This window comes from Marmota marmota, unplaced genomic scaffold, assembly GCF_001458135.2.
Source record: "Marmota marmota marmota unplaced genomic scaffold, marMar, whole genome shotgun sequence".
In the NCBI taxonomy this organism is placed as follows: domain Eukaryota; kingdom Metazoa; phylum Chordata; class Mammalia; order Rodentia; family Sciuridae; genus Marmota; species Marmota marmota.
The window spans coordinates 20,160,809-20,228,205 of NW_025999982.1; the positions used below are offsets into that span (position 1 = coordinate 20,160,809).

General features: G+C 38.5%; 1 protein-coding gene and 1 long non-coding RNA gene across 2 annotated transcripts in view; one reads left to right on the top strand and one right to left on the bottom strand.

Moving 5' to 3' along the window:
* Positions 1-16,594: 16,594 nt before the first annotated feature.
* On the top strand, positions 16,595-31,244 carry LOC125617527. The gene is made up of 3 exons (XR_007348570.1): positions 16,595-16,605; positions 22,077-22,089; positions 31,129-31,244. It is a non-coding gene; the product is annotated as an uncharacterized LOC125617527 (long non-coding RNA).
* A 27,907-nt stretch (positions 31,245-59,151) lies between these two features.
* The window catches only part of Gclc (glutamate-cysteine ligase catalytic subunit), a 46,493-nt gene continuing 38,247 nt past the window's right edge, over positions 59,152-67,397 (bottom strand). Inside the window, exons 9-16 of the mRNA XM_015487867.2 lie at positions 67,064-67,202; positions 66,521-66,633; positions 65,940-66,032; positions 65,525-65,629; positions 62,206-62,287; positions 62,022-62,125; positions 61,828-61,948; positions 59,152-60,780 (exon numbers count right to left, since the gene is read on the bottom strand). Of these exons, the coding sequence (XP_015343353.1) occupies positions 60,569-60,780; positions 61,828-61,948; positions 62,022-62,125; positions 62,206-62,287; positions 65,525-65,629; positions 65,940-66,032; positions 66,521-66,633; positions 67,064-67,202 (969 nt within the window). The 3' untranslated portion in view covers positions 59,152-60,568. The remainder of the gene's footprint in view (positions 60,781-61,827; positions 61,949-62,021; positions 62,126-62,205; positions 62,288-65,524; positions 65,630-65,939; positions 66,033-66,520; positions 66,634-67,063; positions 67,203-67,397) is intronic.

The window sequence follows — 67,397 nt, forward strand, 5'->3', positions numbered from 1 at the left end:
GAGGAGGAGGAGGAGGAGGAGGAGGAGGAGGAGGAGGAGGAGACGGCTCCTTTCAGATTCTTAAGAAGTCATACGTCTTTTGTAACTTATCTCCTTTCAAAATAAGATTCCTATTTTCCTTGAGGCTTTGCACTTCTTCAGTCCAAAGTAAGCAGCAGGGTATTAAGCAATAGTTGATGACACATACTTTTTAAAGCAATCTACCTACTTGCATTTGTTGCCACATCTGAGTAGAACAAAGGCATATTTAGTAGGTCACAGGATCAGTTAACTCAGAATTACAAAAAGACGCTTCACATCAACACAACCCACCATTGTGTTTGGATGTTTTTGGTGTAGTCACCCTAAGTAAGTCCTCTGCATACAGAACAAATACTGAATATAAATTTTAGAGGTGAAAATGACCTTAAAGATATCAAAGAGGAACCAGTCTCAGTGGCTTTGCAAGAGTGCCAGCAGCCTGGCCAAGACTGGAAGGGCATGGGCCTTCTACCCAATGCAGCATCCCTGCCTTTGATTCACTCACACTGAGCAGAGTGTGCAGGAGAGTTTAAAGAAGAATCTCATTACGACTTTTTCTTTGGTCCTCATGGCAACGTGTCCAAGCTGATTGATTTCTGTACCTTATATGATAGTGTCAGGGATAGTGTTATAGTTAAAGCTTTGTTCCAAGGTTTTATAAACTGACTTCCAGACCACTCACGTATAATTGAATCAAGCCTTTATTGAAGCACACCAGTGGCGGCTGACCAGAACATAAAGCTGTTCCCCTGATCAGCCCCGAACAATTGCAAGGGCACTCCTTATAAGCTTGAAAACCACAAAAGGGATGTTCAGGGGGTCTAGCCAATGCAAGCAAGCCAGGTTACAGAAGCGGGAGATTGCAGTCTAGCAGAAGGAAGCCTAACCAATCACAGATAGCCCAGTCACCCCAGTTACAGAAACTGAGCCCGGTTACCCTAGTTACAGAAACAATACCCTATTAGGTAGTTTTGTGTTCTTAAAGATTTCTATAGCAAAAGGAAAAGAATATCTTGCCCCAGTCATGACTCTTCTACTTGGCATGGTTGTTTTACAGGATGAAGTCATAAAACAAAACGGAGTCACATTTGCTCCTACTGTCACAATAGGAGCTTGGATGCCTTTGCTGAGATGCAGATATATATGAGTTGTTGCTTATGTATATATATTGCTGTATAAAAAAAATCAACTCAAAATTTAGCAGTTTAAGGTGACAACAGCAACATTTATCATCTCACAGTTTCTGAAGGTCGGAAATCTGGCATGGCTGAGAGTGCCTCTGGTTTAGGCTTTCTCATGAGGTTGCCATCAAGGGGTCAGCCAGGCTGCAGTCACCCCAGGTTCAGTTGGAAATGGATCCATTTCCAAGTTCAAGTTCACATACATGGTGGTTGACAGGAGGCTTCCCACAGTGCCTTGCCTTGTGGGCCTCTCCATTCGACAGCTCATAGCATGCACAGGTGTTCAACAGAGCAAGCAAGTGAGGAGAGGAGAAAGGAGAGTGGAAAGCCAGCAGAACAGAAGTCACGGAGGTTTATAGTATGGCAATTCCAGAAGCCATAGTCCCATCACTTTTTATGTATTCTGTTTTTTAGGAGTGACTCCATAGATCCAACCCACACTCAAGGGGAAGGACTGTTCAAGCTTATGGATTAGAAGGGAACACATTTTAGAAGGGAACACAACAGGAGACAAAGAAAAAGAATTACTTATTTTAATCTGAATTTTTACACTTCAAATTGCATGTCATATCTCTATGCAAAGTAGAGACTGGAAGCTCCTAATTCATGTTTTATCTATTTTTAACCTCTGAGAAAATCCTTGTGGAGGCCACTTGTTAGTTGTTCAGAAGGACTTTAAAATTATAGGTTAAATTAAGAAGTGCTAGGGAAAAGAGGATTATAGAAGGAAGGAAGCCTGAATAAACATCCTCTCGCTTATTTGTTTTTTTTTCTTTTTTTCTTGAATTGGGTTGAACTCAGAGCCTCATGTGTGTTAAGCAATTGCTCTATCATCAGCTCTTTTTCTTACTATGAAAATTTTTTGACATAAAAAAATAGAGAAAAGGTATACTCAACTGCCAAGTACCCCTTACCCAAAAGGAACAATTTTAGCATTTATTCAACACCTGGGCACATTATTGTACAAAATATTTTGGAAACACTGTTTTTACTGAATCCTCTCAACAACCTTTTAAAATTAGTGTCATCTTCCTAAAAGATAAGATAAATATTATAATTATGTCATGAGAACATTAAGACTCAAGGTGCGCCAAAAAAAAAATTGCCCAAAGTTATACAACTGACAGAGCCAGGATTTATTCTAATTTTATTTACTTATTTTCTCTTTTTCCTTCCTACTCCTTTTTTGCTATTATTGTTCTACAGTTATGTCTTTCTATATTATAAGAACATCAATAGTTTTATGATTTTTGCTTTATGAAGTTATATTTTAAATCAGAAGAAACAAAAATGCATTTTATATTGTCTTTTATATTCACCTATGTATTTACCTATACTGGTGCTCTTGGATTTTTTTGTGAGGATTTGAGTTACTGTCTTGTGCTCTTCATATCACTTGAAGGTTCCTCCTAGGATTTTTTTGTTAGGGTAGTCTGCTAGGTTCAAACCAAGGTCTTCGTATTTGTTAGCTTTCTGTTGCTATGACAAATGTCTAAAACAATCAACTTAAAAAGGAGTAAAGATTCATTTTGGCTCATAGTTGCAGAGTTTTTTCTCCATGGTTTCTTAGCTCCCTGGCTTTTGGACCAGTGGGGAGGCAGAATATCAGATTGCAAGTGATTACAGGTATGGTTTGGGAGAGGGAAATTGACCAGAAGGTACACCCATCATGAATTTCACACTCAGAAAGAACAAAAACTTAGATTTTGAATGTTCTCTTCAAATGAAGGCAAACATACTATAACTGAAGCACATTAACAGGATCAAACACTTAAGATAATTTTCTTTTTAAAATTATACCTGGAGTTTCAAGACATCCATGCTTCTTTCACAACCTAAGAATTCCTTCATACATTATTCAAAATTAAGAAATAATAATTTAACACATGGCCCAGAGGAGGGATCCAGAAGGCTTTCTTCCTCTGCTGAAGTCTTGAACCCCTTAGAGTAACCCATGAGGATTGGAATCAACTTCCAAACTCTTGTTTGTGTCAATATCTTGACTTCCTCCCATAAATTATAAATGTTCTTAATGGCTTCTAGAACAATGACTCCTTTCCCAGAGAGTTTCAATTTACTTTGCCCAGATCCATCAGAGGAATCGCTATCAATGGCAGCTAGAACCTTATAAAATACAAGGTTCTTCTTACCTTGCCTACACAACTCTGTTAAATCTATTGTTATTTTTACATCATCAAGATTCATACATCGGCTCTGTTCTGTATCCATAATTCTCACTGTTCTGCTTTTTCTTTAAACCACAGAATGGATCTAAAGACCAATCTCTGATTTTCAAATTCTTTAATTTCACTTAATTTTTGGCTTGTTGGATTTTGTTATTGGATGACTTTTTTAAAAAAGATCTCTCATAGGCTCTAAATTTTATGAATTGTTGCTCATTTTAAAGTCTGTTTCTTGTCTTTATGCTTAAGGTACAATTAGTTGGGTGGGAAAATTACCCTTTCCTTTTCTTAGAACTTTATAACAGAGCTCCATTGTCTCTGGTATTGGAACACTGCTGCAGGGGAATTGGAGACTAGTCTGACTCTGCGTCTCCCTCCCAGCCCCTACATTTGTGGGAGATTTTCTTCTGCATGGATGCCTTAGTTTATTAGTTTATTTTGGCTGGGTGAGATGGGGCATTCCTATAATCCCAGCTACTCGGTAGGTTGAGGCAGGAGGATCATAAGTTTGAGGCCAGCCTCAGCAACTCAATGAGACTCTGTCTCAAGATAAAAAGTAAAAATGACTGGAGGGGTAGCTCAGTGATAAAGCACCCCTGGATTTATGTCATAGTACTGGGGAGAGGTGAGGCTTTTAGTTTATTTTAGGGTTTGTCAAGGCATTAAATGTAGTCTATCAGGTTTCCTGGGAAATTTTTTCTAGTGTTTTAAGCTTTTCTCTCTTTGTTATTAAAAGGAAATTCATTGCCTTTTCTTTTACTATTTGTATCTTTTCTTTAAAAATAGCAAATTGTTAGTAATAGTGAACTGTTATCTTATATTAGACCTCCTTTGTATTTCCTGTTAGTCATTATCTCTCCAACAATTTTCATCATTTTTCCATTTTATATTGTAATGTTTCTTCAAATTTGTCTTATATATATTTAATTAATTTCCATAATACACACTTCACTTTTGATTCCTTCTATATGGTCTTTATCTATGATAAGATTTGATGATGCCCCCGAATTTGCCTCTTAGGTCCTTAAACATCAGCAGCAGGCACTTGGAGTTGACCTTGTTCATTTTGATTCTTCCTTAGATCAAAGACTCCCTATTCCATTTCTTGAATGGCTCAGCCCATCTCTTACCTCTTTAACAGTAGGAGGAAGTTTGGATAATTGTTTGTAACCTACTATTCATTTCTCAGAAACTTAAAGAAGACAATTGAGAAAAGTTGCAAGACAGCAGATGAGGTAGGGGAGACATTCCAAGAAAAAAAAAAATGTGAAAGATACTTGGAAAGAAAGAATTTGGAGCTTTTGAAGAAATGAGAGAAGAAGCATGTGGGTCAAGAAATATAAGCATGAGAAATGGTGGTGCTAGAAAAAGTTAGAGAGGTCAGATTGTGTAGGCTTTCTAGGCTCTAGAGTCTGAATATTATTCTTAGTGTATTAGGCGAGGCTTGGCGAATGGGAGTGGTAATTACTGAAGGGCTTTAAACAAGGAAGAGCCACAATAGGTTGTTAAATAATGATGCAAATTTATTGACATGCAGATATGTTAAGAGAAAAAGCAGATTATAGAACAGTATGCATTTAGATCTGACTTTCATAAGAACTCATTCTGTGAAAGACCAGTATTAATCCCCTCAATGACCTATTACCTCCTACTAAGTGCAGCTGCCTCTCATGTCACCACACTGGAGACCAAACTTCTAGCACATGAGCCCTTTGAGGACACACAAGCTGAATGAAAACCATAGCTGCACATTTAAGCTTTCATTATTTACACTGAAATTTTTGATCCAGTTGGAGTGCTTGTTGGTGTAGACTGGAAGGTGTTGATACACCTAGTTTTATTTTTAAATGGCTACCTGATCTCCCAAAGTCATTTACCAAATACATCTGTCTTCTTGCCTTTGGCTCTAAGATTCCATCTTTACCTTTCCTGAGTGAAAGAGAAGTATGAACGTTCTAGAATATATTGGGATGCTGACCAGAATCATCCAGCAGAGAGGAAGAGAGTTGAAAATTCAGGAGTGAAATCCCTGAGATCGTGAAATCCCTGAAATCCCTGAGAGAGCCCAGCTCTAGAAAATTTTATTTATAAGCAATAATAGCTAACATTTACAGAGGGCTTATTATTTGTCAGGCAGTGTTCTACATGTTTTATATGGATTAAGTAATTTAATCCTCTGAATAAAGGTACTTTCCAACCTAGTGCTTGGTTAGAAAATTCAGAAAATGAATGCTATGTTTTGCCACAACAGCTCCTAACCATCTGAAGGTGAAAACTGATCATTTTGAGTGCGTCAATGGGGTTTGACCCTCAGTGAATCTACCTGAAGTTTCTTTTCCATTCAGTGAGAAATGACACTGGAGAAATGAAAAACGAGATTTTTAGACCCATGCTTCCCTATTAGAGTGTAAACTTTTAACTAGCATAACCACCATAAACCCCACCAGCTTCTTTATTTATCTGTATAACATCCCTAGCCTCTTCACTCAATGAACTTTTTTACTGGTACTTGTTTCCTTGTCTTATAAGTAAGTAAACTCAGAATTTGCTTTATCCATCATTGCAATGAACATTGACTTTCTTTTATTAGTTTACAACAACCCAATGAGGTAAGTTCAAAATTTTAGTCACATTTTTTACTCTTGAAGCTGAGGCTCATGGATGCTAAAAGACTTGCTCAAGACCACATCACTAGGAAGCAGTAGAGCTGGACTTTGAACTTTGGTAATTCATGCTCTTAACTCCAACTCTATGTTGAAATGGTACAAAAGGAGATGATGCATATTATGGTCTGAATATTTCCCCCTAAAACTCATGTGTTAGAAACATAATTCCAAATGCAACAGTGCTGGGAGGCAAGGTCTTTGGGAGGTATTTAGGTCATGAGGGATGGTCCTCATAAATATATTATGCCACATGAAAGGTCCTAGAGAGAGGGTCTTCTTGCCCTTCCATCTTCTGCCATGTAAGGACACAACATTCCTCCTGGCAGGAGAACACAGTAGAGCATCACTTTGGAGGCAGAAAGCAGTCCGCCAGATACTGGCACCTTGATCTTGGACTTCCCAGGCTCCAGACTGTGGGAAATATCTGTCTATTGTTTGTATCCTACCCCAGACATGTCATTCTGTAATAACAGCACAAGTGGAGAAGACAATGGAAATGTGTGCAGGTGGGGATAGATTTCAAGGTGTAAAGAGAAATGATAAATTTTTCTGTTGGAGTGCAAGGTTATGATGAATAACAGGAAACTGTCTTCACCCATTTGGGCTGCAGTGACACAAATATCATAGACTGGGTAGCTTAAACAACTATTTCTTACAGTTTGGGAGACTGGAAATCCAAGATCAAGGTGCAAAGGTGTCTGGTAAAGCCTGCACTCTGGTTCATAGATTAAACATCTTCTTACTGTGTCCTCACAGTAAGGAGTTAAGGAATTCTCTGGAGTCTCCCTTATAAAGGCACTAATTCCATTCACAAGGGTTCTGTCCTCAGGATCTAATTACTTTTGAAGGCCTTTACCCCTTAATGCCATCCTCTTGGATATTCGGCTGTCAATATATGAATTGTGAGGGCTGAAGGGACACAAACATTCAGTCTATAGCAGAAAGCAGACTTCCCCGATGCGTGATTTTCTGTAGCAATGATCAGCTTCCTCTGTGTGGGTAAAGTGTCCACCCATGATGGGGAAAGCACATGGCTTGTCTAAAGAAACAGATAATTTGACAGAGCGAGAGCCACTAAAGGAGAAACAAAAATGAGATTAAGTGGATCCTGAAGATAAGAGCCCACTACACAATGTTCTCTGGAGCTGGCCTTACATTTAGAATAGATGTGAAACTGAAGCTCTTCAGGGTTTGGGGCACGGAGGGGAGTACTATTCTCTTTGCCTACACTTAGCTTTCAGCTGCCACAGGCTAGCAGGTCACTGTCCTTGTTTCCTCCAAGAAGTTAGTGTGCCGGTTGCCAGATGACAGTGGTGCTTGGCTGTTTCAAACCATGATCACCCTTTAACCTGCCCTGGCGTGGGGGGTTGCCTGCAGTTCATTTCCTCAACCCACACATCTTGGCTGGGATTTTGGTAGCTGCTCCTTGGTGAACTGCTATTGCTGCTGATGTCTCTGGGTTGTGGGAGCCACTGAGGGAGAAGAATCTCATGAAAGATATAAAAATGTGATGAACTGACAAGAGATAGAGATGAGATTAGCAGATAATATCACTTTTTCTTTGAAGCCAAAGTATCTATTATTTTGTATTTTTATTACTGGTGCAGTCATGGTCTAGAGGCTTATGCCAGCATTATGTGACTGTTCAAGGACACCATCTCATTATCTATCTGTATTTAAGATTGAACTGCCAAGCTTGAGGTTGAAAGAGTACTTGCTCAGTCGTAAAATAATTTATTATTCACATGGAAACTCTGTTTTGGACTAAGTTATCTTTAATATCTTTCTCTGGTCTGAGATTCAAAGTCAACTTATTTTCATAGAACTATAACCCTTCTTGAACATCTTCACCCATTGAAGTCTTACTCTATTCAAATATGACATCATTCATGATTTCTACAACTAGAAGTGATTATTTATTCCTCAGAGAGCTTGTGATTTTTTTTTAACAGAACTTACCACTTTCTTCCTGGAGTTTGAGTTATAGGTATAGGTAACATCTTCCCCAATGAATCAAAAAGCTTTTTAAGAGCAAGGGCAGTGCTTGGTCACATTTGCTCTAACCACAGCACAAAGCATGGTGCTTTGCCAAACATTTGTTAAGTGCTCACCAAGTACTTACTGAACACGTATAAGTCCCTGAAGTATTTCCATGTTGAAATGTACACTTGTTCACTGATAATTCATTCATGGAATAGGTGACACTTGGGGGATAGTAGAAGAGTACTAGTTGACAGTAGGGTAGAGACATTTCAGTAGGTAAGACCAAAACATCCTAACTTCTTTTCTTGCCTCCAGGCTTGGGGTCTATAATCCACTGTCTACAACAGCCTGAATAGTATATTTAGAACCTAAATCGGAAAATGCCACTCTCCTCTTGGTAAGATCCAAAGGATTCTCATCATTGTATTAAGGAGTCTTTGTCTTGTCTTACAAAGCCCTACAGGATCTGGCCTCTGCTGACTCTGTCCTCATAATCTACTGAGGACAGAAAGCTTCACTTTCCCACTAATTGTCTAGCCCTTTCCTCTGCCTGCAGTACTCTTCCTCATGAGTTTCTCTTGGCCAGTTTGATATTGAAACAGCAAGTATAAAGGTTTATAGATGACAGTTTGCTTAACCTGCTTAAGAAAAAAGCAGAGTGGCCAGTGTGGCTGGAGTAGAGTGAGCAATGGGGAGAAAGAAGAAAAAATTCCTTAGCAGTGGTCAAAGGCAAGTGCAGTAGGGTTGTCAGAAATGGCAAGGACTTCAGATTTTAATCTAGATGAGAAGAGAAACCTTTAAAGGATTTGAGTAGAAGAATGACACAATCACTTACATATATAATGACTACTCTGTTGCATGGAGAATGCAATACAGAGACATAGGATAGAGACCTAAAGAAGACCAGGTAAGTAGTCCAAATGAGAGATGAGGGTTTCTGGGACTATGGGGACAGCTTTCTAGTCTTAGTGGGGCTGGAGACTGTCCATAAAAATTCATTCTCCACCTTTTCCATAGTAATGGAATTATAGTCAGGCACATGGCTGCCTACTCCATTTTCTAGAATCCCTTGTAATTAAGTGTGGTTATGCATGGACATATGGGATCAGAGCAGAAGACATGCATGCCCCTTCTGTAGCTGTGCTTCCTCCAGATTCTTCCTCTTCCTCACAGGTCCGTTTTGTACATGCTGATGAGGGCAGTGCACTATGAGATGGTGAAGGAACTGGATTTCTGAATGACCACATGGAGCAGAATTTCCTGCTACCCTGCTGTGCTGATCCCAGACTGTGTGTGAGAAATAAGCCACTGAATTATTATTGGGTCTCTGTAACAGCAGCCTTGCTTTATACCTGTTAACACATTTGTCAAGCTATTTAACCTATTTGAGGTTCTTTTTCCTCATCGGTAAGGTGGAAATAGTATTAGTGTATCCCTTGGAAGGCTGTGGTTATAAATACATCAGATAAGGAAAATGCTTGTGCAAATGATCTTCTCAGGGCAATCTTTTAGTAAAAGTTTTCTAATAATATTAATAAAGATAATTTGATTTTTGGTTTGAACAGTAGATATCTGGCTTCTAAGCAGATGGGGTTGATAAACTAATAAAAATACTTGCCATGAAATGCTAGTAGTCATGGCTTTTTAGAGGTCTCTAAATAGGTCTGGTGATTAGCTTGGTTTGGGCAATACATATTTTATATTCACAATGTATGCTTTGTAGTGTTCTGTTAATTAAGTGACTTACTGCCTTCTTTGGGAGGAAAACCAATTTAAAATTCCTGTTATTCCTGTAAGTGCTAGGAAGGGAGGAATAATGGTCAACTTAGCCATATTCAATGACACGTATGTCCTATGAACATTAATGTTAAAAATAAAACCTGTATGAGAGGCTTCCATTTAGGGCAGAATAAAACAATTAGATTCTGCCTAAGACATCTTTTACTGCAATTCTTGACTCCTAAAGTAAGGGAAATCTCCAAAGCCTAATGCATGGTTTGAATCCAAACATGTGTCTCAAAAATTTCATGAGTTAATGTAGGAATGTTCAGAGGTGAAATGATTAGATTATGAGAGCTGTAACCCAAGCCTTAGGCAACAACTAGTTTACTTTCTCTCTATATATATTTTCCTATTCTGAACTTTCTTATGAATGGAACCAAACAGTATGTGGTCTTCTGTTATTGGCTTTTTTCATCAGAATAATATTTTCTGTATTAATCCAGGTCATAGCATATATTGTTATTTCATTCCTTTATATACCTGAATAATGTTGCATTATATGAATACACTGTGTTTTGTTTCTTCATTTGTCCGTTGACGAATATTTGAGTGGTTTCCATCTTTTGACTGTCATGGATAATGTTGTTATAAATATTCATGGGAAAGTTTCTGTGTGTACATATGTTTACCTTTTTCTTGAATGTATTCTGGGGTAGAATTGCTGGGTCATATGGTAACTCTATGTTTCATTATTTGAGAAAATGTGAAACCCTTTTCCAAAGTGACTGCACTATTGTACATTTCTACTAGTATAATTTCTCCACATCCTTGTTAACACTTACTATCTTTTAAAAAAAATTTTTATATCTTATAAAGGCATCTCATTGTGGTTTTGATTTATATATCCATCATTAAGTCAATCATTCCTTTGTGAGCTTATTTTCCATCTGAGTATCTTCTTTGAAGACATGTCTATTTTGATCCTTTGTCTATTTTTAATTGGGATATTTATCTTTTTTATTATTTAGTTGTGAGAGTTCCTTTATATTATAGACACAAGTCCCTTATCAGATATATGATTTTAAAATACTTTTCCCATTCTGTGGGTTTTCTTTATTTTCTTGATGGTAGCTTATGGAGCAAACTTTTTTTATTTTTATTTTTTGATATTTTTTAATTGTCAATGGATCTTTTATTTTATTTATTTATTTATATACAGTGCTGAGGACCTCATATGTGCCAGGCAAGTACTCTGTCACTAAGCCACAACTCCAGCCCCTGTTTTTAATTTTTATCCAGTCCAATTTATTTCTTTCCTTTGTTTGCTTGAGCATTTGGTGTCAAATCTAAGAATCTTTTGCCAAGACAAAAGTCATGAAGATTTACTCTTGAGTTTCTTTCTAAGAGTTTTATATTTTTGCTCTTAATTAGATTTTTGATTTGAGTTCATTTTTTGTATATGGTGTGAGTTAAGAGTCCATCTTCATTGCTTTGCATGTGAATCTCCAGTTTTCCCAGCTTCTATTAAAAGGATTTCCTTTCCTAATTAAATGATCTTAGCATCCTCATTGAAAATAAATCAATAATAGAAGTGAGTGTTTAGTTCTAGATTCTCAATTCTATTCATTGAATTATGTATCTGTCTTTTTACCAGTACCACACTGTCTTGATTGCTTTGTAGTAAGTTTTGAAATTAAGATATATGAGTCCTCCTATTTTGTTCTTCCTTTTCAGGAAAGAAAAGGTGGTTTTTATGCATCCACTGTAATTCCATATGAATTTTAGAGTCAGCTTGTCAATATTTACAAACAAGTTAACTGAGATTCTGATAGACCAGTTTGGGGATATTGCTATCTTAATATGAAGTTTTTTGATCCATAAGCATAGAAAGTCTTCCATTTATTTAGAACTTTAATTTCTTTCAACAATGTTTTATAGTTTTCAGTATATAAGACTTTTGCTTCTCTTGTTAAATTAATTTTATTTGGGCTGGGGATGTGGCTCAAGCAGTAGCGGGCTCGCCTGGCATGCGTGCGGCCCGGGTTCAATCCTCAGCACCACATACAAACAATGATGTTGTGTCCGCCAAAAACTGAAAAATAAATATTAAAATTCTCTCTTCTCACTAAAAAAAAATAATAAACAAATAAAATAAAAATGCCATTTAAAAAAAATAAATTAATTAATTTTATTTTTTTTAAATTGGTTCTTTTAAAATTATACATGACATGTAGGATTCATTTTGATACAATTGTACAAGCACAGGATATTTCAATTTCTGCACCCAGAGCCCATCCCATTTATTGATTATTGATTTTATTTGTAATTTTATTCTTTTTGATGGTTTGGAAATGTAATTGTTAACTTTATTTTTGGATTGTTCCTTTCAAATCAGAAAGCCTTTTATTTCTTTTTCTTGTCTAACTTTTCATGATTAGAACCCACAGACCAATGCTGAAAAGAAGTGCTGTACCTTCTCTTATTGCTGATCTTAAGGAGAAAGTATCCAATTCAGCCTCTCAACATTAAATGTGATGTTAGCTGTGGGTTTCTTGTAGATGCCTTTTATCAAGTTGAGAAAGTTCCTATTATACTACTAGTTTGTTAAATATTTTTATCATGAAAAGGTGATAGATTTTGTTAAATTTTTTTCTGCTTCTATTGATATGACCATATGACTTAAAATTTTTTTATTCTATTGATAGTATGTACTACATAAATTGAATTTGGAATATTAAACCAACCTTGCATCCCTGGGGTAAACCCCACTTAGTCATAGTGGATAATTTCTTCTATATGTTGATGTTTTAGGTTTGATAGTACTTTTTAAAAATCTTTGAAACTATATTCATAAGACATTTGTCTAAAGCTTTCTTTTCTTGCTATGTCATTGTTTGGTCTTGGTATCAATGCAACTCTACTTTTGGCTCTTAGCATGATTTTAAGAGAATTTAAATGGTTAATTAAATTTTTTTTTCACCAGTGTCACTGACAAGGTCATCTGGGGTCTTTACAGTGTTATGCCAGAGTGTATACAGCTTTTAATGCAGAAAAAAAGGTGCAATTACAAAAATTAGAAAGTAGCAAAAGACATAAAAAATGACAAGGAGAACTGCAAAGTAACCAGTTTAGAATGTTTAGAAAAATCTATTTAAATACAGAAAACTCAGTGTATGGACTAAATAGGAGGTTTAATACAGCTGAAGAAAGAACTTGTGAACTACAAGCAGAGAAAAAGTGCAAAATATGAACAAGAAGTTACATTTATGGAGGACAGACTGAAGTAGTCAGTATAAATCCAATTGATGATTCACTATTTGAAGGGATAATAGCTAAGAAAATTTTCCAGAAGTAGTGTAAGACCCTAAATGCAAGGCTATAAAAAGCTCATTCCTAGTCTCTAGGGTATGTTCAGATCTCTAAATTTGAAAGGAGAATGTTAAAAGTGGACAAAGAGGAAAGACATATGACCATTGAAGGAAAAATGATTATACTAACAGAGGAATTATCAGCATTAATAACACAAGCCAGGAGTAAATGAAATATTATCAATGTATTAAGAATTCATGAGAAATTATACCCCATCTGATTCAAATGTATGATATGTCAAGATCAGTGTACTATCATGTGTAACTAATTAAAACAAATAAAAAAGAAAAAATGTGCTAAGAATTCACAATTGTCCAATTAAATATTCTTCTAAGAAAAAGAACAAAATTAAAATTACCAGACAAATAGTTTGCCACCAACAGATATTATCTTAAGGAACTTCAAGGATCTACTTCAGCATGAAGAAAATAGTTTTAAGTACTTAAGACATAAGAATTGTGGAAGAATAAATGGACAAACAACCCAAACAATAAATGGGCTAAGGAGCTGAACAGACACTTCTCAGAAGAAGAAATACAACAAATATATGAACAAATGTTCAACATCTCTAGTAATTAAAGAAATGCAAATCAAAACTACTCTAGGATTTCATCTCACTCCATTCAGAATGGCAGTTATAAGAAAATACAAGCAACAATAAGTGTTAGTGAGAATGTGGGAAAAAAGGTACACTTATACATTGCTGGTGGGACTGCAAATTGGTACAACCAATCTGGGAAGCAGTATGGAGATTCCTTAGAAAACTTGGAATAGAACCACCATTTGACCCAGTTATCCTACTCCTTGACCTATACCCTAAAGACTTAAAAACAGTATACTATAGTAACACAGCCACTTCAATGTTTATAGCAGCACAATTCACAGTTGCTAAACTGTGAAACCAACCTAGATTTCCATCAACAGATAAATGGATAAAGAAACTGTGGTACATATACACAATGGACTATTACTCAGCGATAAAAGAAAATAAAATTATGAAAATTGTGGTATATATGTGTATTAAGAATTGTAATGCAAAAAAATCAAAGTACATGTATAATGGCATAAATTGGCATGAACATACTTTATATACAGAGATACAAAAAATTGTGCTCTATATGTGTAATAAGAATTGTAATGCATTCCACTGTTGTCGTGTATTTAAAAAAATAATAATAAAAAATAAAGTACCAAAATATTTCCTTTTTCAAATAAAATAAAATTATGGCATTTGCAGGTAAATGGATAGAGTTGGACAATATCATGCTAAGTGAAGTAAGCCAATCCCAAAAAACCAAAGGTCGAATGTTCTCTCTGATAAGTGGATGGTGACCCATAAAGGGGTGCAGGGGGTACGGGGGAAGAATGGAGGAACTTTGACTGGGCAAAAGGGAAGGAAGAAAGGGGAGGGGACAGGGGAGTAGAAAAGATGGTGGAATGAACAAACATCATTACCCTAGGTACATGTATGGCTGCACATGTGTTGTGACTCTACATTGTGTACAACCACAGAAATGAAAAGTTGTGCTCCATCTGTGTACAATGAATCAAAATGCATTCTGCTATCATGTATAACTAATTAGAACAAATTAAAAATTTAAAAAATAATTTAAAGGGTTTGTTAGTAGGAAATATTTAGAGCAAGACCAGGCAACCTTGACTGGCTTTGTGGAAACAGACCTGATTTTGGTAGTTTTCACAGCAAAGCTGGAACACTTATATCGTTCCCACAGAGTTGCTGTGAGAATTATGGGGAATACCCTTTCAATTATTGAGGGTAAACTAATATTATTATGACCTAGTTGTTTGTGGGTATCCATGGGCTTCTCCAGTTTGCACTCCTGGTTTTTATTTTTCTCTTACAGTCACTGTTTAGTTTGTTCTCTTATTAAATAATATATTACCTGCAAAAAAGAAATAAATACTTTTAAAAGAAAAAGCCTTATCACATTGTTTTTATATAATTATAATAATTCTATCTTGAGGGGTCAAAGGACATCTCTAGGCTTTCACTTATATTAAGATGTACAACCTGAGTAGAGAAGAGAGAAGAGTCAAGTGCTCTTAGATTCTGGTGACTGGTATCCTGGTTTTCCTAGGATATATTCAGGCCTGTTCTCAGCACAGTTGTTGATACTATCCCCTCACTCTCAAGACCATCTTGATGTGAATAATAAATTATTTGGCAAACCTTCATAATAGGACTTAGTGATGTGGAGTGCCTGGGGACTAACAGTAGGGCAGAAGCAAAGATAAACGCTAAGGTCTCACTTCAGGTTGCCTTGGAATGTGGTGGGGCCACCAACATAAATACTGGGTTTATCTATGAATATTTGTCTTAGATCAGAACTTCTAGGAGGATCTTTCATAAGATTGTGAGGATGGTTGGACCCACCCTCCAATTATTTTTAGGACTTAATTGTTCTGAGGCATTTCAGTTTATTAAATCTGGTATGCAATTCCCTGTTATTCTTTAAGTACTTGAATACATCTAGTAGTCTCCTAGATTGACATCCTAGCTGAACGTTTTCCATTGAGAAACTCAAAAAAGCCCCCTGCTGTCATCCATGATAGGATCTACAAGCTAAGTGGAGGGTATAGACTCCTGTTTACGTTAGTTTACAGAGAAGAGAAGAAACACTTTACTGTTCCATGAATATACTTTTCATTTTTTCTTATTTCTGGTACCAGGGATTGAACTCAGGGGTACTGGATCCCTGAGCCACATCCCCAGTCCTGTTTTGTATTTTATTTAGAGACAGGGTCTCACTGAGTTGTTTAGTGCTTTGCCTTTGCTAAGGCTGGCTTTGAACTTGTGATCCTCCTGTCTCAACCTCCTGAGCCACTGGGATTATAGGTGTGTGCCACCACACCAGGCCTATGAATATACTCTTCTAAAGTATGAATATCCTAGAAGTTGAAAAACAAAGATGGGATTCAAAATGTGCTTACCAAATTAGTTGACCTTAGTAATTATTATTATTTTTATTCTGGAGAAGGGAGTGGAAGAAAGAGTCTATGGGAGAGAGAACAGTGATAAGACAAGAACCAGAAGGCCTAGATTCTGGCTTTGATTGCACCCCATCTGGCTGTGGGACCTTGAGTGTGTCACTTATTTTCTCTAGACTTCAATTTCTTCTGTCAAATGAGAACATTAAGAACATTTATAAGCACTAGCCATTGCCAAGCATTATCCCAAGTATTTTATGAATACTGGAAACAAACCAATGTATTGTTGACATCATTCTCCTTTAAAGAATAAAAAAATCAAGTCAAAGAGAGATTAACTTTCCTAATATCACATACCTTCTAAGTGGCATCTCTTCTGTTCAAAACTAGACACAGTAATTGTCCCACTAGGTCACTGGATGTGGTCATCAAGCATTCTCCATCCTGCTCTGTGTCTTGGGAGAATGACCCACATGGGTATCCTTGTCCTCTCACTTCTAGTTGGGTTCAGCAATGATGAGAGTTCAGAGGGTAGAGGGGGAGAGAGGTTGGGTTCTTTGTTCTCCTGGTTACCTCCCCGAAGGGACAATCTCCATGCACTAGATTGATTTCAGTTCTGGAAACTGCTTTTTCCCCTGGTTCCTTTTCTGCTTAGGAGTGGTAAGAGCTCCTCACTCCTGCCAGCCTGGGATACTGCCCCATCCCTTGCTGCAAGGACCTTTATTGATTGCAGATTGCAGTCTATACAGCTGCACAAGAGGTACTGTACCAGAGTGAGGTTCATTGTGTGGTCACACACTGTCTGGCTAGGGTATGGGGTTCTGCTTAGTGATGACTTCTGTGCTTCTTGGAAGAGACCGCTGGACCATGTGGCAGCTGATAACTCCAGGTCTGGGACACCTGAGAAAACAAGGAAATGATAAACAGTTTTGTCCCTGAACTTCCTGGTCAGAAGCTGTGGACTTCCGGCTCCTCCCAACCTTTCTAAACCTATTTAGTTCCAGTATACTATCTTTTTTTTTTTTTCATTTGCTTAATGTGTCATGAAATTGACATATATTTTCCCTTATTCTCAGGACATTCCTTCTTCTTTTAGCCTAAAAATCTCCTTTAGATATCAGCATGACTATAACTTGCTTAGAGAATGATGTCAACAATACATTGTTTCCCTGGAACACACCTCCTTCCAGCTGGGATAAATGAGTATCTTTGTTATATACTCTGTTTTGAGGGTTTCCTTCACAACACTTACCATAGTTTATGATTATACATTTGGTGATTGTTTGATTCACATCTTTACCCTTGTTAGAAATGAAGTCCCGGAAGGCCTTCATGATTGTTTCTACCTTTGTTTAACATTAAATTTCAGGTACTAGGGATAGTGATAGACTCTAGTAGGCGATGAAAAATGCTTTTGATCCACCCAATGATAGATATGTGACTGAGCATAATATAAAAGGATAAAGAAGGTAGACTGGAAAGGAAAAATATTCAAGAGAACACCTTCTAGTGGTTCTAGGTGCAAATAAGCAAAATGAGACCAGGTTTGACTGGGGATTTTACAGAAGTATTGAAAGGATTGTGGGTAATTTTTTTTTTCCTTCAGGAAGAAAGTAGAATATTCTTAGGAGTGACTAGACTGGCATCAGTAATGACAAGAGGGAGAATATATCACAAAGTTAACATGAAATTAGACTCTCATCATGAGAAGTGAGGACTGGGAAGGACCAAGAAGGTACAGAGAATGTTTCCTTAGTACTGTCACTACTGGGCAGTGGACAGAGTCTGGGAGACAGAGCAGGAGAGAAAAGACCACATGGAGCATGTGTCAAGTGCTCTGGGCTTCAGAGAACTTTTTGTAAGAAGAATGTGTGAGAAACTTCAGAATCCACTTAAAGGGAGGATGAGAGAGCACCAATGACTAGTATGGGCTTAAAATAATGACTATTTTCTTTTTTCATAATTTTGTTGTTGCATTATAATCATATGTAATAGTGAAATTCATTGTTACATATTCATACATGCATACAATATAAAAATAAAATTTGACCAATACCATTCCCCAATATTTCCTCTTTCCCTCCTCTCCTCTCCCCCACCCCCGCCCCCATCCCTTTATTCTGCTCTTATAATTTCCCTTTGATTTTCATGAGATCCATCCATCCCCACCTTTCTTTTCCTTTTTCCTTTGCCTATGAGAGAAGACACCTGAGTTTGGCTTATTTCACTTAACATCATGTTCAAGCTCCATTCATTTTCCTGCAAATGAAATAATTTTATTCTTCTTTATGACTGAATAAAACTCCATTGTGTATACATACCACAATAATGACTATTTTCTTTGCTCTGTGTTTCATATTATTATCCACATGCCCCTTTGATTACATACTTCACTAGGGTTGGGTAAAGTATGTTAAAATATGCTGTCTTTTAACTTATGATTTTAGTAATCATTCATACTCTCCTCTCCACTAAGTGATCTTTCATAGTCGATATGGCATGGTAATTTTCATGCTATTTCTATAGATTTGTACCATATCTGTCATGAATCACTGAGTAATCTATTTCCTAATTCACTTGGATTTAGAATTTGGTAGCAACTTTTTTTTTTAGTGTGTTTTTATTTGGATCTGCATTTTTCCCTTTAGATTGCACACTTGAGCAAAAAAGCTTTACTCAAATATAAGAGGTTTAAATTAGCTGATGTACCTTAAATGGAAGAAACCTCTACATTTGAATAATAAAATAGCATTTCTAAGTTTAGCTGCAGGTTTATTATTAAATTCTGCAGGGAACTGATTACATTAACCCCAAATAACATCCTTTTAAGACCGATTTGTATGGACAGTTATAAATAGTGCACTGAACTCTGCCTACAAGGCAACAAGCCAAAAATCTTTGAGTATATGAAAGGACTGTTGTTCTTTGTGAATAGGCAATTATTAAATGGTGTTTCTGAAACTTGAAGCTGAGAAAAGCAGTTTGTCAATAAGAGTCAAATAAAAAATAAATTTATTTGATAAAAATTCCACTCAAAAATGCTTTATGTACTTTATACATCATGTATGTATCTATTTACACGTATAAGGCTTACTTCCACATTGACATCAATAAGATAAAACATTAGCCTATTGATTAGAATAAATTACATGATGTTGAAAAATTTGGCAACATTTCAGTGTAAAAATTGTGCTCTTCAAAAACTATCTTGTTCGGAAATATAACATATTTGGAAGAGAAAGGGTAAAAAATAAATGTATAATGGTTAAAAGAAGAAAGAAAAATACTCCAAATCTTACCATCTAGAAATAAGCAGAGCTAACTTTCATCTGAAAATACGACTCAGAGCTTTTTCCAACTTATAATAAAAGTGAATACAGATATGTGTCACCATTTTTAATTACTGCAGTTGTCATCATCAGTTCTGACAACCAATTTCAGAACTAGCCTATGACCAGGTTCCTATGAACTATGAAATAACTACTTATGTTTTATTTGAAAGGAGCAATGCTAGGACAGCAAGAGTACAGGGTAAGGTGCATGAACATGTCAAGGACAGGAAGCCAAGCCATGTGATGCATTCTGCTTCCTGATGAAACTCTCGGAGCAAAGCTTGTTGTTTAGCAGGTACAGTCGCTTGGTCAGACAATGCGAGCCCAGAAAGACTGTACAGAGAAGTCGTATCTCAGAGGAGAGAGGGGAAGGAATTTATCTGCTGACTCCTTTTCTTTTCCTTTCTTCTACTTCTTAAATTTTGCCTCAAAGGAAGTTTTTGCTTGCTTACATTAGCCAGCATCTTTGGCAGTCTCTTGCCAGGCTAGATTCCATGTCCTGCAATGAGATTCTGCATTTGAGTTGGAAGGAAAAGACTATGAATGTGTAGCTTACTGCCTCAAGAGATTGACTCCTGTGGGCTATCTATGACCGACACCCCTCTCTGCTTCCCCATTCCCATATTGGAGCTACTTCCCTCTACCATGCCCTTCTACCATGATGACCTCGGACCCAAAACAATGGAGGTGGTCAACCATGGTTCTTTGAAACCGTGAACCTCAATTTTTCCTCCTTAAGTTGTTTTTCTCAAGTATTTGTTGCAGAAAACGAAAAGCTGACCAACAGACTCACTGAGAAAATCTGAGCTTCAGTTTTTTCATCAACAAACTATGAATACTAGTGTCTACTTTATGGGGTCACCACAAGAAATGTCATTAGGAAAACGGGTATCCAAGTGTACAGAAGTAAATGTGTATTATGATTTGAGTTCAGGAAAATTTATTTATTGCAAACAAGCACTCACATACTTGCTCTGTATTTTTTAAGAGATGCGGGGAGTAGAAAGACTATTTTTTTAAAAAATATTTTTATCCTAGTTTATTTTTACCTTAGTTTAAAAATAGGATCTATTTTTACCCTAGTTTAAAAAATAGGATATATTTTTACTGGAATTTATTGTATGCAGTAGAGTCACTGCCAAATTAAAAGGGGCCTGATTCAACATTTGGGTTCAGGTTGAAGACTTGATTATGGATGGGTGGGTATTGGAAGGAGAGAGAAAAGATTATACCAGTGACTGCTCCATGCTTTTATGTCATAGGAACATCTAGATGAGATTCTGAACCTTCAGTGATTTGCTGGTGGAGGGGGAACATCTGATGGAGAACCGTTAGTTCTAAGGTTATGTGCCATCTCCAGCAGATGGGAGTAGTCACACTGTGCACTCCCAACTCTGCCAGGAAGCTTGACAGACTTCAAGTTAAGTGACTCTCAGGGTGGTCAGAAGTGTCAGGAGATCTTCTTCCCGTCCTCAGTTCTTGGAACTGATATGACTCAAATTCAGCTTGAGGCTGAGAAGGAAGATGTGTTGCAGACCAACATTCCCAGAAACATATTCATGGAAATACAGGTCCCCAGGGGCTGTATTTCAATGAAAAAGGGTCTAAGGAGAAACTACATTAAAATAGAGTTGACTACACATGATTCTGCACTCAGGTTCCACCTATGAAAGTATAGGGGGTAACAATGTCCATCTCTGTTTCTATCTCTATCTCTCACTCATCTATAGATACCTCCACAGAGTGTCAGAAATCAAAAATGCACCAGCAACAGACTCACAATTCTAGAGTATTATCAGATGTGTTAACCACATGAAAGTGACTTCCATTTAGGTGGTAGGTTAAGCACATTTATCTACATTTATATACTTTAAGGAGGCCCCATTAAAATAAAAAGTTTTGAAAAAGTACAAACCCACAACAATGCAGGGGGTATCAATAAGACAAATATTCGATAATAAATCAGACTCAAGCAAATTAAACACTAATGATCTACCCAGCAGTTCATACAGAACTTTCAGATTGAAAATCTGGAGAGACGTGTGGGGTGGATATCAATGGGTGGAAATCAAGATTCAGATTATATGGCTCCACAAGTCCACTGCTTCTCCCTCATCAACTTCAAAGGCAGCTACATATTCCCTTCCTGATCAAGAATTGGCTGGAGGGTATTTTCCCCTTTAAGAAATATAACAAATGGACAAGGATGAGCTAAGGTAGCTAATGTGGATTTGGTGTCCCCATGTAAAATCCTCATACCCAAGTTCTTGTTCACCTACTCTAAAGTAAACCCAATGGGAATAGCTTGTTTTACTCCTGCCTACTCCATAGGTTAATGGACCCTGGAACAGTCACATCTCAGAAGAGAAAGTGGAGCCCAGATATTCTAACAAATGAACAAAGCTGGCAGTTGTCCTTCCTTACCCCAGCCACCATTGCTTAGATGGAAAGTGTGATAATTAGCTGTCACTATATAGATTCATGGATGCAAAACACTTAAATACAGTGAAAAGAAAATTTTACTTCCCTGTGGGTCTTGGTGGAGACAGAAGTGCAGGAATTATGAGCTAACATGGCTAGGAGAGAGAGGGAGAGGGAGGGAGGAGGGGGGAGAGAGAGAGAGAGAGAGAGAGAGAGAGAGAGAGAATGTATGTGCTGGGCAGAAGGCAGTGTGCACTTCTGAGTTCCTGTGGGTTTCTAAGTGGACACAGTGAATTGAGGTCCATAGAGCCTCTATAAGCAGAGTGAGGTGACCCTGAACCAGACCCTAAGTGCTGATCACCTGTGCCAGAGGTCAGCATAAAATATGTGGCAGATGTTTGGGGAGTTTGAATCTCAGCAAGAATTAGAGGCAGCCAAGGAAGTGGGATTGTGGAGGCTGCCAAGACTCTTACCAAGGTAAGAAAAAAAAATACACCTTGGCATCAGAGCTGCAGTTGGCAGTGGGAGATGCTTACAGAGCACATGGGACTGCCACCCAAGGAATGCCAGCCAGCCATTCTGCAGATGGCATTGGTGAGGGTCTAGAGCACTCTGCCCATTCCTTGAGGATCCTTTCACTCCATCTCCTGTGAATTAGTCCTCCTTCTCAGAAATGGGGACAGGAGTGACAGTGGAGCTGTTCTGTGGCGGGTGTGTGTGTGTGTGTGTGTGTGTGTGCTAACAATGGGACTAACTAGGCAGTTATCTCTGAAAAGTGCGCATTACCTAAGGGGACTGTTTAAATGGTAAGAACAGACCAAGGGGTAAATTAATTTGACATTTAGCTCATTTCTACTCCTTTTATTAATAGGTGGGGCTCATGAAGATGATAGACATTAGTCAAAATAAAGAAACTACATTCTTTCTGGGCATCAAAGATTTTAACCCATTTATAATAGTAATAGACTAGGAAGAAATGGGCTTTCCAGAAATATACAATGAACTAATGTTATTTCTTTTTTAAATATTTTTTTGGTTGTAGATGGACACAATATCTTTATTTATTTATTTTTATGTGGTGCTGAGGATCAAGCCCAGGGCCTCACACCTGCAAGGCCAACAGCTCTACCACTGAGCTAGTCCCAGCCCTGAACTAATGTTCTTAATAAGAAAAAGACATCAGTGGAAAAACAGCCAAAGATTGGAATAGGCAACTCACAGAACATAATAAAATGGTTCATAACTGAAGAAGAAGATGCTCAATGTCAAAGTAAAACAACAATAATTTTTTCCCCAGTTTATTGGCAATCAAACAAAAGGCTGGTAATCCTTCAGCATGTTGTAATATATGTGTTTGCTGAGGTTTTTAAAAATCTGGTTTACCGGATGTGTCTTGGTTGAAAATCCAGATGAATTCTTTTAGTTAAGATCATCTGTAAAACCTAACAGAGAGACCCCCCTACCCCAAGCTGGGGAAGAGATCTCAGAGGCACAGAATCTAGTGGCAGCTGTGAAGTAGATTTTTTCAGTGGCCTTGAGTGTAAACTTTCAGTGTCTTGTCTTCCATCTAGAACTTAAGAAGGACGAGACCTACTTTTTCCATGTCTTACTGAAATATGAACAAGATTAATGGCCTAACACAGCAAATGCTTTCAGCACCCTGGAAGACCAGGCTCATTATTCAATGCCTGAATCAATAAATCTGGTAAAAATCAGTCTCATTCTCTTAATTCAGAAAAAGTGCTCACTTAAAACCATAGTTTTAGAAATAAGTGTATAAAAGTTATCTTAAAATGATATAACTCGGTGTTTTTCAAAAATGTCCCTCAGACTGATGGTGATAACTCAGACTTAGGGAGCTGGTTTGATCTTAGGGTATGAAGATCTAGAAGCTACAATAATAACTAGATCACACAGCTGTGGAATTTGTCTCACAGGAATACGTGCTTTCTCCCTCTCTCCAAGTCTACACTGTAATTATGGAATTTGTTAAGTTGGCATTAAAACATTACAAAAAATGCTTCCTTGCTCCAATTTGTAAGCTTTTATAGTACAACACATGTTATTTTTCTAACATAAACTAAGGGCAAAATTTTGAGGACTCTTATTGCCTGCTTTAGTAGCATTTAAGGGAGGATTTTTTATACATTTATAATAAATGCAAAATAATCTAGATTCTAAATCTTTTTCTCTTTTCCTCCTTAAAATTTAAACCACATACAACTTTTTGCTTTAAATTGTGTTGGATAAGTTAAATTAAATTCCACTATACTAACCAATATGAGAATAATTCTTTAAATATAGTTATGTTGAAATAAATGTGTGTGTGTGTGTGTGTGTGTGTGTGTGTGTGTGTGTGTGTGAGAGAGAGAGAGAGAGAGAGAGAGAGAGAGAGAGAGAGAGAAGGAACGTGTGAGAGCAGACCTAGAATTCATCCTGGAGATTGAAGCTTCTGGTCTATGCTTTCCCTAAATACTACTAAACATTAAAAAAAAAAAACATCTTACAGGTAACAGGTGCTTACCATGTGAAAATTGTTACACTTTGTTTGGCTTATTGCACCCTCACACTCTATTTCTACTTTATAAATGAAATAAACGAGTCTTGGAATTCACCCAAACCTCACACATGCTGAGCCCACTCATATCTGTCACTTCCTTCTTCAAACAGAAGCACTACACTTTTATCTATTTTAGAAATTGAGTTTTGCTCCTGATATTGTTGAATGCCTTCCACATAGTCTTTAGATAACATACTAAAATGCAGTTCAAGCAGTGTTATTCCTCTGCTTGAACCTCCTGAATAGGTTCTCATCACCTGAAACACTGGTTCTCAAAGTGTGATCCTCAGACCAGCGGCATCAGCATCACTTGGGGTTGTTAGAAGTGCAAAGTCTTAGGTCCCACTTCAGGTTTACTGAATCCAAAACTTAGGGTGGGACTCAGCAATGGGGGGTAGTGAACAAACCTCTGGGTGCATGCTGCATGCTCACACTTGATCTTTATGTGACAGCCGAGACCCCATGATCTGTCTCCTACTTTCCTCTCTAGCTTTACTTTGCACTGCACTGTTTGAGTCATCAAACTGCAGGTGTGTCCCCTCCACATCCTACAGTTGTTTCGGCCCAAGGGCAGTGTTACTGCCTACTTTTGTGGTGAAGGAAATGTCTCCTTTGTTTATTGTTGTAAGCATGAGTTAATATTCATGGAGCACTTAAAATAGAGTCTGGGGTGCAGTAGGTATTATAGGAATACATTATTGCTTGTGTGTGTGTGTGTGTGTGTGTTTGTGTGTGTGTGTGTGTGTGTGGTGCTGGGGACTGAACCCATGGCCTTGTGCATGTGACTACCAACTGAGCTATATCCCCAGCCCCATTATTGCTTTTTGTATTGGTTTCCTGTGACTGTCATAACAAATTGCCAAAAAATGGGTATCTTATAAATAATAGGCATCTGTGTTCGTGAAGCCAGAAGTTCAATATCAGTTTCATTAGGCTGAAATGCAGGTGTGAACAGACTTCTGGTGGAAGCCAGTGTTTCCAAACCGATCTGGATCTGCCTCCAGTTTCACATTGCCTTGTTCCCTGCTTGTGTGCCATGGTTTAATATGGTTTGTCCTTTTAAATGCATGCAAGAATTTAATCCTCATGGTCATATGTTCATGGTATTAATAGGGTGGAAACTTAATCCAACTATGGTGTTTGGAAGAGGGGCCTTGGGGAAATGATTAGGATTATATAAAGTCATTGAGGTAGAGCCCCATGATTGAATCCTGGTGGATTTATAAGGAGAGGGCAGGGACCAGGAACACAGATTCCTACATGTGATGTTCTGAGTCACCTCAGGACTCTGCCAGTCAAAAGGCCATCATCAGATTTGGTCCCTTCATTTTGTACCTTTGGAACGGTGAGCCCAAATAAACTTCTTGTCTTTATAAAGTTAGCCTTTATCAGGTATTTTGTTATAGTAATGAAACACACACAAAAACAGTATGTCTAATATTCTGCTTCTCTCTTAGGAGAACACTTGTAATTGGATTTAAGGCACACCTGGACACTCCAGGATTATCTCTTTATCTCAAAATCCTTAGCTTAATCACATTTTCAAAGATCATTTTCCTTATGTAATAACATTGGCAGGTTCTAGAAGTTAAGAGGTGGTATCTTTGGGAAGCTGTTATTCAGCCTACTCTACCTATATTATTTTGTCTGCCTGTTTTCCTTTCTCTCTCTGTTTCCTCCTCCTCTTCCAGACCCAGGGCAATTTGCCTGCTCTAGGATGTCTTTCTAGATTGTTCATCTCCTCTGTGCTCATATAATGTCCTGAATATAACCCAGTCACACTCTTTTTCGTAATCAACTTGATTTTTAGAACAGTTTTAGGTTTACAGAAAAATTGTCTAGAAAAGTACAGAGTTTCATATACTTCTTCTCTCCTGTCCTTTATAATTAATCCTATTATTAACTTCTTGCAAAAGTGTGGTGCATTTGTTACAACCAATGGAATGATACCAATTTATTGTTATTAATGAAAAGTCCACAGTTTGCATTAGGGTTCATTCTATTGTACAGTTCCATCGGTTCTAACAATTGCATAACATCCCATACCCACCATTACCTTATCACACAGTTTCACTGTTTAAAAAAAAAAATCCTGTTTTCTGTCTAGTCATCCCTTCCATCCCCCTAAGCCCTTGGCAACCACTAATCTTAATGTCTTCACCATTTTGCCTTTTCCAGAAAGGCTGATAATTGTAATAATACAGCATGTAGCCTGTCAGATTGACTTCTATTACTTAGCAATACACTTTAACTTTGTTACACCTATTTTTATGGATTGATAGCTCATCTCTTTTTAATGCTAAGTAATATTCTATTATCTGGATAGACTACAGTTCATCTCTTTATCATTGGAAGGACATCTTGATTGCTCAGTTTGGGCAGTAATGAATAAAGCTTCTGTAAACAACAGTGTTTAAATTTTGGAGTGGTTGCAAGTTTTCAGTTCATTTGGTTAAAGATCAAGGGATGTGATTGCTGTATCCTATGGTAAGACTGTGTTTAGCTTGGTAAGAAACTACCAAAATATATTCCAAAAATGCCTGCTCCATTTTGCATTCCCATCAACAATGAATGAGAGCTCTTTTTGCTCCATATCCTCCTCTGCACTTGGTGTGGTCAGTGTTTTGGGGTTTACCTTTAAATAGGTGCCCAGTGCCATCTCATTATTATTCTAATTTGCAGTGCCTTAATGACATGGAACATTGGGCACTTTTTTTAATGTGCTCACTTGCCATCTGCACATCTTTTTGGTGAGGAGTCTGTTCAGATCTTTGGCCCACTTTCTCATTGAATTCTTTTCTCATAGTTGAGTTTTAATAGTTCGTGGATATTTTAAATACAAGTCCTTCATCAGATATAGATTTTACAAATATTTTCCCCTGGTCCATGGCTTGTCATTTCAACCTTTTAACAGTATCTTTTCCAGAGACGTTTTTAATTTTAATAAAGCCCAACTTATCAACTTTTTCTTCTGTGGATCACGTTTTTGGTGCTGTAAGAAATCATTGAAAAACCAAATGTAACCCAGATTTGTCTAAACTTATTTAGATAAGTAAAGAAACATTTATTTAGATAAAATAGATTTATCCAGGTTTTCTACCTATGTTATGCTTTGGAGTTTTGTGTTTCACATTTAGGCCTGTGATCCATTCTGAATTATGTCACCATCTTTTTGTTTTCCTGTTTCCTGCACAACTGGGTCTGTCTGAGTTTTCCTGGAGATTTTGGATTACATCTTACCTGAACTATTGCTCTACGAAGAACTCAAAAATTTCCAGACACACGCACACCTGTTTTCCCAGCAGCTGAGGAGCCTGAGGCAGGAGGATTGAGAATTCAAAGCCAGCCTCAGCAACTCAGCAAGGCCCTAAGCAACTCGGAGAGACCTTGTGTCTAAATAAAATGTGAAAAGGAGCTGGGGATATTTCTCACTGGTGGAGCACTCCTGGGTTCAATATCTGGTACCAAAAACAAAACCCCCAAACTCAACTCAACAACTGAAGGAGTAACCTTGATCCTGCTCAGGGACTAGGCCACCCTCATAGCATCAGAGCTGCTTGAGGCTTACCAGCCTGAAGAAAAGACGTCACTCTTTGGTTTGGACCTCTGCTTGCATGCTCTCATAAACGTGGAGCAGCTGTTTCCTCAGCCCTCTTAGGACTTGCACAGTGGTGCAGGAAGGTCTCTGAGTGTCAACAATGCTGTCCTCTTAACAGGCTAAGAATAAGTAAAGTTTTATTTTCCTTGGAACTGGATTTACTTCCAGTAGCATCCTACAAACGAATGCCCCCATGGCAAGGGATCGAGGTGGGGTGGAGAGTCAAAAGTTAAAGGATTATGTGGCCTTTCTTCCATAAATTTAACGACTCATAGTTTCCAGGTTGTTCCTTTTTTCCCTATATATATGCTTGTGGATTTAGAAATCAAAGCAAGCTGCTTAGGGGGATAATTCAGAATTTTTTTTCTATGTCTAAAGCAGAGAAATATGTATATTAATGCTACCTGCCATTTTTATGAAGAAATACATATAAGGACAAAATGTTCAGATTTCATTGGTATGGTGATCTACAAGTATTGTTTTTCTGTGACAACTTTAAGTTCAAATAAGTGATTTAACTTACATCTTTCAGATGTTTTTCATATAAATAAATTCATAAATCAGGAAAACTTTTTGTTTGTCTGTCTTAGAAGGTGTCTCTGGGAATTCTCCTTTTGGAACCTGAGGCAATGCAAATGCCATTTTGGTTAGAGACCTCTCTCTAGAATATTAGAGCTTAGATCTTCATTGTAACTTGGCCACTACAACTTTTTTTTCCCCTTTTTCCTTTGTTCTTTTGAGTTATACATGACTGTAGGATGTATTTTGACATATTATACATACGTGGAGTTTTACTTCCCATTCTTGTGGTTGTACATGAGGTGGAGTTACGCTAGTCATATATTCATATATGAACATAAGAAAATTAATTAATCTGATTAATTCCACTGTCTTTCCCTTCTCACCTCCCTCCCCTTCATTCCCCTTTGTCTAATCCAATGAACTTCTATTTTTCCCTCCTGTCCCTTACTGTGTGTTATCATCCGCATATCAGAAAGAACATTCGGCCTTTGGTTTTGGGGGATTGGCTTACTTCACAGTAGCATGATAGGGCCACTACAACTTAATTATAGGATAGCAGTTTTTGTTTAGTAACAATGTGATATTTGCAATGAACACATGTGGTTGTTTTTTAGATACACGGTTTTAAAATATTGGGGATTATTTGTGGTTGTTGAGTCCATCGCCATCTTGTAAAAGTCAAAACTACCCCAGTAGGCTCTGAATAGGGAAGGCCCAGTGGTCAGCTCCTTCCACAGTCCTGCTTGGGACCAGGAATGCGAAGCAGGTCAAAGCAGCTCTGATGAACACAGCTGCCCGGCCTTCAGGATGCCTAGAACTCAACACCATTTTGTTTGTTTATTGTTTTTTTATAGCTTTGGGCCTGAGGTGAGGAGGACTTCAGGGTAGAGGGCATGGCAGCAGCAAGCACAAAGCCAGTTCTCTAATACAACTGACACTTTCTTAACCAGCTCCTCCCTCCATCCCTTCCTTTCTCTTTCTCTTCCCCCTTCTTCTTCTTCTAAAGCAGATAAATTTTTATATCGTTATTTTTTGTCTTAAAGATGATTTTATTTGAATTCAAATATTAATGGTAATTATCATCTCTGAATATTGAACACTCAGCTCAAAAGCAACACGAAGTAGGTTTCCTCATTTTACAAATGGGAACAATGAGACAAAGTGATTAAATGATTCACCCAAGATCACAATAAAGTGTAGCAAAGTAAAATTTGAATCCAGGTTTTGCTGCGTCTAAAGTACTTATTCTTTTCATTAGACCATGCTACCAAGAGACTGAAAATAATAAGCATAATCAAGGTGAGAAGGAATTGAAGATGGATGGTAAATTCCTTCCTCCATTCAACCATGTGATAGGTGCTAGATAGATCCACCTTCCCAGGGGATCCTGTTTAGTTTGGATTGAATGGATTTATCTTTGGTACCTAAACCTGATGACTCCTGCCTCCTTTCTTATGTGTGTTGGCATCTTCTTTTTAACTATTCTTTTTAAAAAATATTTATTTATTTTTTAGTTGTAGTTGGACACAATACCTTTATTTATTTTTATGTGATGTGGAGGATCAAACCCAGTGCCTCACATGTGGTAGGTGAGCACTCTACCCCTAAGCCACAACACCAGCCCCTCTTTTTAACGATCCTTGACCTCATGATTTTTCCTGGCTGCTTGACTTTTTGATATTGCCATTTAAGTTTTTTTTTTTTTTTTTGGCTTGATTTTTGGTTGTTGTTCTTTTCCTCTGATTTTTACTTCTACCCTATTATTAAAATTGTGGTACCTAAACAATAATTCATGATGCAAATAGAGTCTAAGGAGCGAAATAAGGCAGTTACCTTTTCCTCTATCTGCTCTGGTCAAGCAGGATTCTTTTGATTTTTTTTTTCATCATTCCTCTTTTTTTTCCCCCTCTAACACATCCAATATTCTCTTCCTGGGCAGGAATTTTTCTTCATTATATTGAAATTTTGAGACTTGTTCAGCCTCCTTACTAGACTGATGAATTCCAGCTCTGGTGACAACATTCAGAAACTTCTGCCCCTCCCCTCCCCCTTTTGAAATATTAGGAAGCTAAGCAAACACCTGTGACTTATTAATTAGCTTTCCTGTAACTCTTAGTGAGTCTTTGTAGTCCAAATCATGGCAACTTGCTAGGTAAGTCAAGAAGCTTTGACAACATTGCTTGATTGACTTAACTGACCCTATATCTGTGTTCTTTTCTTTTCTTGTAAGGGCATATATTAGGATGGGTCTTAAGGCAAGCACTAATAATTTCTAGTAGCTTAGATTAGAATGAGGTAGTATTACTTATCTTTGGATATAGGAGGAAGTGGAATTAAAAGCACAGTACTCACCAGGTCCTCAAGCAAAGAACTTAAATTTTAAAAAAGTCACCCACTATGTGCTATAAACAAAGTGACTATTATTTCTATCAATAGAAGATTTTATGGACCTTTCCGGGCCCCACGTGCTCTGCCAAAGGGCCTAGGTGATTCTGAGCAGCCTGTGCCTCCCTCTATCACTGGTGCCTTGAGGTCCTCGAGAGAACACCTGGTCCTCTAGAAAGACAAAAATGATCTCAGTGACCTTTGAGGATGTGGCTGTGAACTTCACCCAGGAGGAGTGGGCTTTGCTGGATCCTTCCCAGAAGAATATTTACAGAGATGTGATGCTGGAAGTCCTCAGAAACCTGGCTTCTATAGGAAACAAATGGGAAGACAAGATCACTGAAGTTCAGATTGAAAACTCTGGGATCAATGCAGATCACATCTCACTCTGGACACNCTATGTACCCTGCAGCTGGCCTCTTTCTTTTCCCTGATTGCTTATTGATCTGTTGATGACTCTGGGACCCCACTCTTGTCATTTGTGCTTGTTCTAAGTCTCATGTGTTGTATATAGGCACATTAAAAAGCATTATAATATCATGAAAAAAAAAAGATTTTATGGAGGAGGAGATAGGACAAAAATACCAGTAGATGTAGAATTCTCTTTGTCATAGATGATTTTACATATTCTCACATTATCCACCTTGCCCTATCCCCAACACACACACACACACACACACACACACACACACACACACACACACCTTCCTGTGCAGGTTGATGATTTATTTAGGAACATTAATTCTGGCCTGAAGTGGATGGCAGCTTCATTGTCTGGGGTAATGTGATAAAATGTCCTTGTGGATTTTCCATTCTCAAGGTCTTTGTGAATAAGCTTGAGCACCATGATTAGTTCTCCCTGTTTACCAAATCCAGCAACTGTTCAATGACTTTGGGACACATTTGATTATGGGTTAAGGTCTTAAGACTTCTGTAAGCCTAACCCCAGAGTCAGGGTTATCACAAGTGAAATGACATAGTCGGCAGTTAAGCATGGAGATCACAGGGTTAACAACCATTGCTATTTCTCTCCCCAGAGCATTGGACCAAACCCAGAATGCTCTGGGAGCCAAGTTCAACACTGGACTTACTGAAGGTGGAGGAGAGTGTGAGATGAGGTGGAATAAACAGAAAGAGCTTCCCCATTGCTCGATTGTTTTTGGACTTCACAGATCTGTCTTGGTGAAAATCATCTGCGCTGCTTTCCCTCAAGGGTCGGGGTGGTGAAAGGTGTGGGGTTGGGATTCCCTAAGAGTTGGTAGCACAAAGGGAGATGATTCAGACAGAGAGTTTGACCATGGTGTTTCTGTTCAATCTCAGTTTTTAAAGAATGGTGTAAAAAAAATCACCTGAAAGGATATCTTTAGATCACTTATGGATCTCAACTTTTACAAATTCTAGTCATGTTTCTTATTACTCGGAATAATCAAGAACCAGCTAGCCTCCAGAGTACTGAGGCAATGTCAGTAATCTAATGATTGAAGGTTATTTGTAACAAAAAGCAAGGTGAACAATTATCCAAGAAGCACTTATGTGCTCTGAAGCTCCCCCAAATGCTAGATTCTTCAGACAAATAATTTTATCAAATGGAAAATGATGTTGAAACATATTGCTTTGTCAAAATGGCAAAAAAGGCATAGGCTTTCAAACATTTTTGTTCGAAATGCACAATGAGAAGTACATTTTATATAGTGACCAGTGTATACACCTGCTGTCCAACTCCACAAAAAAAAATGTAAGGGTAACAAGAGTTTTAGGTACAATATCTCTTAGGAATAATATACTGAGATATTTTTCTTTTCCCTGCTGCTCTATTTCATTAAAAATGAAAAGCTGATTGCAATCCACTGAATTGCTTGACTAATGAATCATAATTTGCAATTTGGAATTTAGAAATGGTGAAAGGTTGGAGATAATGACAATAACTTTGCAGAGGGGCAGGTAACCCCAAGATTGGCTGCAACTACAGTTTTTTTCTGTCTGAAGAGTTAGGGAAAACTGTGTAGTTGGGTCATGTTGGTAAAATATATGTGAATAAATGGATCAAGGCATCTTAGTTTGTCCAACCTGTGGGAGATGTATTCTGTTTTGGATTAATATCCTACCTACCTGTTTTTGGGACTCAAATAGGTGCAAGATTTTCTACAGTGGTTTTCAAATTCATATAATTGTATTTAAAAAAATAAATATCAGGGCTATGGTTGTAGCTCAGTGGTAGAGCACTTGCCTAGCATGTGCGAGGCACTAAGTTCAATCCTTAGCAGTATTTATTAAAAAAAAATAAATAACATAAAGATATTGTAAACAAATAAATATTAATTTATAATATAAAGAGGCTGTCAAGGTCTGGGTAGATTCTAAATGTGATGTAATGGATGATAAGGTTCAAGTTCTAGTAAGGAATTGTAGTGCAATATAGATCCCATAACGAGATCCTGTAATTTGAACTGGACCATCAAGGTAGGGCCTAAGACTGTTGGAATACAGACACCTTTGGGAATCTAATGCTGTGGTGTACAGAGAGTGGTCTCTGACCAGTAGCATTAGCATTACCCAGGAACTTGTCAGAAAATGCTGGACTCTATCCAGGCCTACTGAGTCAGAAATTCTGGAGTTGAACCCAGCATTCTAGACTTCAAATCCCTTGCTAGTTGTGATACAAGCTAAATTTAGGAACCATTGACTTAATGAAAATGAGTGGACCCTTTTCCAGAAAAACATCTAATTTCAAATCTTTATAAAGTTAGTGGGGATTTAGATCCTAAATTGATGCTGAATAGGGAAGTCTAGACAGTTCAGTGAATTCAACAGGTGTATACTTGGACAGTACCTGAAAGATTGGCACTCACAGGTAGGCAAAACAGATTCCAGGTATCCTACAAATGGTGTATATGGCTTCTACTATGCTGGCTGGTTGGTAAAGAACTGGGTCCAGAGTCACTGGGGAATAAGTTGGCAGGTGTTGGACCTCGGTTATTTGTGCCAGTCTAGAGGGTTGGGGAGAGCACAATGAAGCTTTAGGGATGGGCATAATGAGGCTGAGCACAGACCTTTGGAAGAGTGAAGATTATGAACACCTTCTTAAGGACACACTACACAAATGCATGTTCCAGGATTTCCAGAATGATCTGACTTCACCTACTTTTTTCATTTTCAATAAAAATCAATCTTTTAATGTGTATGTAAATATGATTTCATTTTTATACCTCATAGCAATAAATTTGCAAATCAGGAAAAAAAAGTCCTTTATTGGGTCATGTGCCTTGGTATCTGTTTCAGAATAAGTGGTCACTCAATTTATATGGCCAACTAGCTGCAGTTTAAAGGGGTATTGGCCCTACCATCATGGGTTTAGAAGTAGAGAAGAGGGTAAGGGAAGTAGAGTCACTTGGCATTAATGTCTACTGTAATTTTCCTGGCAAATAACTTCTTTTTATTGGGTGCAATTATAAAATTAATTGGCTCTTTGGTGATGTTCCAAGTTTCCTGACATTCAATCTTCTTCTCACAACTAGAGTTATGTCAACCTGCTGTAGCTTTCTGCCTCTTGACCCACTCCATATAAAATCATGAGTCAATCTTTCATTCATGAATAATTGGGTGGTATCAGTTTATTCATAGTTTTTGTACAACCACCACATCTGTCTAGCTTCAAAACATTTTCACAACTCCAAAATAGACCCCATATCCCAAATGCTGTACTTTTATTTCTAATTGTCTCCTCCCCTAGTCCCTGAAGACTATCAGTCTGCTTTCTGTTCACCTCTTTTGGATATTTCATATGAGCAGAATCACTTGATAGGTGACCTTTTGCCTTTTGCATAATTTTTAAAGTTTCATTTATGTTATATATAGCATTATCAGTATTTGATTCACTTTTATGGCTGAATATTATTCCATAATATGGGTGTACCACATTTTTTTTTCTCCATCCATCCACTGATAGTTGTTTCTCCAAGAAAGTCATCAAGGCAGGATCTTGCACTACAGTTATCTTTGTACCTCTGTCTAGATTCTGAGTTGCGTTCCCTGAGGTCAGAGATTGTATTATCCCATCTTCAAATAACCCTCTGCAACCCTAATGAACTTTCTCAACAGGAGCTAAAATGTCTATTGAATGTCTATTGAACTTATTTCCCATTATTTTTAGAGGAAGCTTAAAGAAGAAACGGTATTCACACTATTGTCACATAAAACACAAGATACCCATTCAATATGAATTTCAGATAAACAGTGAGTCATTTTTAGTATAAATATATTCCAAATATTGCATGGGATATACTTGTGCTAAACATTTATTTTTATTCTTCTAATTAAAAATTATTTTAGCTGATAGGTTAAAAACACAAAAATCTTGGACATTAGTAGGGTACCATGTAAGCTATTGTATAAAGATTACATAACATATTAAGCAATAAAATAAAAATTAAAAGTCACTGCAATGCTTTTGTGATTTCTCTGATCTCTGCCTTCTTACTGGAGCCTGCTTGCCTTCTAAACTGCCTGGCAGCAGGAGGAGGGCAGTCAACACTCCCACAGCTAGGTCAGTCGGATTCTATACAAACATTTAACAAAGTAGCCAGCAGGGTAGCAGGAAGACACACTGCACTTATTCTCAGGCAATTATGAGGGCAGATGGTTTCTTTGCTTTTTACACACTTCCAATCAGCAGACAGATGAGCCGTGGAGGACAGGACTCTGCCTCTACCTTTTCATCTTTCTCCTTAACTGATTGAGGTTTGGCTTTTGCTTCCAACCATTCAACTGAAACTATTTCTTTCAAAGGTCACCAGTAAGTCCCTACTTATTGTCATCAATAACCAGGACACTTCTGAGAGTGAAAAGGGATGATGCTAGGACAATAGGCATCAACAGAGATTGTTCGGTCAAGAACCTCCCATCTGATAGATCCAGACCCAACTCCCAGCATCTTTCTAGACCCCCCATTGACATGACTCCAGTCTCTTCTCTCTGGAACCTTTGCTTCTACTGATCCCCTTTAAAATCACAATTTTCTTTTTCTCAAAGGCCATCTTCTTGGCTGTCCCCCCCACCCAATTGATTGGAAAAGTTCCCAGACTGATTGTTTGACTTTCATGTGTTTCTAGACCCCATCTCAGAGACCTCCCTCATCCCATGACTTCAGCTCTGCCTATGTCATGAGTCTGTTCCTGACAAGTCATTTGAAGTCTGGTCTTCATCAAATTCCTACTGGATGTTACATTTGAATATTCGGAGTCTCCCCAATTCTAGAAGTCACCATTCACAGTGTATTCTACATGAACGAATCTCCCTGGGTTTGTGCAATGAGGTGCTACTAACCTACGGGGCAATTCTAAAATAGGTATCACCACCCAAAGATGATCCTCCTACCTGCCCACTCCTTCTTTCCCTTGCCACAAACCAGTTTATTCTAATGTTTCCAAGAGCCTCAGTGGCTCATCATTCATCCTGCTACTCAGACTTGAGATTCAGTATGCTCTTCATGTTTTTTTCCTTTTCAGTTATCTCCCATGTCTGATTTTATCAATTATTTCTTCATAATATCCTTGAATCTCTCCGTTCTCTTTAATTCCAATGGCCTCCCTCATAACTTAGATTTAGAGGTGAAAGAATTTCAAAGCTAAGTATGTGGGTTTCAACAATGCCTCTGCTAGAGAGAGGGATATGAAGACCTGGAATGTCCATGGTCATTGGCATTCATTGGCAATCTCCTGATGTGCTACCTCAATAGTGAGATAGATGTTGATGTACACCACAGGTCTGTGACAGTGTCCTCAAACACTGAGATTCCCAACAGTTCCCTGTTGCTATCTCCTGTTCTTTAAGATGTACAGCTCAAATTCCTCAGGCCTGGCCGTACTGCAATATCTCTTGTCTAAGCTCTTAACTAGCTATCACAGCCATTGGCTCTTTTATTTGAGTGTATTTGGTCTCCCCCAAAATCACATAGTGAGTTCCTCTTTGGGAATGGTGGTAGGATTTATCTCCTCCAGTCACATTCTACCTGCCTTCAGTTATCACCCAGTTAATCCTTATCAGTGGATTAACCCATTGATTGGGTTTGACTCTCATAATCTAATTATTTCACCTCTGAACTTTATTGCATTGTCACATGTGAGCTTTTGGGGGACATCTCCTATCTAAACCATTACAGGCTCCTTGTACAAAACTTGGGATATTTTTTTTTCTCTTTCTTCCAAAGTCTTTCTTGATCTGTCATGGTGGGTTTTTTATTGTTGTTTTTGTTTTTTGAAAAGAAGTTTTAATTTAAATCATACTCCTTTGAGCAGAGGGATGTTCATTGGGTGAGTGCAGACTCGCACAGTTGCTGGAATCCTGCCCTGAGATATGGTCAGAAGGAAAAGTGTGTCTGACCCCCAAGACCCCCAGATTTAGACCCCAGAGCTCTTCTGAGGGTGGATGGGGAAGAAGTCACTGAGTGGTAGAAGGGAGGATTCTTAGCAGGGTGTGGGCTCCCTGGTGGGAGTAGGCAGCTGGTAACTCGTGGGGAGGCAGGGAGACAGCAGACGTGGGGCATGTGAGCCAAGGCTCCAAGCATATGGTGTCCACCAGGAAAATCCAAAGATAAAATTATTAAGAATTTTATGGGGGTATCAGTCTTATCTCCAAGCCTGGGGCCTTCTGACCACAGAGCCTCATGTGACTGACTGCACTGGCCATAGGCCCAGGTAGCCAGCTCTGCTGTAAAATGAGTCAAAGAGTATGGTGAAGGATAGATTGGCTATTCTTTCAAAAATCTGTAAAAGGGAAAATGGAATGGGGATGGGGGGAGAAAGAAGAAGGAGGAGGTAGAAGAGGAGGAGCAACAGCAGAAGTAATGGTGGTGAATGAAGCAAAGGGGTTTCAGAGTCTGCGATTATAGAGGGAGAGATCTTGGGAGGAAGGAAAGTTGAATAGGCTGGTCATGGAGGTAGTATGCTGGCCTGCAGCAAGCACACAGTGTTTAGTGTTGGAGAGGATGAGCTCCATTTCTTCCTAAGGCTGACGATGGGAGAGAATGAGTCTAGAAGCAAAATGATCAGAGCTATGAAACTTAATCATGGATACTGGAGAAAAATCAGCAAAAGTAAGACTCAATGAGATGGTACTTTGTCTCTTTATTTATAGATTAGCAACTACGACTTTATCATGAATTAGCAATTATGTTATAGCAAGACACTGAATTAGTTACTGTGGTGCACAATGAATCAGACCCTTTCAATGTCTCCAAAGAGCTTATAGTTACTGAGAAGACAAGACATACGTATGTAATTTAGAACAGAATGTGACGGATGATTTGGGAAACTCCTTCTAGTTAAACCAAGCTTCCTAGAAATATATTCTGACTAAAGATTTGTTAGCAAAGCTTGATAGAGAAGGAAAACATGAAAGAGAATCAACAGCACAGCAAAGTCAAGAAAGATGGCTTCAACAACAAACACCTGAGAAAATGCTCAGCATTGTTAGCCATCAGGGAAATGCAAATCAAAACTACAATGAGCTATCATCTCACCCCAGTTAGAATGACTTTTACCAAAATACCAAAAAATAACAAATGCTGGTAAGGTTGTAGAAAAGAAGGGACTCATACATTTTTGGTGGGAATGTGAATTGGTATAGTCACTATGGAAAACAGTAGAAGATTCCCCAAAAACTAAAAATAGATCTTCCATAGGATCCAGCTTTCCAACTTCTAGGTATAGATTCAAAGGAAATGAAATCAGCATACTGAAGAAATACCTTCATGTCCAGGTTTTTTACTGTGTGTTACTATTCACAATAGCTAAGGTATGGGAATCATCCTGCACACCCTCAACAGATGAATGGATAAAGAAAATGTGGCATTTGTAGGCAACAGAGGATTATTCAGTCATTAAGAAGAATCCTGTCATTTTCAGAAAAATTGGTGGAACTAGAGAATGTTAGGTTAAGTGAAATTATCCAGACACAGAAAGACAAGTTCTGCACGATCTCTCTCATATGTGGAAGTAAAGCAAATGGACCTGAATGTATGATCATGATTGCTAGAATTTGGGAAGGGTGGTGTGGGGCAGGGAAGGTGATTAAAAGGAGGCTGGATTTGATCAGTGCATGGTGTTTGCATGTGTTGAAATATCACACTGAACCCCTTTAATAGGTACAATTTAATAGATACATTAATATATGTTAATCAACAATAAAAATAAAGCAATAATAAAAAGGTAAGATGGTCTCAGGCTACTCCTTTATTGTCCTTTCAGATAAATCCATATATTCTTTCAATGGCTATTTGTTGAGAGCTTCCTATGTGCCAGGCACTGTGCCCTATTATAATAGTCAGCTGGAATTCATAAATAATGAATGATAGGGAAGTGGTTTATGAGATTCCAGGTTGCCATGGGAGAATCTTCAACTTTAGATTTCCACAAAAAGAAAAGGTTTCCTGACTCCCAAAGTCCTGTTATCCAGAAATTTAGCAGGCAAGACAGAGCAATGTCCTTCCTCCTCTAGGCAATTAACTGGCTGATGCCAGGGCTGATTGTAAAGCAGCCTCAAAACTCAAATCTCTGCAGAACAGCCCAAGGGACAGACTCAGAAAGTATCTTCAAAGTTGCTCCTTGATGTGATCCTGAGTCCTTAAAGAGAGAGAAATACAGGGCATCCCACAAGGAGAGAGCTGGGACCTGTACATGGTGATACTTAGCAATGGTTGGGAAAGAGGGTGAGAGCAGAATGGGTGGGCTATTTGGGGAAGGGAGCAAATTTCATTTCTCTTGGACTTCATAGAGCCCAGAGAGATGTGCGATTGAGACACACTGGTCGAGAGTCCTCAGGAAAGTGATGAGTTTTGAGTAAGGATCTGTTTTAATCAGGACCAGCTATATTTGGTAGGCCCAGTACAAAATGCAAAAGAGGGGCTTCTTGTTCAGATGTTATTAAGAAAGTCAAGACAACCACAGCAGAGCATTTAAAACAAGTGTGGGAACTTTCTTAACTGAGCCCTGTGTGGCCACACTGGTCACACACCCATGAAGCTGGCTTTGATTTCAAAGTGTAAAGTTTGAGTAAAAGGACAGCTTGAACTGGCATCCCTGCTTGCTTAGAAGGAAGGAATGCAACCTGCTTTCAGAGCAGTGTGCCCCAAATAGAATCATATAATGCTCTTCAGAGAGAAAATGGGACATTGTTATTCTGAACCAGTTGTGCAAACAGAGAGCAAAGTTTTAAGAACTGTGTATGTATACACAGCTACAGCCATAATATACATATACATGCATGTGTGAATGCTCACACATGATATATGTGACTTGAATCAGATCCACATGAACCTTACCTAAAGTCCACTCTTTATTTAAGAGAGCTGCCTTGAGGCACCAGAATATCAAGTTGGAAATCAACTTGAAACAACATTTATTTAGCATCTTTTTACTGGGATGTGCCGCATGCCTGGTGTGGTTTTGGGTGGTAACACAAAGTCTCCTGCAGCCACAGGACTTAACCCTATAGAACATAAATATGGAACATAAAATCAGTTTGTGGAAGGGGCCATGAGTGGTAGGGACTGATGTGTATTCAGAGCAGGCACACGCTTTTAGGCTGGAATCAGCAGTGGCCTCCCTAGAGGTCTCCATTTCTGTTGGAAGAGGAATGAAATCAGAGGTTAAATTGTGTGAATAGTGGGGAGAAGAGTGTTCCAGGAGGAGGGAGCACCAAGTGTAAAGGCCATTGCAGAGCATGCCCAGAAGGTTCTGGGGGCAGCAAGGAGCCCAGTGCATCCTGAGCCCAGTGAGAGGAGTGAGGGTTAGGAAAGGAGATCAGAGAGGCAGCCAGAGCTGCATCTGTAATATTTGAAGGCCACAGTAAGGAATTTGGACTTTAGAAGACACTGATCTCACTTTTGAAAAATGAGAAGAGTGCCCAACAGATAAGAAAATAATTAAAATTCCAGGCCAAGGAAACAGCGTGTGCAATAGAAACAGTAGGTGCTGGCCTTGCGACTTTGGGAGAGTTCTTGAGAGTTGGTTTTGGAGGACCGCAGGGTGAGAGAAGTGATCCTGCAAGGGACACAGTGTGCTTCTGTGTACTCTGCCACCAGGCTAGCCCTATCCCCAGGTTCTCCTGGGTGGGAGGTGAACTGGGTGTGTTTTGGGTTCCTATAGGACGGGTCAGTCCTGTAAGAACTGCAACTGCCAGAGAGAACTGTTCAGACAGGCCCAGGAAGTTTGATGCAGCCCCCAGGTAATCTTTTCTGGGCTCAAAGCAGAAGGCCTGCGAAGCTGCTGCTGCCTGAGATGGAATCAGTTTCATATGGGCTGGGGCCTGTGCTCCTGGAGAAGGCAGGCTAAAGGAAGAGAAGAAGGTTTATGAACAAATGAGCTGTTTTCATAAGAAAATAAGGACCAAAGTGAGGAAAGGTCACAAAGTGCCAGGAGCAAGGCTGGAAACAATGAGTCAGAGTCTCTGACAAATATGTCGGTCTCTTCTCTGAAGAGGGCCTATTCCCACAGGTCTGCTGCAGCTGTGTCTCTGTGGAAGCCTCTGATCACTGCTTTCCCATCAGCATTCTGTGAACAACACTGGTCAGGCATCCCAGAGCCATCCCCTGAGCACGTATCAAGGAATTCCTTTGTTCCAAACTGAGATGGAAATGGTCTGGGCAAGAGTCAAGGCTGACCCCATGTCCGCCTGCTGTCCAGGCTCTTACTGTGGTTTCAGCAAGCGTGACCATGGATGTCACTGCCACTCAGGGTATTTCGAGGATTCTGCTTTAGGCACCTTGATCCTCCTTTCTGAGGCACGGAGTGGGGTGGAATAGGCAAAAATCTGACTCACTTCTAAGAGAGGAGCCTGGAAACTGTGCCTCAGTTCTCTTGGAGAAAGAGCTTTTAGAAGATTGATTGGACGAAAGAGGATTTTTGGAGTAATAGGAAATACAGGGGTGTGACGCCTGACACTGTGGGAATTGCCTTCATTCATTTCTTTGACCAAAATTTCCCAAGTGCCTCTTATGTGCCAGACACCATTCAAGAGTGTTTCAGGAGGAGGGAGCACCAAGTTATAGCTGTTGCTTCATATTTTAACTATTATGTGGAGCAAGAATAGAATTAAAAGACATTGGGAAAGATCTTTCCACTCTCTTGGGATATCTTATTAATGAGTCAGCATAGAATATTCTAGAACAATAGAAGGGTCTGGTAGTCTAGTCTGTCTAGACATTTCATGACTTTTAGTAGATATCACTCAATTCTAACTAACTCATCACTGGGCTCACACTAGAAGGAATGGATAAGGAATTAGTATCCCAAAATATGGACAAATTTTGAAATAGGAAGAGAGCTGTTTAAACCAGTGATCAATAATTTTCAGTCTGTCTAGATTGTGTTAGTGTTTTAGATCTGGTGTAACAAAGCACAACAAGCTGGGCAGCTTCAAACAGCAGAAATGTATTCTCTTACAGTTTTGGAGACTAGCCCTCCAAAATCAAGGTGTTAGCAGGACCATGTTCCTTCTGAGGGTTCTAGGGAACAGTCTCTCCTTGCCCCTATGTTTTCTGGCAATCTTTGGCATTTCATGGCTCTTTTATTAAGCAGTAGCTTTTAACATTCAGTGAAATCATGCTGCCTAGTAACCCATTCACAAAGGAGTCCTTCTTTTTCATGGAATTCCTTTCTCATTGGTTTACTTGTTTACACCTTCCAGAAAGGCACACTGTCAAATAAAATTGAAAATTTTTTGTGGCAAATTTAAGAATGTAAAAATAGTAGTGATTGTTAGAAGTACAAGTATTAGCTCTTTGAAAAATAAACAAGAACACCATTAGTCATTAAATACTGTAACTCTTTTGTATGTGTTTTACTACCCTAGAATGACAGCAACAAGAACATAAAAATACAATAATAAGACTACATTCTATGACAAGTTTAGGAGACAAACAAGCATGAACTTGAAAAAGAAGATCTCACTGATGTTAGCTCCAGTGCCCCTGATGGAGAACCAGTGGCTAACACACCTGGTATGAGGTAAAAAGTAAGTAAAGGTGGTATCTTCTGTGGAGATCTTGGATGTACTCTAATAGATGAAGACAACTGAAAAGTGCAAAGAAGCAAAAAACACCCTAAATTCAACCCACAGAGGAAATGGTGGTGCATATCTCAATGGCTTTCACTTCATTTTACTCTGTTCACCTAGGTTTGCTGCATACACATTAGTTGTTATTGTATTGCATACTAAGTTCTTTGTCCCGTGTTATGGTTTGGATGTGAGGTGTCCCCCAAAAGCTCATGTGTAAGACAATGCAAGGTTCAGAGGGGAAATTATTGGTTTGTAGGAGCCTTGACCTAATCAGTGCATTAACCCCCTGATAAGATTAACTGGATGGTAACTAGAGGTAGGTAGGGTGTGGAGGAGGTGGGTCATTGGGGGTGTGCCTTTGGGATATATATTTTGTATCTGGGGGATGGAGTCTCTTTATCTCTGCTTTCTGATCATCATATGAGCTGCTTCCCCCTGCCACACTCTTCCACCATGATGTTCAGCCTTACCTCAAGCCCTGATGATTGGAGCCTGCTCTCTACGGATTAAGACCTCTGAATCTATGAGTCCCCAAATAAACATTTCCTCTTCTACATTTGTGCTGGTTGGGTCTTTTAGTCAGAGCAGCAAGAAAGCCAACTAATACATTCTGTTTCATATACTAAAATTATTCCATAACAATTTTCTCATGTCATTAAAAACTGTTCATAAATATAGTTTATCTGACAGTTACAAAATGATCCATACCATTCATTATATAGGATAACATTTGTAATAATTTCTTTATTAGTAAGCTTTGGGTTGTCTAATTTTCCTTATCATAAATAACAATGTGAGGAGTCATCTTTACATTAATATACAGAAGTATACATATATTAGATACTCCACATTTCTGATCACACTGTCATGATAGATTCCTAGAAATAGAATACCTGAACAGGGCTATTACTTTAAGTCTCTTAGGCTTAGTGCTTTTGAAGTGTGAAAAAATTCTCATTTTAATTTTAATTTCCTTCACTGTACATGAGTTTATATTTTTCCCATATGTTCATTAGGTTGCCCTTTTAAAAGTATTCTATGTTTAGTAATATTTTTAGGTGTGGTAAAATACATAAATTTTAATGCCTTTCCACTGTATGTATAGACAATTCTTTTGCCTATCCACTAATCTGTTGATGTTACTTATATTGCTTCCAATTTTGGCTAATAATGCTGCTTTGACCAAGTGTATACAAATTCCTCTTAGAGACTGTGCTTTCAATTCTTTGGAATTGGTCATGTAATATTTCCATTTTTAATTTTTTGATGTACCTACATTTTGTTTTCTATAAAGAGTGCACCACTTTACATCTGCACCAACAATACATAAGGGTTTCAATTTCTATACAGCCTTGCTAACATTTGTTTTCTGTTCTTTTAGTAGTAACTATTCTATGAGGTAATACCTCATAATATGAATATGAGGTAATATCTCCTTGAGGTTTTGATTTGCATTTCTTGAGCACCTTTTCATATGTCCATCATTTATATATATCTTCTTTGGAGAATTTTCAGTTCAAGTCCTTTGCCCTTTTTTATGTTGTCCAGGCTTGTCTTGAACATCTCAGCCTCTTGAATGCTGGAACTTCAGTCATGTGCTACCATACCTGGTTTCTTGCCCGTATTTAAATTAGGTTATTTATTTTTGTTTTTGTTGTTGTTCATTATAGGAATTCCTTACATTTTCTGGCTATCAACCCCTTATTAGATATGTGATTTGCAAATATTTTCTCCTGTTCTGTTCTGTAGGTTGTTTTTTCATTTTGTTGACTGTTTCCTTTGATATATGGGAGAGTTTAAGTTTGCCGAAGTCCCATTTGTCTATTTTTGCTTTTGTTGCCTATGCTTTGGGTGTCACATCCAAGAAATCATGGCCAAGTCCAATGATATAAAACTTTTCCCTTATTTCTTTTATAGAAGTATATAGTTTTAGGTGCTAGTTTCAGGTGTTGAATCTAGTTTGAATTGATATTTAATATAGTGTAAGGTAAGGATCCAGTTTTTGTTTTCCTCACATGGATAACTAGTTTCCCCAACACTACTTGTTGAAAGGATAATCCTTTCCCTAGTAAACAACACCCTTGTCAAAATCCTTTGGAGGCGAATGTGAGGGTTTATTTCTGGGTACTCTTTTCTATTCCCTGGTCTCTATATCTATCATTATATTGGGTATTACACTCTTTTGATGACTGTAGCTTTGTAATAAATTTTGAGATCAGAAAGTGGGGAGCTTTCAACTTTATTTTTCAAGATGATTTTAGATCTTTGGGGTCCCTTGAGATTTCATGTGTAGTTCAAGATATGTCTTTCTGTTTGTTTCTGAAAACATGTCATTGGGATTTTGATAGGGATTACATTAAATCTACAGATTTCTTTGAGAGGCAATGACATCTTAGCAATATTAAGTCTTCTAATCCATGAGCATGAGAAATCTGTCCAGTTATTACCTATTTTATGAATAGTTTTTTTCATATCTTTGCTTTTTCTAGGCAGCTTTAGTATCTTTAATTTTCAATGTTTATGAACTTTTTACCCACTATGGATATTAAACTTTTGTTATATTGTATTAAATCTTTTTTCAAGCTAGTTATTCATTTTTAAATTTTTTTCTCTCTTCCTCTTTTTTTTCCCCATTATTTAAGACAGGTCTCAGTAAGTTTCCTAAGCTGTTCTCAGACTTGCAATTTTTCTGCCTTAGCCTCCCCAAAGTTTGGGGTTATAGGCATGTGTGACCAAGCCCAGTCAGTCATCTTTCCATTTTCTTGGTGATGTTTTGCTATAAATTTTGTATCAAGTTAAAATTCATAGTCATTTGTTGATCTTTTTCTCATATAAATTTTTAAAACTCCACTCAGCTAGAATAGCTAACATTTGTTAAGTCCTTCCTATTCTATAGACACTACCATAAGTATTTGATATGTACTAGTTCTCCCAACCTCACAAGTTTTCCAATCCATGAACATGGGATGTCTGTCCAATCTTTCCCTTTTTTAGAATTAGTGCCTAGCTCTATGAGATAGGCACTATAATTATCAACCCACTTCATGTAAAAGAAAACCGAAGTATAAAAATTTACATACTGGGCTGGGGACTTAGCTCAGTGGTAGAGAATTTCCTAGTATGCACGAGGCCCTGTGTTCAATCCCCAGTACTGCAAGAAAAGAAGGGGGAAAAAAAGAAGCTCTGTACCTTTCCCAAGGTCACAAAGTTAAAGCCAATCAGTCAGATGTCAGAGACTCCTCCCCTTGCTTATGCCTTTTTCTCTCCCTTCATGATCAGTCAAACTTCTTGTCGAATTATCAACAAAAATGCACAAGATGCAAGGACTCTTTGCAAGCTGCAGGTAGGATCTCTGCCAACCAGGAAAGATTGTATTAGGCATCATGAAGACAAGGCCACCCTTATATTAGGGGAGCAAGGCCAGGGAGTTTGATAAAACTAAGCCTGTCAATAGCGCAAGAGCCTCTTGAAGCTCAGTAACCAAGAGGGAAAAACATACTGGGAAAAATAAGAACATTACGCTATTTATTTAAGATTTGGTGTGGAACTGTTTCAATAACTACCAGGTCAGTGACTTCTTAGGGTGGGTGTGTTCAGAAGTGCTCAAGACATCTTGAAATTCACATGAGATACTGTTCATGAGTAATGTTGATAATAGCAAACATTCACGTTGCTAATAGCAACTTTTTCTTACAAGTGGCTTTTTTGAGCCAGAAAAGAAGGTGTTTTTCCTGAGTTTTAATTTTGTTTTTGTTTTTAAGTTTAGCAGTGTGCTAAACTTGTTTCTTCTCCATCATCAAAGAGAATGTACCGGAGGCTCTCTAGACCAAATTCAGACATGCTATATTCAAAGGAGAAAATAGTTAAAAGACTTTGAATACCATCGCGGTAAACACAGTTACCAAAACAAACCTGGATCTTATCTCATATCTTGCTTATTTTTCAGAAAGAATCTTATTTACACATAGTCCTTTAATTTTGAAAAAAGGCCGCTCCTCTTTGTTCTTTGATTGTGTAAGGGATGCCTTTTTAGCCTTTACTTCATAGCAAGTCCCTGTAATACTTGGGTATGTTCCCTGAGGCTGTTACGCATACTCACAAGCAAGTCTGTCACCTTTCATATTTGTCTGTCTTTGGCAGCCAAACTGTGGAGCCCATTACTGTCACCTGAAAAGTGACAGTAATGGCAATTGGATCCGGAACCCTTGAAGAGGAAAGCTAGTCGAGATTCAGCTTCAAATGGATAAGGTCATCCTTTACTAGTGTGTTTCCTTTTTAAAAAGTAATAGAGATACTGGTGCCCCCCTATTCTAAAGGGCTTGGAGGAAAGAGCTCTCCTACATTCTCCATAGAACTTGGACATGAATTCAGGGGGACTGGACTGTGAAAGACATTTGAGTTATAAGCTCTTTAGGACATTTGGTGGATACTCACAAGAATGCAGGATTTAAAAAAAATTTTTTTTGGTTGTTCTTAAAAACTGTGCAGCAGTCGAAAAACCTGGAGGATAATACTCTCCTTCCCTAGATGAGGGAGCTGAAAACCCGTACCACTTCATAGCCACTTCAATATCCTTCACAAGACAGCAGACAAAGACAATTACCAGGATGTTTATGAAACAATGTCCAGGGCTGCTGCAGCCTCTGCGGTCACATTCTTTCTCAGCTAGACCTGATCTTCTCCACACTCCTTGGTGTAGATTGCCTTCAGATGGAAATCAGTTGTCCATAGTGTTGTGCAGCAGGAGTCAGGAACTCCACCCATGGCTAAGGTAGGACTGTTCTCCATTCTATGGAGTTAGCCATCCACAGCAGTTAAAATCTTCCTGCATCCTCTCCAATAGTGGCAGTATCTCCACTCGCATGATAAGAGACAGGAAGATGGAAAACGTGATCATAAGAGTAGTTATTCTTGCAGGTCCCACAGCAGCCCATGAAGGCCACCAGAAAGTGGAAAGTACCCACTGCAGTGACAAACATAGATAACAGGGGACCCAGAGTTGCCCTGTGGATTATGGTCTGACAATCTGGGCCCTTATACTCATGCTGATCAGTACCACTGCACAGGCGCCAAAGGCCAACAGAAGAATGCAGAACAAGAACCTGACACATTTTATTTCTCTTTCTACTGTCATTGCAGCCAGGCCTGAGACAGAGAAAAGGGTGGCCAATTAGAATGGGCCAAGGATGACTTTATTTCTGGGCTCTAGGCTGGCTCAGATATAGAATAATTGAGTGCAGAAACTGTCTTGGTCACCCTGCATTTGCAGTTCAATGTCCTTAGTAATGAGTGGACTCTCAGGGGACATTTGTTTGCTACCAGATACAACATGTCATTATCTTGTCTATGTTTTCTCAGTACTAGGGCAGTGAGGACTTCAGTAGCCTCCCAATATTTCCAATGAAGCTTCTCTAAGTCAGAGCAGGCAGTTTAATACCCCATTTATAATGAGGTGATTTAGACACTCCAAAGGCCACTCTAAAAAAAAAAAATGCTCACTTTGGGTGGATAGAACTCCATGAACAGTTTTTTTTTTTTTCTTTCTGTCAATCATCCTGAATTCTTTGAAAATGCTGAGAGAAGGAGTATCCACAGAGGGCCCTCATGCCCTTCATGAGAATGAGTGGATCTGTGAATATTTTCTCCACAAGTAAGACCACTAGGGGGAGGGGACAGCTGACCAGTTATTGTTGCCCTGCCCCAATATTTCCAAGAAAGTGGGCTCAATGGTCCCTGTAGACTTTCCCACTAAACCCTCACCACTGCCTTAAAATATAGGGGTTGCATTCCTTCTTTGAGGAAATGGGCCTTGGTCTTGTAGTTCACAAGCCTGTTCTCTAGGAGCAGTGATCCACAGTATCCCATCACCCCCACAGGCTCCAAACAGAACTCATTCCCTTCTAAACAGCCATTATTATTATTATGGCTGTCTCTTTTTCTTTACAGTAATGATGTATCTTCTATTTTGAAAGATTCCCACGATCTCTATATGACTTATATTTGAGAGCAGCCAAAGAGCCTGCTCATAAGGCATTGCGGAAGCTGACGTTTATTGAGCATCTGCCATGCTCTGGGCACCCAGCCAGATGGACACTTCCTGTGCAAAGTGACTTCATTAGGCAGATGTTATCATTTCCATGTTTACTGAGAACAAAGCTGAGGCTCTGAGAGGAAAAATAAGAATGTTCATGGGGTCACAAACCTGGACCGAATTCCAGGGATCCTGTTCTCTTTCTATTGCAAGGAAGATTCCATAGGTGGTGGGAACAGTCAAAACCTTTTTTTTTTATACCTCTACTGAACTTTGCACAGGAGCCTGAAGTCTGTGACATGAAATGCATGTAACAGAATGGGCACAAAATAAGCTTAAACAAAAATGTGATTTTGGGGGGAGGGATACTGGTCCTCCCCCACTGTATGAGAAAAGGTGAACCATCAAGTCCCAGCAGAAGGAGTCTGCAGGCTTTCTCTCTAGTGCTCTACCCTTGCCTGAACACAGTGGCCTGCATGCACTCTGTCTCTTAGTTGGAGTCCTGGAGGGAGAGAACCTCACTGGCTTCTAGTTAGCCAATGGATTACCTCCTTCCATATGAGGTGTTCACTTTTAGTCCAATCAGCTGTGACCAAGAATCAAGAAGTTACAACCAGACCCCTGTAGGCTAATTCTGTGGATGGATTGGACAGTTCTCCGTATGAATAAACAAACAAACAAACCAATCCGGTGCTGAGTGTCTATTGTACTTGGACCAAAGGTATTTACTATAGTTGGATGTAGCTCAAGAAGTGCTTATTGCCTGGTGTTTTTATTAGTTTCCACCAAGCACTGAGAACATGGTTGAATCATCTGTTTTTCATTCCATTCCTAGGCAGGGGTTCATAAGGCCATAAGTGTTCAAGGAAAATATGTGATATTTCTATATGCCAGTTGTCCCTTTGTTTACCCCCATTGGAGCAAGTCAAGAAAAGAGAAATGAACTGTTTATTCTCAAATGCCTGGTTTCAAGGGGACAGAGGAAATGACAAAAACACTAGTGGATAGGGCTATTGTGTTTGCGCTGGACGACTACCAAGGACAGTTAGTAGATGGGTGGGCAGCAACAAGTAGGTGCTTTGTTTTCCCCTGTAGGAAGTTGTTTCCTCTGTTTTGCAAGTTTGTTGAATTTCTTTTGTTCCTGGGCTCAGTGAACTAAATGCCCAACTCTTGTTCTCCCTTCAGAGTTCCCTCATTTTCATTTTTACCTAACTCCAGAGCTGACTGAAAGCTGATTCCTTGAGAAGCTTGCTGCTTGCAGGTTAGCTGGTTGGCTCTGAGGACTGCAAGGACATGGATTAGTCTTACATCGCCACCATGAGGAGGCTGCTGGAATTCCAAAGTGCTTTTAGCTAAATGGCTTGTTATGTCAATTTTCAGAAAAGGAAGTGGACAAGTTAACTCCATACTATTTTACTTTAGATTAAATTATTATTTTTATAAATTTATAAAAACTTATAACGGAAAGTCCACCTCCTAAAATGTGACCTTCTAGAAGGCTTAAATGGATAGACAACATTGCCAGGTTTCTGAGTCAGATAGTAAAGCTTTTGAGACCTGCCTCCACCTATGACTACTAGTGATTATCTTTGACTCAGTGTTTAAGTCTGCTAAGCCACAAGTATAAAGAAAGAGAACCCATGTCGTAGGGTTTTGTATTGATTAATGAAGAGTCTGTGTCACTCATTAACACTTGGAAAACATTCAATAAATGACTATAATGGTTATTACCTGAAATTGGCCTTGCCTGAAGACCTTAGAGGAGTCTTCTGGTGAGGGTCTGGGGGTGGGGGAAGAAGGCACCAGTAACCTAATGAAACTGAATTTACTGGAGTGGATGCTCAATGAACACCTGAATGGTTCAGGAAAAGGATGATGTCACCAAAGATAGCTCTTCCAAGATGGAGATGAAAAACATTCTTTTTTTCACTGATCATTTTAGAGATTAGGAATCATAAAAGTATAAAGTGGATTCTAGAAATATAGTCCATTCTCTTTTCAACTGGATCAACCAAGTGATTGAATCACTTCTCAAGTGAAAATGGAAATTAGTAGTAGAGTGGGGCTAGAACATAAAACTTTTGATAAATAATCCAGTGTTTTTTATACAGTACTGAAATATCACTCAAGTGGCCAAATCAGGATTACCCTAGATTTAAAAAAAAAAAAAACCTGGGGATGTGGCTCAGTGGTAGAGTGCTTGCCTAGCATGATCAAGGTCCTGGGTTCAATCCCCAGCACCAGAAGAAGGGGAAAAAGACAGGTGATTTATTTAACTTGATTATCTTGATTGTGCTTGTTTCTTCACTGGAAAAATGGCAATGATAATAATGTCCTCCTGCAGAAGGTTATAGTAAAGATCAAATGAGATGTTATGTGTACAGATGTTATGTGTTATGCGTGTTAATTAGTGTGATTATATAACAATACAGTTCATCTGTTATCTGTTAAACTGTTTCCTGGATGTGATCAGTGGGCTTTGCTGTCTCTAAAGCCAGACTTCTGTCTCCATGATATAAGCTCTTTAATGGTGGGAAAATTGTCACCTCTTTATTCCTTCTGGCATCTGTACAATTACATTTTTTTAAAAACTTAAACTTTAATTTTGAGGCAATTATAGATTCATACGAAGTTATAAGAAGTAATACAGTGAAAATCCCATGTACCATTTATCCAGTTTTCTTTCAGGAAACAGTTTTCAGAACTATAATACAGTATCACAACCCCAATCTACCAATCCTGTTCAGATTTCCCCAGTTTTACCCTTACTCAAGTGAGTTTGTGTGCTTAATTCTATCAATTTTGTCACATCTACAGGTTCATGTCTCTACTATCACAATCAAGACACTAAACAGTTCCATCATCCTCTAGGATCCCCTACACTGACAGGTCTTAACCACAGTAACCTCCTCCTTCCGCCGACCTCTTGTCCCTGAACTCTAGAAGCCCAATTGATATGGGACTTTTCCCACTCAGCATAATTCGCTAGACTTTCATCCAGATTGTTGCTTGTATCACTAGTCTGTTTCTTTTTATTGCTGAGCAGTTGTGGATGATGCAGAAGTAGCACTGTTTGCTCAACCATTCACTGCTTGAAGGGCTTGTGGGTTGTTTCTTGTGTTTAGCTACTACAAATAAAACTGCTCTGAGAATTTATGTACAGTTTTTTTTGCATAAACATAAGTTTTTATTTCCCTGGGATATATTTCCAGGAGTACAACTGTTGTATCCAATGGTAATTACATCCTTAGTTTTATAAAATGCCAAATCATTTCCCAGAGTGGCTATACTATTTTACATCCCACAAACAATGTATGAATGATACAGTTTCTCTGTGTCCTTGCCAACATTTGGGATTATCACTGTTTTCTATTTTAGATTTTCAAATAGGTATGTGGTAATATTCATTGTGGTTTTAATTTGTACTTTTCTAATGGCTACTGATGTTCAACATCTTTTCATACTCTGCCCCACTTCTTTGATAAAGCACCTTTTCATGTCTTTGCCCATTTGATAGTTGAATTGCTTGCTTTACACTGTTGGGTTTTGAAAGTTCTTTACATATTTTAGACACAAAGCTAACCATAATGTTTGGAGTAGTAAAATATATGACAACACTGTCACAAAGAAAGTGAAGTGGCCAATGATTGTACTGTGGCATGGTTCTTCATTCATATATGAACGGATATGGTGAGTCCATGCTTAACTGTGACACATTAGAGATGTGTATCATGTATCATACTAATTTGGAAAATACACAAAGAAGAACCATTAAGAAAACACCAGAGAGATATAACTGAGTCAAAAGAGGAGTTAAAATGGAATACCAAAAGGTGGGGAAAATGTGAATTAAAGAAACAGAGAATAGCAGAAACAAAGACGAAAGAAGAGGAAGGACTTAAACCTAACCATACCAAATATTACAGTAAATGTTAATGACTAAATACTCCAACTAAAAAGGATTTAAAATTGGGACCCAACTATGAGCTGTTTGTTATGATACATTTTAATTATAAAATCAGATTGCAAGTAAAAGAATGGAAAATATTTATTATATAAGCACTAATTGTAAATTAGTGTGGCTATACTAATATCAGATAAAATAAAGTTCAAAGCAGTACTGCCAGAGAGAAAAAGGATGCTTTCTTATGACAACTTATAGCATACTTTATCAAGAAGATATACCAGGGCTTGGATTGTGGCTCAGTGGTAGAGTGCTTGCCTAGCATGTGTGAGGCACTGGGTTTGATTCTCAGCACCATAAATAAATAAATTAATAAATTAATTAATTAATAAATGTCCTCAACCACTTAAAATTTAAAAAAAGAAGAAGATATACCAATCATATTGTGAATTGTGCTGCTTTAAACATTGATGTGGCTGTGTCCCTGTAGTATGTTGTGTTTAAGTCCTTTGGGCATAGACCAAGGGAGGGACAGCTGGGTCAAATGGTGGTTCCATTCCCAATTTTCCAAGAAATCTCCAGACTGCTTTCCATATTGGCTGCATCAATTTGCAGTCCCACCAGCAGAGTATGAGTATTCCTTTTTTCTCACATCCTCGCCAACACTTATTGTTTGTATGCATAATAGCTACCATTCTGACTGGAGTGAGATGAAATCTTAAAGTAGTTTTGATTTGCATTTCTCTAATTGCTAGAGATGATAAACATTTTTTCATATATTTGTTGATTAATTGTATATCATCTTCTGAGAAGTGTCTGTTCAGGTCCGTGGCCCATTTATTAATTAGGTTATTATATTTTTTTTGGTGTGTGTGTGTGTGTGTGCTTAGCTTTTTGAATTCTTTATATACCCTAGATATTAGTGCTCTATCTGATGTGCTAGGGGTAAGATTTGCTCCTAAGATGTAGGCTCTCTATTCACCTCACAGATTGTTTCTTTTACTGAGGAAAACCTTTTTAGTTTGAATATATCCCATTTATTGATTCTTGATTTTAATTCTTGTGCTATAGGAGTCATTAAGGAAGTTGTAAAGATTCCTATCCATGCAACTTCAAATTATATGAGGCAAAAACAGACAAGACTAAATGGAGAAATAAACAGATCCATAATCACATTTTGGGGTTTTAACATTCTACTCTCAGTAATTGAAAGAAGAGCAAGGAGAAGTAGTAAGAATACAGAAGATTTGAACAACACAGTAAAAAATTCACACTAGTAAAGAAAGATACTAAAGATGCCAAATGCATGTTATTTTGCAGTGCTTACAAAATATTCATCAAGAAGGGCCACGTGTTGGGCTATTAAAATGTCACAAATTTAAAGCACTGAAGTCATAGAGAATATTTGTGCTAGATAGAAATTAAAATTGTGCTAGATATCCATAATACAAAAGATATCTAGAAAATCCCCAAAGATTTTGAAATGAAGCCCCACACTACAAAATAACCCCTGGCCAAACAGGAAACCACAGGGACTATTAGGAAATACTTATGACTGAATAACAGTAACAAAATGATGGGGATGCAGCTAGGACAGTAAAGAAAATGAAACCGATAGTTTTAACAGCTTACGTTAGAGAAAAGCCCCTTTATATGCAAAAATGAGAATAGAAATAAAACATTTTGGTATGGACTTTTATTTTACAGCAAATTTTTCTTGGAATATGTCTCCGAATTAGGGGATATTTGTACAACAAATCCTAAATAAATAACAAGGTACCAAACCAAAATAAATAACAAGGTACCAACTGACGAGAACACTAGAGGGCACTAATATCTCACTTCCAGAGGAAAAGCATTTAGTGTGGAAACTTCAGAAATATTAGCTGTGGCACAGAACCAAGGTAGCAGAGACTTTATCCATTTTGCAAATGAGATGATTGAAGTCCAGAGGGAGCAAATGACTTGCTGAGTGTTACAGAAAGACTAGTCATAGTCAGAACTATAATTCAGTCTCCTGACTCTAACACATGTTTTTTTGCAGATTCACTGACTGACTTTCCTATGCACTTAGGGCCAATGACCCTCTTATCCAGTGGGGTTGCCCAGCTACTGTGATGAACAACTGGAGTTGCTAGAGCTGTTGAGGGGTTGGAAGACACAGGATCAGGAAGAATGTTCCATGGATGTTCCAAAGATGGAGAGTCAAGGACTTGGCATTTGGGCTACAATAACTTATACTTGCAGCTAGTGCCACCTTTTGGACATTTTGGTTATGCAAGCAGATAGATTTCTTTTGTATTTAAAATGGGTTGGTATGGGAGTTTTCTGTCATTTGTATCCAAGTGTCCTGAATTTGCCAGGTATCTCTAATCTCTCTTCATCAGAAGGTTAATAGTATTCAAAACACATTTTGGACTAAGTCAATTTTATTTTTTTTAGGAAACTCATCAGGACCAGGTTTGAGAGGTCATGTGACTAAAAAAAAAAAAAAAAAAAAAAACCACACACATAAGAAGCTTCTCAAGTTTCATGTTTGCTTCCAGATATCTTAAGTTCTCAAATTATCAGTATAATTGATTTTCTCTGACTATCTCTCTTGCATGGTTGGAAGGGTAAATTATTTTAAAGAAAACTGTTAAGACAATGCTATGTTGGGGGACTGATGTTATAGCTCAGCGGTAGAGTGCTCACCTAACACGTGTGAGGCCCTGGGTTCGATCCTCGGCACCACATAAAAATAAATAAATAAAATAAAGGTATTGTGTCCAACTACAACTAAAAGGTAAATATTAAAAAAAAAAGTTCTGTTGATAGAAAGTTGATGCAGGTTGTGTCATCATTAATACCAGTGTCCTCTGACTCTTAGAGGTAAAAATAAGCTTGCCTGAGATAGTCTATGTACTTGACTTTGACGTGGTCACTCATTCCCTCCTCATTGCAACTCTGCACGGTATTCTCAGATCTTTTACAGATGAAATGGAGACAGAGGTTAGTTCTGTAAATTGTATGAACTCACACAGCTACTACATGAAAATATTAGGATTTGAACTACATTTTGGTTCTCTATTCTTACTTACTTGCCAGAAATACTTTTGTCCTATCTGAACCCAGTCCTGAAAAGCTTCCTGTGAACTTCAGAACCCGACAATTTTGATGGAGATGCTAGCTCTTCAACTGCTTTCACCAAAGATACTATAATAAATGCATAATATATTCAAGGAGTATAAAAAAAATGCAGTTATTCAACACACAACCCACAGGCAGAGAACAAGTTTTCTCTCATTTTCTTTTTTGCTTTTCTCCTTTTTGGGGGGTTGGGATAACTGGGGATTGAACTCAGGGGTACTTGACTACTGAGCCACATCCCCAGCCCTATTTTGTATTTTATTTAGAGACAGAGTCTCAGTGAGTTGCTTAGCACTTGCTTTTGCTGAGGCTGGCTTTGAACTTGCAATCCTCCTGTCTCAGCCTCCCGAGCCGAGCCACTGGGATTACAGGCATGAGCCACTGAGCCTGGCTTTCACGTCCTTTCTTTTGACTCACTTTTTTTGTTTGAGGTGTAGCGAACTTATAAAAATATGTCAAATGCCCCATCTTAAGTGTACAGCTCAGTGATTTTGAAGCCTACCATGACTCATCACTGAGATTAAGACATAAAACATGTCTAGCAGCCCAGTTTCTGCCTCCAGTCAGTACTTGCTCACTGTTGTTCAGAGGTGATCACTAGTAGGACTTCAACATCACTTGGCATTCTCTCTTCATGAACTTGTAAATGCAGCACACAGCACACATTCCTCTGCCTCTGGCTTCTTTCACTCAACACATTTGTGGTTCATCCCTGCCTGGCAGTTCCTTTTGTATCACTGTTCTGTCCTTCATTGTTCTTTTTCAATCTATCTTGCGTAGTTAGCTTTGTTTCATTTCATGGACTGTTTAGTGTTAAAAGAGGGCCTGGGGATTATCCAGTCTATTTTAGCCTCTGCTTACTGAGAAAGCAACAATCCAAGGAGTGTATCTTTTCCAGCCAAAGGTCACCCACCAAAGTCTCAATTTTAGCTCACTTCTTACCAATTCGTTTGGTTTGTGTATCCCTAAAGTTCCTAGATTGAAGCCTGCTTTAGTCAGCTTTTGCATTGCTGTGATCAAAAAGACCTGAGGAAAAGCTTATTGAGGTTTATAGTTTTGGAGATCTCAGTCCATAGATGGCTGACTCCACTGCTCTGGGCCCAAAGTGAGGCAGCACATCATGGGGGAAGGCCCCCGACAGAGGGAAGCTGCTCAGCTCATGGCAGGGCCAGGAAGCAGAAAAGGGGAAAGAACAAACCACAGGGAAGATGCATCTTTCCAGAGCATGCCCCCAGTTATGCACCTCCTCCAGCCACGCCTCGCCTATCCTCAGTTGCCACCCAGTCAGCCCAATCAAACTAGAATGGACTAATTAGGTTACTGCTCCCATAATCTAACCAATTTGCCTTAGAATATTCCTGCATTAACATGTTCAAAAGACAATAAAGCCTAACTTCAATGTGAAGGCATTTGGAGTGGGGGAGGGCCTTTGGCAGGTGATTACTTCATGAGGGTGGAGCCCTGAAGAACGGGATTAGTTCCCTTATCAGAGACAGAGATGACCAGGATACTGTACAAAGGTAGCAATCTGCAAATCAGGAAGAGTCCTTACCAGGAACAAATTTGGTCATTACTGATCTTGGACTTCCAGCCTCCAAAACCATGGGAAATATATATCTGTTATTTAAGTCACTCAGTCCACAGAATTCTGTTTGAGTAGTCTAACTGAGGTATTCTTCCCACTTGCACTTTTCCAAGTATTACTTGGCATATATTCCCAAGTGTTTATAGGGAAAATTAAATATTTACATAAAAGCAATTTAGAGAGAGCAATTGGTAGAACTCATGGCTCATCTTCATGGAGTGTCAGAGTCTTAACCTCAATGGAAAAACTCATCAGGATCTCTGAAAACAGGCAACTAAGGGTCTCTCATCTAACTGTACCTTGAAAGGCTCTTAACATCATAGACCCACTTCCCTCCTGCTTCCTTCCCTCATGTCATTGCCACAAGAAGCTTGAAAGCTAATTCTACCTTTTCTGTTTGCAAGGTTTCAGGTCCTAGAGAAAGCTCCCAAATCCTCAGAGACATGGCCTAACCTGCACCATGTTCCAGACTTCTTCATCTCTTGGTTTTTATATCAGCTCCATTTATGAACAGAAGGGCTTACAAGCAGTCTCAGAGATGGGGCTGGATGACAAAAGCATCAAGGACCAGGGGGAACCTCTTACTAATGCAGGAGAGTGAGCAGCAGGAAGCCAGATTTTGGGTTGTTAGAAGCAGTCTTATGTAACAGTGTGTTCAAAGTGAGGGTCTGAGAGTCTGGGCTCAACAACAGGTATTTCTACCAAGGGGAAAATACCTTTTATTTCAACATTCATAATTCTGAGTCCTCAGCTATGCTCATATGGCAAAGTTCATAAAAGTTGGAGGGCTTGGTTGACTTTCTCTTGGGGAAAGAGCAGTATTCCGTGGTTTAAAATTTAGCAAGAAAGAAAAATCTAGACATATCCCATTAGAATTAAAGGCAATTATAGGAGATTTTAAATACATCTGTCTATGAACTTTGGTACAAAAAATACCAAATCCTTGTTATTCTTGAGGCCCACAGACCAGCAGCTGTCAGTATTACCAGAAGCTTGTTAGAGATGAGAAACACAGGCCCCTCCCTAGACTCATTGAGCAGAGTAAGACCCCCAAGAGCTTCATAGGCAGATTAATTTGATAAGCACTGCCCTAGGATCCTTCAGATAAAGAAGTTCAGAGCTCTGGGAAGTGTACTGCTTAGGGGAAGCACATTATTCCATGAACTGTGTGTGTGAATGGTGGCAGGATGTCTGGAGATATTGATTCAAAGACATGGGCTGGGAACAGCTCTCTGTAGCACTTGCTGATTCTCAGTCTGTCTCCAGTTTCAATTAGCAAGTGCATACAACATCCTGGGCACTCAATGTTCCCCATGTCACCATGGACCCAGTGCAGCGGTGAAAGAAAAATTCACTTCAGTGTATCAGCCACACTTCAAGGCGTTTTCCTCTCAGCAGCGGTGGGCATCTGCTTGTCTTTATTACTATGTTTCCTTCTAAATCATCTGAAGATTGCTACGACGAAAAAACAATTTCATGGAATCTGGGCTAATTAAAGAAAACAAAAATCTCTACTGCTATCTATAGTTGTATAACTCACATACATTCAAGAGTTCTTCTGAATGCTAATTCCATTCTTTTATTTCCTCATACCACAAACATTTTAGTTTATCAGCCTTTTTACAACTTGATTTATACAAGCGAATAGCAAAGGAAAAACATTCTTTCATCCTCTGAAATACATGTATGAAATATATAACAGACCCTAGTATTTAAACATAAACAGTTTTAGCTGAAGCAGCTTTATTGCAATCTCTTAAAATTAGCTTTACACTTTAAATATCTGTGCCTGTAAGGTTTTGCATAATCTATAATTTAACACAGTTATTTCTGAAGCAGTTCAGACTTTTAACAAACTGGGTGAAAAATGCCAACAAAAAGCTATAACAAAAATTATCAGAAACTTAAATTATTTACAATTAAACATTTAGGGTCCTGATTCACAAAACTTAGTGCATTTCATGATTTATTTATGAGTTTTATAAAGATAAGCAATATGTATTTACCCTAACCCCAGGTAAATTCTGGAGCAATCAGCTTTTAGAAGAAAATTCATCACTATGCTTACTGAAAACCAGAGAAAGAATAACAAAACCAAACTTCACCAACTGCAATTGATTTGAAATTTAAGCAAAGAGCAGCTATCAGAACATCAGGCCAACAAACAGAAGAGCTGATGCTGCTTTTGACAGACTGCCTGTGTACAGGATGACAAATGAGCCGCTCCCCTTTTTAGTTCAAAAACAAACAAACAAAACACCTCCCAAAATCTACAGAGGAACTCTGGGCAACAGTCTTCCTTCCTCCAACAGCATTGTCTCTCAACTTAATGCCCGAGTCAGCAAATTTAAAACAACTAAGAAGGAAAGTTTCTTTAAATAGCCTCCAGAGTTCAATGGGTTCTATCAGTGAGGAAAGCCTGGGGTAAGGTGGTCAGCTGCATCATAAATGAGGTGCCAGGAATCCAAGATCACCACTGAGTGCCTCAATGGATTCCAGCAATTTTATGTACATACAAAGAAGACTTTAAAAAAAGAAAAGTGTTTGTAAAGTAAAGTTATGAATCTTGGTGAATCAGGTCCCAGGTAGTCGTTAAAGGAACATTTACAGTAAACATTTTAAACTCTGGAATGCTAGGTATTGTACAATTATCAGCACATTACATTTAGAAAACTGCTTAGACAGTATTTGCTCCAGAGTAAGAATTCAAAAATGTACAAGCCAATTCACAATGACTTTAGATACAATGTTATTAAAATACATTGTTAATCATAAAAATACTTTACTATGTACATGTACACTGTATAAACTCTATATTTACCTACTAAAGGAAGTCTCTAAATCAATTTCTGGCCCAGGCAACACTGCAGTTTTATCATTTGGTCTTCATACCATACACATAGGCTGAGAGTCAGTATCCATGCAGTCAGTCCTTCAATCAAACAGTAATGCATTTCTCTTTCTGCAGGAAGTTTAGTTGGAAGAGTCAGTTTTACTTCCACTGTATTTTACTTTCCTAAATGCTGGTCCTAGTAACTCTGGGCATTCACATAATTCATTTGCAATTTGGTTACACTTCAAAATAAGGCTATAGTTCATTTCATCAGTTATTACGCTATCTTGCTTGTAGTCAGGATGGTGTGCTATAAACTCTCTCATCCATCTAGCAACCGTCATCAGTTCACCTGGAAAAAAATTTAGGACAACATAAAACACATATTTTTAAAAATATGTTGATATTTAGTGGCCAGCATAAACATGATTCTGTAAAAATAGGACCTGTCAGTATAGCCACCTGGCAGGGGCTGGGAAGAACATGTCTGTCATAGTGTTTAAAGAATTCCTCCAGGGGAAGAATTTTAGGGTGCAGATGGGCAATGAGAACATCTACATCAAGTTTCTATGGTACCTGTTAGATGTTACCCACATGCCGACATTGCCAGCTATTAAGGGACAGGAGCCAGCACAAGACCATGTGTCCTCCCACTTGGCCAGAGGGTTAAGACTACATATGCCACTGTCATGAGATGCCTCAGAGGACTGAAGGGTCCCTAGAGTAAACTTTGATCAAGAGGTGGAGAGAACAAAAGACTAGTAAGCACAGTGAATGAAGAGGGAAACTGACAGATACACCATTTTGGGGAGGGCTGATACCGGCTTCTACAGATGATCCTTTCTTATGACCACAGAAGTAAAACACACATGCCATTAAAAGTATTACTGTTACTTTCATGAACAGCTGGAGGCTCTCCAGTATCAGGCATTGCAAATGTGATCTCCTTGAAGCTAACCAGGAAAGAGTATCCTGAGGATGCTTATTGTACAGAAGAAGGCTGAAGAACATCTTAGCTGTGCAGCTCATTTAACCTACAAAGTTACTTAGTCCTATAGAAGAGCCCGAGACGATACACAACACACACAGTTGGACATAAATGACAAACAGGCAGTCCAGATAATGTATCTTCAGATACTCTGCAGAGTATCTGAAGATACATTATCTGGGGGGAAAAAAAACGCCCCAAAACCAAAAAACAACAACCAACTCTGCTCATTTAAACTATTAATTGCCAGAGATTATATGGCATATCCAATTGCAGAGTTGTTAAAATGTGAAAAAGTGTGCATGGATAAGATGTAGTCTACTTTAAAGGGTACTTTCAGGAATCTAATAATGTAAGAGTCTGTTCTGTCTACATTATGAGATTAAGAAAAAGAAAAGGAAGTTACTATACCAGATGCTCTCTTCTTAATTAGCTTTAAGTAGTTCAGAATACTACATCTGGTATCCACATCCACTTCCATGTTTTCAAGATAAGAGTTCAGAATCGGTATGAGTCCAGGAAACACACCTTCCTATAAGAAGCAGGACACATTATGAATGCCCAGCCAGCTGGTAACATAGCAAGGGGCACTGAAGGAACCTTACCTTCCCATTGATGATGGTGTCTATGCTCATGAGGGTATACTCCTCTGCAGCCGGCTCCGAGCTGCTCTGGGCTTTGCCACACCCGTCCACCACAGCATTACCACCTGTGGAGGACAGGGCAGAGGAGCTTTAGTGGCCTGAAACAGCATTAACTGACCTCAGAAATCTGAGAAAACGTTAATACCTTTGCAAATATCTTTCCTGAAATAAAACATTCCCTGCAGGACAGCATCTCGTTTCTGTGCTACTTTCATGTTTTCATCAACCTAAGGAAGAAAAGAATCATGACTAAGTCAAGACACTCTTGACCAAACCTAGAGGTTGTAGAGCCTTGCTCCTCCCCATGAGAACTCTACTCTCTAGCCCTTCCTGGTTGAGAACACATCTCTCATCTATATGGGGCATGTCACTTACCATCGTGCAACAGGTTTGTGCTTTTTAATACAATGGGAGATAACATACTCACACAGGAAACCTGCATTTCAAAACATCTTTGTGAATGATCATGTATAAATCTACAGTGCTGAAAGGGCAGGTGGTTGGTTCCCTTTACACAGCATAGCAGCTCTCCTAAGGTCCAGGGCAACGAAGGCAGGACAGGGCTAGAGTCCAGTTCCCCTGACTTCCAGCGCTCTCCATTCTCTGCCCTGGGGTTTTGTTGCTTCACTTGAGTAAGGAGAGTGAAAGGGTGAACAGGCTGTCAGACCTAGGATAAGTTTATGGCCCTCCAAGGGCAGAGGGTCACTGGGCTATTTGCCAACCTAGTGGCTCTGACCACATAGACTCATTCATGAGCCTGAAAATATCCTATTTATTTGTGAATTCTAAATTTCTCCAGTGACTTTTTAAGACCCTTTAATATTTATTTATTTATTTTTTTTTTAGTTTTCGGTGGACACAACATCTTTCTTTGTATGTGGTGCTGAGGATCGAATCCGGGCCGCATGCTTGCCAGGCGAGCACACTAATTTTTAAGACCCTTCAAGCAGACCTTTTAAAGCTTCTTAGTGTTTCCCTTATTTTCTATAATGCTATCTTATGTGAAACCTCAATATAAAAATACACACAAGTTAGAGGGCCAGGCTGAAGCAGGATGGTTGGTACAGTCTGTCTTGATTCTTTGCATTCTCCCATGTTAACTATGGGAGAGGGGACCTGTTACTGTTTTGTTATTTTTAAGTCACACAGCACCTTCTGAATAAACTAGACACTTCTAGGAGCATGTTCACATATGTCTCAAATTCCACCATGGCTCCCTCTTAGGTTTTCATTTCTAATGATATTTGGTTTTTTTCCCTTAATCTTGACAAAAGTTCACATGGACCACTGGTTTTAGTTTGTTTTCATAAATTCCTGTTTAAAAGTATATTTTGCAATTGCTCGGCAAGCTAGTCCTGTCCATCAGTGAGGACACAATGACAAGGTGCAACCTAAGAAGCAGAGTGAACTCTCACCAGACACTGAATCTCCTGGTGATCTTAAACTTCCTGGCCCTGAGAACAGTGAGAAATAAATTTCTGTCTTTTATGGTTGTAGTAGCCCCAACAGACTAAGACTCAATAAGACTTCTGGTATGCTTTTAGCCTTAAATTAACCTATGAAGTTTTGCTAAAATCACCTGGAATACAAAGAAGATTTGGGTGGGAAGAGAATTCTACAGTCATAATTCTTTACTGCTCAGGATTCTGGACTTCTTTCCATTTCTTCTAGCACTTAATGCTAAAAGGAAGTCATATCTGTTATTTTTCCTCCTTGGCAGGTATCCTAATTTTCTCCTTGAGGTCCAGAAATTCCCATATTTGGGTTCTTCTTTAAATATTTCTGTCTCACTGATACAGTGGTGCATATGTCTATAATCCAAGCTACTTAGGAGACTAAGGAAGGAGGATCTCAAGTTTGAGGCCAGCATGGAAATTTAGCAAGACCCCGTCTCGAAATAGATAAAAAAGGGCTAGGGCTAGGGCTATACCTCAGAGGTAGAATGCTCCTGGGTTCAACTTCAAGTACCACCCTCCATCCCCAAATCTTTTATCCATTCTATAGACTCCTATATTAAAGGAAAGCTCTGTCCATTATTTCCTTGATTACTGTTACCTCACATCTCTTCTATATAAACCATTCTCTTCTTCTAAATTATTAGGCAAAACACTGATACTTTCTAGTGCAATTCTCCATGATTCAGTTATTCCACAATTTCAAGAATTTGGTCTCTGAAGTCATTAACTGACCCTAGCAACCTACCTGCTTTACTGGAGAGCACACTGAGTTTTAAAAGTGTTTGTGTGGAACTTTTATGGTTCAAATACTCTTTGGTCCATAGAGCTTATTTATTTTTATGGATAAAACCCTTTCCATAGAATTTTATGAATACAATAATCAGAATTTCCTTATGAACTCTTTCCAGTTTCTTAAATTAACTCTTTCCAATTTCTTAAAGTCACTGAGGACAGTATCACTGCAGGCCTGGCTGGACCTTCTCATTAGGATGCTGATGGTTCTTAACTTTCTGTTGGCTTTCAGACATCTACTCATATTAATAAACAGCTTAGGCTAGTAGCTGACATGGACTCTCCCTTGGAGGACTCTTGATTTCCCCAACACATACATCATTAAGGGCAACATGGGCACACAGAACTCTATAGGGTACCTCTTGCCTGGTATGACGCACAGGCACAGACAGGCTGACAGCCAGAGTGTATGTGAGAGGGGACAGGTGTAAACTGGCAAGCCCCTTATGGGAGGACCAGAGAGCAAGGTTTTCCTGGAGCAAAGGCTGGAGCTGAATAGCTTCATGCTTTCCTCTATGTCTGTGGTGACAGGCAGCATTGCTGCTTTGCCCTTCTCATGCCAAGAGGCATGGGCCCAGAAACACAAGACCTCAACTTCCTCGGCAGCTGTCCCCGGACACATGGCTTTCCTGCCTCACAGCCTCCAAGGCTCTGCTAGAAAACTTCCCCCAAGAAGCTCCCTCTTTGGTCATTGCTGTGTTGTTTATTTTTCTGATAGTCCAATGCCATCTACATACTCCAGACAAGTTTGATTCAATTGAGGAAAACCTTTCCTGCATTCTAACAGCTACTCTTTCCCTTCCTATCCTAATTTTGACATTGTCATACAAATGGGGTTCTTGGGTAGATGAAACCAATTTCTAGAGCTGCCTCCAGCCATTGTCATGAATGGAAACCTCTAGAAATAAGGCTTAAGAATTGTAATGCAAAAAAAAAAAGGGCTCATGTATAATGGCATAATTTGGCTTGAACACACTTTATATACAGAGTTACGAAAAACTGTGCTGTGAATGCATAATTATGAATGTAATGCATTCCACTATTGTCATGTATGTAAGGAAAAAAAAAAAAAGAAATAAGGCTTAAGTTTAAAAGGAAATGAATAAAAAGGGCATTTTATCCTGAAGAGTAAGGCTGGAAATACATGGTATAAATAAATGAGTAAATACAAGTGCAGGTATCTACATCCAGGACTATAATAAACTACATCCTTACCTTTGACAGTGGAATTAGAAAATCCAATTTGTATGATAGGATCACCCTAGTGAGCAGGACCACAAACACCACATAGGCAGAGTTCTCAAAGTCTGTTAACTGCACCTAGACAAGCAGAAGCCCAGAGATGTTAAGAGACCAACAACTCAGCCCTAGCCTTCCTTCTCCCTAGTACCTCTTCAGACTACAGTATTCCCAAGCCACCCATTCTTCCCCATCTAGGGCTAGAAACTCCTTGCCCACATCTATGCTCAGAAATCAACCTTCCTTAGCTTTTGGACTCACTTTTAACAGACACATTCTCAATTTCTATTGCCTTATAAGAAACTTAAGAGCCTATGGCAAGAGTACCAGAAGAGTGACAAGCAGTCAGAAGGGAGCTTAGGGTCAGTTCCTGCCGATGCATGTGTCTCACCTCCATGGGTCGGAATTCTACTCTCCATCCAATGTCTGAGTTTGGAGGAGGGGGCTTAAATCTCATTGTCTGCCAATTTGTGGACTGAATATTCTAAAATAAAAAAAGTAGAGGATAAAATCAACTTTCTGCAGTCAGGGGAACATTATAATGATTTGGTATTTAAGTAGGGAAGAAAATTATTCATTGTCTATGTCAAATACTTTCAATTTACAAATACAAAAATGACAATTTAAGATTTTATTGAGTGTGACCTGTTAGGAAACCAAACAGCAGGTGTTTAGTAAAAGTCAGTGATGTCTGCAGCACTGAAGTAACGGACCAGGTTACTTTTTGTGGAGTATGTTTGAATTTTTTTATCACTAGGCAAAAAAGAGAAAATACCAAACAAAAATGTATGATCACAGGATAACTGTGATTGACTTTATTTTCATAAAGTAAGAATACTTAAAACCAATTAATTTTTCTTGGTTGTTCACTATGCTAGGTAACAAAAGACATGAGATTTCTATTGTCACCAATTTCTCATAGCTAAGAAAACTGCCTCTTGAAGGGAAATACACTTAAAAAAGAGGTGATACCTCAAAATGGTCAGACTCATTGGCATCATCCAGATGTATTTTCTCCTCAAACAGAGTCAGTGGGTCTCTAATAAAGAGATGGGCAACATGTTGGGCCAGGAGATGATCAATGCCTGCAAAGACAGAGCACACAGGGCTAACTGCAAAGTATGAGACACCACTTGTTCTAAGTCCACAGTATGAAGAAGGGGTGTCTAGAAGTTTAGGAAATGGCTGGATTGTTCAGAATTCTCACCTGGCCCAGGATTTTATCCTATGGACACTGGGGAAGAGTCAGAGATTTATTTATTACTTACACAATGCCTGCTGGGGCACTGGTGTGGACCTAGATACAGAGCTCCAAAGTAAGTTCCTTTTGCTAAAAGTCAAGAAGATCTCACAAGTATTTGGAACTTGAAACTTTAGGAACAAGCAGCCTCATAAGAAAAGTTAGAGACTTCACACTAAAAATAGAAACCAGACCACGAGTCAGAAAAGAAATTTAAAAGTGCTTTGAAGACAAAAGGCGTACAATCAAACCTAGAAAAACAGAAGAACACTCACCTTCCTGAAGAAGTTGCTGGTAGATTTCTTTATCTATGGTCAAGTCGATGTCATTGTACTTCTCACCACACTTAGATAAGTAGCTGTCTATTGAATCATATCGGGATTTACTAATCCTATAATTATTCTTCTTCAGTGGCTAAAATATAAAAAGTATGAATGAATGCCACAAAAAATTAACATCAACTAATTATATAAAAATATATTTTATACATAACAAAATATAAAATGTTTACTTCTATTTAGACAGCATATTTAATAATTTGTGATAATTATATAAAGACCACAGCAGAACAGCCTGGTTGAAAACATCAAAATCATTGGGGCAGGGCGG